We start from the raw sequence: 72,089 nt of genomic DNA on the forward strand, positions 1-72,089 counted from the left end.
GCCAAAGCATTCTAGTTTAACTGTACTAATTAATTTATAACAGGGTTTTCTGTGAATAATTGTTTATACATCTGAGACAAGCCTTGTATAGCTCAGATGAGATGTCTTTTACCATGCGTCAGTCAAATAGTCCATGTTTATTCAAAGTTTTCAATGTGCTTTTGAAGGATGGAATTACAGAGCATTGCCAAGGAAAGCAAAGAGCAGTGTGTGGTTAGTAATTATTTGCTTAACCATAAAATTAGTATTAAATTGCAAGAGAACTTAAAAGTATGTCAGCAAAAGTGTCTTGATGTAATCTGAGCTAACATGCATTTTTTTTCCTGTAGGTCATCAGAGAGTGTGTATATGTTGTGTGTTGTGTGTGTGTGTGTGTGTGTGTGTGTGTGTGTGTGTGTGTGTGTGTGTGTGTGTGTGTGTGTGTGTGCACGAGTGTGTGCATGTGTGTGTCTCTATTTGCGTGTTTGATAGACAGTAAGAGAGTGTCTATATGCCTATGGGTCTGTTTTGATCTACTTCACTTGACCTAAAACTCATTTGACAGACTTTCATTTGACCGACACCCAAATGACCTAAATTTCAAATTACTGACAACTCATTTGACTGACTCTCATTTCAATGACTTTTAAGACATAGGGCCGGATTCACAAAACCTCCCTGTAAGACTTAATATGTCTTACTCGGAGGCTGCAGTTGAACGGTATGACATCAGCGTGCCATGAATATTCATGAGGGCATGCTGACTCATCCGTAACTCTTACACGGACTGAGTAGGCAAGCAGGGGGCGTGTCCAACTGCCGAGCAGTTTAAAAGTCCACGCCCCTGCAAGGTTTTAAAAAGCATAATGTCAACAGACAAGAGCGAGTCCACTCGAATATACTTGCACCCAACACCACACTCCCTGACACTGTAAACCCCCATCAGAGTTATAAAACGGAAACAAATTTAATTTTTTTTTTAAATCCACAATATAGCTGCCCGTATTTGCGCTTGTTTGCATGGGTGTGCCCATTGCTTAACCACAGTTAGCAATTGTGACATTGAAGAGCATATAAAAACTACTTTGCAAATTAATCCAAATAGCAATAGCGTAATGGTAAAGCGTATGCACAAAGAGAAAGCATTCACAGTTCGAGTCCCACCACTCCCCTTCTTATTTATGTTTTAAATCAGTATTTGAAATAATACCAGACAAATATGATTAAAATTCCATTAAAAGCAGTGACGTGGCCAATGTATCAGCGAACAAAATATATATTTTTAAAAGACCCAGATATATAATAGCCTGCCGTTAAGCAACGTTTTACACAGCTAAACACAGGTGCCCATAGTTTAATAGTGCTTCACCCAGCTAAACAGAGTTGCCCATAATTTAATAGCGCTTCACCCAGCTAAACAGAGTTGCCCATAGTGTAATAACGCTTTATCCAGCGCAATAGAGTTGTCCAACATTTAAAAATGCTTTACCCAGCGCAATGTGTTTGCGCGGACGTGAGCACTGCACCAAACAGGGCACCATAGGGCACAGGGGAGCAGCGTAGAGCTAAGTTGCTTAAACGCAGCCACACCCCCTAGCCTGTCTAGACAGTATTAAAATAAAAGAATGACAAGGTTTGAACCCAGGACCCTTTGTATCATAATCAAAGTACAGAACCACTAAGCCATGACAACACAGGGGAAGCAGCCACTATTAACATACATAAACCTAGGAATGGTAGTCTAGCCATTACTAAGCAGGTCTGCAATCAGCTAAGAATTTTACAAAATGGCCAATCACAAAAAAGTGTGGGAAATGCGGCATATTTAAGCCCCACAGGTGGGAATACACGCCATAACTGATTGTAGTCACATCTGCGGTCAGAATGTCTGGTGTTGGAGAGGGAGTGCACTTCCGAGTACAGAGATGGGACACCGAGGAGTCCAAATACATGGTATGGCTCCTAGTCCACCGTCACGAGGCAAGACTCCTGCAGGGCCAGTTCCAATGGACGGAGTACAAGGCAGAGGCTTGGAACCGGTTAGCTCGTGACCTCACCAGTGCCACAGGTGTTCCCTGGACTGGTGAGCAGGTCCGTCATCACCATGCGGACCTGAAGAGACGAAAGGAGGACCACCTGAACCAGTGGATACAGGAGGCCCGTGGGATGCGGGATGCCCCACAACTGAGTATGTAGCCATGGAATGTAGTATGTAAGGATTTAAAATAGAGTATGTATAATGGATAGGAATGTCTCAATATCCCTTCATTTACTTTACAGCTGCAGGTGACCGTGTTACGAATCAGCAAGCCTATGAAGATAGGCTGCTAAGGCTGCGTCGCCAGGCAGGTTAGTGATTATTCTGCATGTATTGTTATATAAAATATGGGAGGGAGCATGAAAGAAAGTGTTGTAGTCCAATAATACAGCCATAAAATGGACTGAATAAGTCCTCTGCATGTACTGTCAGATAAAAACGTTAGAGAGGCAGAAAAAGAGTGTAGTAACCCATTAAGAAAGGTAACAAATGTCTGGAATAATATCTCTGCAGGCACTGTCATATAAAAGAATATGTGAGTGAGCCTGAAAAAAGAGTGTGCTAACCTATTAATAAATGTATAATATGTCATGAACATGTCTGCCATATATACCATTAAAACAAATAAAGGAGTGAGCCAGCCTGTGGAAAAGTGTGTAATGTCATTAATAAAGGTCTAAAACCCAGAGTGTGTCTGTTTCACTTAGTATGAAATGTTGTACCCTTGCATTATACAAATAGTAATGTGTTAGAAAGTGCTGGCAACCCAGAGTTCTGCAGTCCCATCTAAAGTGGGTGATGGAAGTGCTAGTAGCTGTGAAGTAAATATACAGTCCTCAACAGTCAGTTACTGGCTGGCATGCATAAGTAAATCTAGCACACGAGTAGCATGCTAATATGTTCCCCAGAAATGTAAGTGTGCTTCAATAAATGCAGGGTTCTGTACAATTTAAAGTGAAAATGTCACGTGAAAACATCCAGATATGTAGATAAAGAAATATAAATGCAACCATGAAATATGTAGCAGTAACATCTGCATCCTGGTTAGTATGCGAGATATAGGTCAAGTATAGATTGAACTAGCCAAACCCACTACACAACCTAATGCATGGTGGCAAGTGTAATAATACATGTAGGGAATATACACCTGCAGTCACTAGGAATGCAGTGTAGAGTAAAACTGTTTATAAGATGTTAGTGGAGGTTTTTTCTACACCCACTGTTTGTGCATAAACCATGCAATTCCACACTTCAATGGGTATGTGTAATCTTAAATATTTGTTGGGATATATGTGCAATTGTTTTATAAATATTTGCACTCATGTTGATGCATGTGCCCTGTTCAAACACTATGTTCATGGTGGCCTGTTGCTACCAATCATCCCTGCATGCGTTTGGAATAACCACTGTTGTTCAATATATGCATGTGTTATGTTTGCTGTTCAACTGTTGGAACTGTGGTGTATTGGGTTAATGGGAATATTACTGCATGCTGTTACAACAAATCTGGAATGCTGTTGTTTATGTTGTAATGAAACACACCTAATCACAGAACATATGGGAAGGCCGGTCCCAGCGGACCCACCTGTCCCTCCACAGGTGGCAAGTGCACCTGGCACCAGTGGCTCCGGTGCCCAGCCTGGACTTTCCTCCTCCATTGGTCCTGTGCCACCTTTGGGTGGAAGCACTGCAGGGGATGGGGCTCACCCCCCCCATGCAAGCATGGGTGGAGAAGGGCCACCTGTCACTCTTCGAAGGGTCCGGGTTGTGGTGCGTAGGGAGATCCAGCGTTCAGTCACTGATCCCCTACGCCAGCTTGAGGTGAGAGTAGTGCTTCTCACAGGTGAGCCTGCCCGTCCTACTCAGCCACCAGCACAGCCACCCCCGGGGCTGTGAAGGTGCAGTGGTGACTGCCCATGGGTGGGGATCTCAGTTCCACTGTTTACATCTGTGGGCTTATGGGCTAGCAATTTCCAAACAACCTTCCCCGTCAATTGTGTTCACCCACCCCATGTGTCAGATTACACTCCTGTATGCATCTTGTTTGTCTTGTCTGTTTACCTCCCCAACCTACCTCCCCAAATATACCTACTAACCATACCTGACATACCACTCTCACCTGACAAAAAAAAAATGGGCAATCTGTACCCGAAAAAAAATTATGCCCCATACGTAGCTTCCCATTTTGCACACATGTCCATAGGACATATACACCAATAATTCTAATTGGCAGTGCAACAAACTATGTTGTCCTCACCCCTCTCTCAGGGGTGGAAGGTCTCAAAACTCACTCCAAATTTTCAACATATGCACAGCTGTTGCGGTTAAAGAAATGGGTAGCTATGGGCCTTCCCTACACCCTTCCTGCACATCCCAAGCTTGTTTTCCTACTGTCTTTCCCTCTCTGTGCCCCCTTTTTCACCACTTTCCTATCTCCCCATTTTCTTTTCTTTAAAAGAAATTAGCGTGGGGGTTAGTGAGGGTAAGCACTGTTAAGCAGTAGTAAGCGAGGGTGCGCTTAGCTAAGCACCGCTAAGCGTCACACAAACCCGCGCAAACCCACTTACAACTGCTTTAAAGTGCCTTAGTCACTCTGTATGACAGGGCCCTTGTATTGCTCAGCAGCAAAATAAAAATACCCTTGTCAGTCTCGAACCTGGGACCTTGGACTCATCAGTCTGCATGAAGTACCACTAAACCACAGCAGATATACAATAACTTAGTGCTGAAAGCAATTTAACATGCATTACCATGAGTGAATGTAAAGGGAAAATAGGAATGGCATAACACAAATCTTGTTCTGTGGGCCTTAACCAGCAGGTGTTGTTGAATTGCATGACATGCCATGCTAGTAGGGAATAAGATTACAGTAGCAGGTTTCAAACCCCACACAGTGTCAGAGCAGGATACACACTGGCATATTAGCATAGGTCACAGGCTAGACCTCCCAACAGTGACTGCTCTACAGTGATGACCCTGATTAGTAAACAAACGTTAGCTGTGCCCCTCTGACTCCCTGTGAAATGTACTAACAGTAGGCAGAAAGGTGTATAATCTCACTTCATAACAAATGTCAATAAGTGAGAGTAGACACCACTTGCACGTCAGAAAAGGTGTAGTAATAGAAATGCTCTGAATCACCCAAAGTCTGAACTGAAAAATGTCAGAACTATATCACAGGTGTATCCCAGTTATATGTACCTTTCCCTGAGGCTGTTCAAATATATACGTGAGAGTATCTGAGGGCTGGAAGAGTCAGAAACACACAGGCATATCAGCTTGTCTGCTGTTACACACTCTGCAAATAGCTGTAGAATTAATTCCACAAGCATGCCCTTATGTAGAAGTACAACACAGAAATAGCAAAATATGTAGCCATGTACTGCTAGCAACCACCTGTGAGAATGCCATTGTTCAGGTGCTGAAAAGACTGCTGTGGTGCACAGTCAAAGAATACTAGGCTGACCTCTGTCTACCATCTGGATATGTCCACAGGTGGGAGCTACTCAGACAGACTACAAGCCTTCATAGACTTGCAGGTACACAGCAACTCTGCATGTTCAGCAAGATAAACATCACACGATAATAAATAATGCACACTGCAGTTCTGCACCCCTATCCAAAGGTACTATATACCCGTGTAGTCAGGCACAACCAAGGGTGTAGGTAGGCATACACAGTACAGAAATATGTCCAGTCGTCCTGAGCAGACTGTGCTAATGCCAACACAAACCACGAACTGTTCAGATGTGAGTAATGTACTAATGACAGTATAGCTGTTCACAAACAGTGCATGTGCCTGATATTCATAATTGGTAGTACAACATACTTAGATGTCCTCACCACTCTCTCAGGGGTGGAAGGTTTCAAATATCCCACCTAATGTATTGCATATGCACAGCTGTTGCTGGTAAAGAAATGGGCAGCTATGGACCTTCTCCACACCCATCGTGTACATCCCAAGCTAGTTTCCCTACTGTCGTCCCCTCTTTGAGCACCCTTTATCACCACATTCCTATCTCCCCATTTACTTTTCTGTCAAAGACATGAGCGCAGGGGTTAGCGGGAGTGAGCACTTGTAAACAGTAGTAAGTGGGTTTGCACCAGTGTGCGCATGTGTGCGTCTAGCTTAGCATTGCTAAGATATGATAAGCTTTGCAAAGCTTAGCTTACTATTGCTAACATAAAATGAGCTAAGCTAAGCTTAGATTAGTATTGCTAAATAAGCTAAGTGTTGCTTAGCATCGCTAAGCGTCGCGCAAACCCGCACCAACTCGCTTATAACTGCTTAAAAGTGCCTTTGTCACTCTGTATGACAAGGCCCTTGTATTGCTCAGCAGGAAAATAAAATACCCTTATCAGTCTCAAACCCCACACCTTGGACTCACCAGTCTGCATGATGTACCACTAAGCCACAGCATATATACAATAATTTGGTGCTGAAAGAAATATAACATGCATTACAAGGCGTGCATGTAAAGGGAAAATAGGAAAGCCATAGGAATACATTGCAATAAAGAAATATGACATGCATTACAAGGACTGAATGTAAAGGGAAAATAGGAAAGCCATAGGAATACATTGCAATAAAGAAATATAACATGCATGTGTAATCTTAAATATTTGTTGGGATATATGTGCAATTGTTTTATAAATATTTGCACTCATGTTGATGCATGTGCCCTGTTCAAACACCATGTTCATGGTGGCCTGTTGCTACCAATCATCCCTGCATGCGTTTGGAATAACCACTGTTGTTCAATATATGCATGTGTTATGTTTGCTGTTCAACTGTTGGAACTGTGGTGTATTGGGTTAATGGGAATATTACTGCATGCTGTTACAACTAATCTGGAATGCTGTTGTTTATGTTGTAATGAAACACACCTAATCACAGAACATATGGGAAGGCCGGTCCCAGCGGACCCACCTGTCCCTCCTCAGTTGGCGAGTGCACCTGGCACCAGTGGCTCTGGTACCCAGCCTGGACTTTCCTCCTCCATTGGTCCTGTGCCACCTTTGGGTGGAAGCACTGCAGGGGATGGGGCTCACCCCCCCCGTGCAAGCATGGGTGGAGAAGGGCCACCTGTCACCCTTCGAAGGGTCCGGGTTGTGGTGCATAGGGAGATCCAGCGTTCAGTCGCTGATCCCCTATGCCAGCTTGAGGTGAGAGTGGTGCTTCTCACGGGTGAGCCTGCCCGTCCTACTCAGCCACCAGCACAGCCACCCCCGGGGCTGTGAAGGTGCAGTGGTGACTGCCCATGGGTGGGGATCTCAGTTCCACTGTTTACATCTGTGGGCTCATGGGCTAGCAATTTCCAAACAACCTTCCCCGTCAATTGTGTTCACCCACCCCATGTGTCAGATTACACCCCTGTATGCATCTTGTTTGTCTTGTCTGTTTACCTCCCCAACCTACCTCCCCAAATATACCTACTTCCCATACCTCACTTACCACTCTTACCTGACAAAAAAAAATGGGCAATCTGTACCCGAAAAAAATTATGCCCCATACGTAGCTTCCCATTTTGCACACATGTCCATAGGACATATACACCGATAATTCTAATTGGCAGTGCAACAAACTATGTTGTCCTCACCCCTCTCTCAGGGGTGGAAGGTCTCAAAACTCACTCCAAATTTTCAACATATGCACAGCTGTTGCTGTTAAAGAAATGGGTAGCTATGGGCCTTCCCTACACCCTTCCTGCACATCCCAAGCTTGTTTTCCTACTGTCTTTCCCTCTCTGTGCCCCCTTTTTCACCACTTTCCTATCTCCCCATTTTCTTTTCTTTAAATAATGCACACTGCAGTTCTGCACCCCTATCCAAAGGTACTATATAGCCGTGTAGTCAGGCACAACCAAGGGTGTAGGTAGACATACACAGTACAGAAATATGTCCAGTCGTCCTGAGCAGACTGTGCTAATGCCAACACAAACCACGAACTGTTCAGATGTGAGTAACGTACTAATGACAGTATAGCTGTTCACAAACAGTGCATGTGCCTGATATTCATAATTGGTAGTACAACATACTTAGATGTCCTCACCACTCTCTCAGGGGTGGAAGGTTTCAAATATCCCACCTAATGTATTGCATATGCACAGCTGTTGCTGGTAAAGAAATGGGCAGCTATGGACCTTCTCCACACCCATCGTGTACATCCCAAGCTAGTTTCCCTACTGTCGTCCCCTCTTTGAGCACCCTTTATCACCACATTCCTATCTCCCCATTTACTTTTCTGTCGAAGACATGAGCGCAGGGGTTAGCGAGAGTGAGCACTTGTAAACAGTAGTAAGTGGGTTTGCACCAGTGTGCGCATGTGTGCGTCTAGCTTAGCATTGCTAAGATATGATAAGCTTCGCAAAGCTTAGCTTACTATTGCTAACATAATATGAGCTAAGCTAAGCTTAGCTTAGTATTGCTAAATAAGCTAAGTGTTGCTTAGCATCGCTAAGCGTCGCGCAAACCTGCACCAACTCTCTTATAACTGCTTAAAAGTGCCTTTGTCACTCTGTATGACAAGGCCCTTGTATTGCTCAGCAGGAAAATAAAATACCCTTATCAGTCTCAAACCCCACACCTTAGACTCACCAGTGTGCATTATGTACCACTAAGCCACAGCATATATACAATAATTTGGTGCTGAAAGAAATATAACATGCATTACAAGGCGTGCATGTAAAGGGAAAATAGGAAAGCCATAGGAATACATTGAAATAAAGAAATATGACATGCATTACAAGGACTGAATGTAAAGGGAAAATAGGAAAGCCATAGGAATACATTGCAATAAAGAAATATAACATGCATGTGTAATCTTTACATTACAAGGACTGAATGTAAAGGGAAAATAGGAAATCCATAGGAATACATTGCAATAACTACTGTTGTATGCCAGTTAATTCCCTAATTCCAAAAGAAAGTACATACTCCCATGTATCCAGTGTTAGCATTAGGAGGTGTGAGCAAACTTACACACTGAGAAGAGTGTACTTGAAGAAGCAACAGTCAGGTTTTAGTACAACATGCATTTCACTGGCTACAACCCAACTTCAGATATGAGACATATACCAACCTTCTGACTGACACAACAGTGTCCACAGCAAACAAGCATGGTCCCCACCTTGCAAAACTGAAAGGCCTATGCCTACCTAACCTATCATTTTATAGCAGTGTCCTGAAATCACAGTGAGAACTGCAATTACCACACAGCAGGCTGCATGCAATTACTAAATGGTGGGCACCAATTGGTGTAGAGGCCATCACATGCATATGTGCAGATACCTAAAAAAGCAGCCTGTACTTGCTGTCCACACATGCAATAATATCATTGCAGCAACTGGAGAGAGAGAGAGTGAGCGAGAGAGACAGACAGACAGACAAACAGTTGGAGAGACCAAACCAAAAAAAACAAAAAAAAACAAACAGAGGTGGTTGGAGACACTGACCAACTAAAACAAAAAATAAAACAAACAGAGGCAGTGGAGGACACCAACCTAAACAAATAAAAATAAAAAAAACATCAACAGGTACAACAGACTGAGGTGAGAAATACAAAGGCAAGGTATGTAACACAGATGTATTTGCTGGCATCTGAATTATGTGTCTGAAGGGTAATCTACATTCTGTGAACACTCCTTATGTGGTAGCAGTCCATATCTATATGTATATGCACATGTGCATAGTGCAAGGGACATACTGCAACTGTTAGTGAAGGCTGGACATATATATGTATTTGAAGGTTGCTATGTGCACATATCTATGTAGGTTGTAGTGTGTGGCATTGAAAACAGCAAGCAGTGCAGGTATATGTCATGTGGTGGTTAAATGCTGTGGGACTGAGTTACAGCCAGTGAGGTCTGCTACGGCTATACGGCCTGAGGACAGCGAAATGCATTCTGCACATCACTGTGCAATATTATTACATAATTGTATGTCTCACAACTGTTCTATAATTGATATTCCCACCATGAAAGGTGGCCAGTATATCTGTATATATGTGCATGTATATGTACAGCAGTGACTGTTTACAAGTATGTGTATATATATATATATATATATATATATATATATATATATATATATATATATATATATATATATATATATATAGATATATGTATATATATAGATATATGCATATATAGATATATAGATATGTAGATATGTACATATATACATATATATATATATATAGATATATATAGATATATACGTATATAGATATATATAGGGATATATAGATATATACAGATATATATATGGATATCTATGGATATATATAGTGTGTGTGTGTGTATATATATATATATATATATATATATATATATATATATATATATATATTCACATATATATATATATATATATATATAGATATATATATATATATATATATATAAAAATATATATATATTTATATATATAAATATTTATATAGATATATATATATATATATATATATATATATATATATATATATATATATATATATATATATATATATAGTGAGAGAGGGAGACACAGGGTCAGACGTATTGCAACAGGTGCCTGGTGACCAAGGCATGGACTGAACACCAATGTTGATACTGCAGTGCCATACCCCATTCCAAAACACTTTACCCACTAACTACCAGATAGGTGGTTGCCTGACTAACACTGAAGGTGTCAGAAGGGAACATGGGACATAGGTGGACAGTAGCCTCCCCTTGATATTCACAGTGCCACACTAGTCTTGTAATCTGTCTACATGGTACGTGTAATCACAAACGATGTGTCATGTATGGAAATATAGGTCAGTGCTCCCCTGTACTCATCACAATGCCCCATGTGGTATGTACCTCACATGACAACTACAGCAAGTGGAAAGTCCACAGACATACCTCACAAAGGGTAATACTGCCCTGAAACACATACCCTATGCAGACTGACTCACATAACCACAGCTACAGTGCGTTGTATACCGGCCACCCAGAGGTTACCTCTGCCAAACATACAGAGGCATGCCACACCCATAGCAGTCAGACAACCACCATGTCAACACCTCACAATCCCACTGGGCTACATGGCCTAGGTCCCTAGTTCCCGCAACATCACTAAACAGCACATGCTGGAGGGATAGGCTCCTATTGGCAAATATGCCATACTCTGGAGTAAACCACCCAGCATGAACAAACAAGGCTCCTCAGTAGCAGATGTCAGACATACCCCTGATGATTGTCTGGGGGATAGGTAACACGCCCTGGGAATCACCTCTGTGCATCTGGTTGACAGGAGGAAGTGAAATCTAATTACATGTGTGTCACAGGCCATTGTAGCATATGGCTAGACTGCTGTAGGCCCCAGGGACAATAGCGTATTACCTACTTATGACACAATGCACACAGACATGTACACAGTGCAATACCAGCTATGTGAGGTGGAATGAGTGTGACAGTGAATGTGTGCAAGGTCTGTGACAGTGTGATAGCTAGGAGTGAGGTTGTTTCCGTCATGGTCGTTTGTGTCCTATGTGTGAGGCCAGAGAAAGATGTGTCAGTTATTGGGATGCAGACATAGTAGGATGGTATATGTTGTGACGCAGGTCCTTGTGTACGACTGCGGTGTCCCATCATATGCTGACACAATACATGTATGCTCAGTAAGTGGTACTGCTGGTGAATCCATCCAACATTAGAACTGTTGTACCACCTGAATCTGTAGGCATAAACAGCACAGTATGGTCTATATTCACATTCCCTGGTAACACTGTCTTGTGTGTTTCCTGCAGTCTGCACAGATTACATTCCTCAGGCATAGGTATCTGTAAGTAGGGGCACACAGTACTGTAAGGTACATAGCAAATGCTCATCTGTGTTAGCATACATTTGTGTATGGTATGAATGTCTGATGTGTGTGTAATGATGCCTGTACCATGTCTGCAATCACATGTGTGATGCAGGGTTTGCGTGTGTACCTAGCAACATGTATACTCTGTTACAGCAGTATTCTAGCTATATTAACAACTGTGCACATATGTTAGGTAGGGGTATGGCATCAACGACTAGGGTGGGTTACTGGTTATACTGTAACTGTACTTCACATTCATTGCAAGGAATGACATATATCTGCATGCATTAGCTTGATATGTACCCCCTGGCAAGGCTGTGCATTGGATCCCAAACAGTGAGCCGAGTACTGGTGTATACCGGTGTGTCATATGGAGTATGGCAGGCACCGTCAGCCAGTTGTGGGCTGAGCACTGATATGTGGTATTGAATGTGTGTATCCTCTGACAGACGAACAGATGCTATATATGGCAGTTAACTGATATCTGTACTGTATAATGTTAAGTGTGACACATAACTTGCTCACACATATCATTTACTTGTCTTCCAGACTTATGGCTCTTCACAGGAACCCCTGCTACACAGCTGCAGAGGAACAGGAAATCCACCACAGCCTGGTACAGCACTATACCCTGCTGTTTTCAAGGGCCAGCCAGAACCAGCAGGAGCGTACTGCACTGTGGCAAGAACTTGTTCGTTGGGTAAATGACATAGGCATGCATAACCGGACATATGAGCAGGTACACCATCACTGCAGTGATTTAGTTAGACATGTCCAGCGGCGTGTGTCTGGTATCCACAGACAACAGCTTGCCACAGGTGGTGGGGTGGCCATACATCCCCCCCTCACCAGAGTGGAGGAACTGCTGCTAAGTGTGGTGGCTCCTGGCCTACAGCAACAACAACATCACACATGTGTCATCATGGAGGCCGGAGCCACCCAGCATAGTGACATGGAACGTGCAGGTAACATGCCCTAGCTGTAGACTACTGTTACCTGTATTGTTAGATTATGCATGTGTGAGATGTGTACTGTGTTTAGCGGTTGTGCTGCCTATTGTGTGCAATACTGATAATTTGAATAGTATCTGTACACCTATGCCTGTTGTTCTACTGTAGTTTAGCACACTCACAGTAGCAATGCCACAGGTGTGGCCACTGACAAACTGTGTCATATTCTTGCAGGTCCCTCTGGTGTGACAGCAGGGCAGACGTTACATGCTGGTGAGTGTGTTAACACTTTAAACTTAGTATTGAACTGTGCATGTCATAGGTGAGGTGTAGGCCATGTACACATAACACACCTACGCATAATGCATGCTGTGCATGTCTGCTGTGAGATGTGAAATATCTCATTAATGTCAGTAGCTGCCTCATTCACATGCAATGCACAGAGCATCAGACACAAATGTGGCAACACTGCACTGCACATTGGATAGGCATAGTTGACACACATGTACACAACATAACACGTTTGTCATACGCAGTACACCTCAACATGCTACACATAGTTTAAACGGACACCCGCTGCCAGGTCACACTTCAGTATCCCACATGTCATCCACACACCACACATACCATACCTGAGGGGTAGGGGCCTAGCATGAGGCTGTGCAACACTCCTCAACACATAACACAGTCATGTTAGGCAATGCTCCCTATTGGACACCTCACACACCCTTGTGCAACTTGGCTGTGTAATTGTGAGCTTAGCCACGGCACTGCGGTTCAGGTACAGCTTGCTAGGTGGTGGTCTAGCACACTTTAGTGGCCTTGAGTGACCACATGATGCATGATGATGATGGCTAATGGTACTACACCCCATACTGCTACAATGGCCATGTCCAGGATTGGTATCCCATCACGTATACATGCACCACCCATCCCGTGTGTGTACATAGCATGCATGTGCTACACCTGTGTACACAATTATCTGCTAAAGACACAGACACTGCAATCAGACATGGAAATCCGTCTGACACACAGATAACACATGCAGCCATGGTATGTATACCTGTGCGTGATGGTGCACAGGATATTGCAGAGCTTATAATACTTGCACAGAAATGTCGTGTCCTTGTACACATTGTGTTCCAGGGTGTAGGCAATCACTGAACATGTACACACATGCACCACAGCCATGTACACTGTCATCAACTATGGCTGTCTACACTCACACTGCATGGACTTGAGCAACACTTATTCTGCATGCTGACACGTGTGCGTGACTGAGTGCCTTGTGATACTGTCACCCACCTTCAACCAGTATTGAGTATGATTTGGAAGTCTGTTGTGTGTGTGTGTATCTGCTGTAGTGAGGAGTGTGCATGTGTTCCTGTGTTCCTGTGTGCATGTGTTCCTGTGTGCCTGTGTGCATGTGTGCATGTGTGCATGTGCAGACCATAACGTGTGTTTCCTCTCTTCCTCTCACAGGTGCTGAGGAAGGGCTTGGCGAAAGCAGCAGGTGACCTGAAGCCACTGCCACAGATAGTGGTGATGATGAAACATGTATTTTGGCACAGAGAGATTTCAAAGGGTCTGTCATTGGTCCACCAATCGACAGTACACAGCGTTCAACCCCATCTATGCACACACTCATACTGCCATTACATCCCTCGCCACCAATGGCCATAGGGGAGGGACAACATACAGTTGGCATTGACCAGGAGAGTGTGGTACCCATGGCACGTGCATCCCCTCACAGCAGCCATAGCCATAGACCTGCAACGGTACCACATAGGCGGAGGTCCAGGGGTTCTTGGGGGAGCACCACTAGACGTATTGCCCCTGGCAGGAGTGCCCTCACAAGTCTTTCAATGACCACTATGTTCCGGGCTGTAATGCAGGCTCAGGCACGTATGGAACGGTACACCAGGCAGGGACTTAGGGTGCAGAGGGCACATACCACCGCTATCAATGACAGCATCTGTGACCTTGCCAGTGTCATCTGGACATACACCGAGGTCATTGATAGACGTTGGGGGGAGACAATAGATGCCCTCCACAATATCTTCCTCAAGCCAGGACCATGCGGGATGGTTACGACGTCGATGCAGATGCATACCAGCAACAGCAACAGCTGGCAGTGGTCGCGGATAGCCCATAGCTCACAGCAGCTCCCGTAGTGGCAGTACCAGCCCCAGCAAAGCTGGGGCTGGCCTATTCATTGTCCGTCCCAGTAGACCACGTGCACATGGCTCTGGCCAGTCCCAGCAGGGACATGGGTCCAGTCATCATACCTCTGCCTCTGATGACAGTACCCAGTCAGGGTTGGTACCTGATACCATCCATAGCACCCCTGCCAGGCACAGGTACTGTGTCCGTGGCCAGAGACAGTGATCTGTACAGCCAAGCAGGTACAGTCTGTGGCTGTCCCACAAACCACCGTATATGGCAGCCACATGGTGGAGCTGTGTGCATGCAGACACACACACATTAAGCAAACAACTAGGGCTCACACATACACACACACATTACATCAACATTGGCCCATGCTGTACTGTTGTCTCACACACACACACACACACACACACACACACACACACACACACACACACACACACACACACACACATGTCGATTGGATGGGTCAATGTCAGTCTCTGGCAAACAACAAAATGCCCTGTGCATATGATGACACCTGTGCCGCCTCCTGTCATCTGCATTATCAACGGAGGAACAGGCTAACATGGTTATCACAGGGTGACACTATAGCAGTGTAGCAATAATAGCGAGTTGTCAAAAAGGAAGTTTAACTACATCCTTGTAGATATATCTGAGCAGACATTATGCATCAAAGCTCTGTTTGTCAATGTAGCATTGTTTACACCACTGTTAGGTCTGAGTATGTATTATCCACCCATGTGCCACTTGGCTGATGTGTGATGTGTTGCCAGCATGTGTTAACGAGTGGACAGTACGTGTGTGATGTGTGCAGTACAGATTAGCAAGTGTACATCTGTGAACATGGTGGGTGCACACTGTCTGGATGTACGTGCATAGTGAACACATGGGACGTGTGGCATACCCTGTTGTACACATTATTAACATCCCATTGCATCTTTCAATGGCCAGTATGCATTCTACTACAGTTATGTACTAACATGGGTAGACATGTGTATGACATGGGTTGACACTATGCTGCGGGTGATACCATTAATATCAGTCAATGATTTGCAGTCTGGTAGTATACACAACCTCAACAGCATGACTATAAGCAATCATTGGATGATGTCCTGACAAATGACACACAGTAGTAGGGAACCCAGTATCGATTGGATCCTTCCGGTGCTACACTATAACACTAACCAGTGGTAATGATCACCACCCATTACTGTGACCACACCTGTGTGTCATATAGCCCCCTTAGATACATTCAGACACACTAGGGATGTATCCATCCAAATCTGGGAATGCATGGAATGGCCTACAATGCATTCCCTGGATGGGACGCATATCCTACACAAGGGTATCATGCAGACAGATACCTGTTGTGTGATACATGCTGTATAGCAGTAAGCCGACTATGGCATAGTCATCCTCATGTACTATACATACTATCCCATCAGTACCACACCGGTGGTAGCCCTCAACATGTATGTCGGGTACCATTGTGTACATACAGACCCATGTTATATCATATGTCCCTTCGTATCCACATATCCATAGGTATTGTGGAGTCCCAAGGTGTATCACAGACATTAGAGGCCTGAATGCATATCCACAAGGCAGTCGTACACCTATAAAGACTGTCCATTCTTGGCAGACTTTGTTGTGTATGACCATGTCTGACATATACCCCAGCCATATACCCTCACTCACACTACTCTTAATTAACTGTCATGGGTGTGTGTGCCACAGACGACCTTGTTCACAGAACACAACAGTGGATGGCCATGTCACATACATACATATGTGACCTACGATCTGAGTAGCAGCGGCACAACCTGTCAATGGAAACAAATGTATTCATGTAGTATGCAGGCTTCACACCTATGTACTGATTAAGGGGACATGTACACATATATATTTGCCACGCAGATACCTGATGTCTGCAATGCACTTACTGTTGTCATCATACTATGTCATACCATAGTAAAAGCAAAACCCACACCATGTTGACCAACAGTGACACACACACAGTCAGTATTTGCAGGATTGTGACCCCTACCTAACAATGTTATGATACTAGAGAGTGATGCATTAACACGGCACGCTCTTTGCTTTACTGGCTGGTTTCCCTTCTCCTGAAGTATTTGTAGGATGGTGACATCATCAGACTTTCCAAAGAGGAATGTACCTCTTTTACTGAGTTTTCCCAGTCTCCAAAGAGGAACACCTCTCAAAGGAAACTGCACACATACACACTCCCCCCACACCTACACTTTGCAGGATTCAAACCCCTACCTATGTTATGATACTGGAAAGAGACCCATTAACACAGCACGCTATTTGCTTTACTGACTGGTTTCCCTTCTCCTGCAGTATTTGTAGGATGGTGACATCATCAGACTTTGCAAAGAGGAATGTACCTCTTTTACTGAGTTTTCCCAGTCTCCAAAAAGGAACACCTCTCAAAGGAAACTGCACACATACAAACACACACACACACACACACACACACACTTTGCAGGGTTCAAACCCCTACCTAACTATGTTACGATACTGGAAAGGGACGCATTAACACGGTGTGCTATTTGCTTTATTGGCTGGTTTCCCTTCTCCTGCAGTATTTGTAGGATGGTGACATCATCAGACTTTCCAAAGAGGAATGTACCTCTTTTAGTGTGTTTTCACAGTCTCCAAAAAGAACACTCCTTTCAAAGACAATTGCACACATACACACCCCCACACACTCACCGTTTGCAGGATTCAAACCCCTACCTAACTATGTTATGAGACTAGAGAGTGACGCTTTAACACAGCACGCTATTTGCTTCACTGGCTGGTTTTCTTTCCCCTGCTGTATTTGTAGGATGGTGACATCATCAGACTGGACATGGTGATGTGTGTACACTTTGTTTTATGCCATTCCAGGAATGGTCCATGTGGGTCAGCAGGTGTCAACAGCTTGAACATGACCTCAGTATCCTTACCTTGTGTGATCTATCTGTGGACACATTGACATTCTGCCATATGTCAACACATATTTATGCACAGCTTCTTGGTTTTGTGGATACTACATGTGTCTGGGATGTTGATAAAGGGCTATTCAAAGTCTATGTGACACATGTGTAGATGTGTTCATTGATGTATGTCCTGGGTGGCTGCCTTGCAAACAGTCTAGCATGTTTGGGAACCATGATCCGCACATGAACATACCACAGTTGGTAGGGTTGTGTGTGTGTCAGCTTCCAATAGCTCTGTTTATGACTGCAACCATGATGGACTCCATGACCTTGCAGATCAGACCTCATAGGCGTACTGGACTTGACTTCCCATGGTGTGTTGTGCACCAACACTTGTGAGGAGTGCCATATGTAGCTGTGACAGATTCAATGGTTCCACATCCTGTGTAGGGGGTGCGGCTCAGCTAACTGTTCAGGTGCATGATCTGTTTGTTCTGTAGTTTGTGCATGACACATCAGACTGGACATGGTGATGTGTGTACACTTTGTTTTATGCCATTCCAGGAATGGTCCATGTGGGTCAGCAGGTGTCAACAGCTTGAACATGACCTCAGTATCCTTACCTTGTGTGATCTATCTGTGGACACATTGACATTCTGTCATATGTCAACACATATTTATACACAGCTTCTTGGTTTTGTGGATACTACATGTGTCTGGGATGTTGATAAAAGGCTATTCAAAGTCTATGTGACACATGTGTAGATGTGTTCATTGATGTATGTCCTGGGTGGCTGCCTTGCAAACAGTCTAGCATGTTTGGGAACCATGATCCGCACATGAACATGCCACAGTTGGTAGGGTTGTGTGTGTGTCAGCTTCCAATAGCTCTGTTTATGACTGCAACCATGATGGACTCCAAGACCATGCAGATCAGACCTCATAGGCGTACTGGACTTGACTTCCCATGGTGTATTGTGCACCAACACTTGTGAGGAGTGCCATATGTAGCTGTGACAGATTCAATGGTTCCACATCCTGTGTAGGGGTTGCAGCTCAGCTAACTGTTCAGGTGCATGATCTGTTTGTTCTGTAGTTTGTGCTTGACACATATTGGGAATCAATGTATTCCACCTGCTGCCATGCTTTTGGCAGTGGGGGTAGCTGCTCATCCATTCTACATGTGATATCTCCTGGTATGATGATGTGGACTATTGTCAGTGGGCGATGGGTATGTACATATGGGCCTGTCTGTCATGATGTCAGCATTGACACTCAGGTACAGTTGGCCCTGACTCAGGACATATATGTGTGTATATTGATATTTATGACATAGCTGAAGGAGGTGCCATGATTCAGTCTGGACTCCTTCTCAGCTCCTCTTTACAACACACTAATGAACATGAGCACTAATCCCTGTTATACTCTTTTACATGCTTAACACCCTACTGATCCTTTGTGATCAGGCTACAGAGTATGTCATGATAATATCCTGGCATGTCCAGGGGTCAGTTTTGTGTGTACTCTTCAGTCCAGCTGGTGGATATTGTGATATTGACACAATGTCACATCTGCCTCATGTACACAGACAACCCTCTCCTCCTCCCGACAAACTCAGATGTATGTGTGAGATGCACCTATATAGACATACAGGGAGCGGAAGTCTCTCGACCCATGACTGGCACAGTGTATCAGGTGGTGAAGGTAACCACACACACCACATATCAGTCTCACATATCCTCTAGCAACAGCACTCAAACCACATTAGCACACATTGACATAATCGGATGCTGTAAATGTACTCTACCTAAGCAGCAGATGCCTCTAAAGCAGACACACACACACACACACACCTGCTACCCCACTACAATACCCACATATCACTATGTTCATAATGTCAGTGTGCCACACAGTCTCTGCCCTTTGGGCTAAACAACACAACTAATACACTTGTAATAGGCGACACTTATGTTCAGACACACTGATGTACCACTCACCAGCCCTGACAAGGGAATAGTCACTTTGGGCTGTCTGTTGGGTGCCAGGATCTGCCGCATAACACAGGCAGTCAGGTCATTCCAAAGCAAGTACAAGACTGGCACCATCATTGTCCATGCTGGTGTGTGTCACCTCAGACGTTACTCCATGGACCACATGACATGATACATGGAGGTACACTCTGATCATGTAGCCCAGGCCAGTATGACCCTGACCTTGTCTAGCATCTTACACCCACCAATTATGATGTCACAGTATACGGACACACATATCACATTTAACAGTTGGCTAACAAATTTGTTTCATTCATAGGGGATACAGTGTCTGCCAGCGTATGGTGACATGCTCAACGTGCCACGTAGCTTCACAATGGACAGCTTGCACCTGTCACCCTTGGACTTTGATATGCTGGCTAAGGCTCTTGCTACCACCAGAGTGCCTTTTTGTACGCAGGGCTCAGAAGACAAACCCACCTCCATAGACATTACAGGTTAAATGAAACTAAGGGTAATGCTGCTCAACAACAGTTGTGTTAACCTCATATTGTGGCCACTCAGGACTCTCCTCAGTATGGAGGAGAGCAATATATGTGCACTAACAGACACCTGGTTCAGGCTTGCTTATGCACACCAGCACTACCAGGTTATGTTTCGGATGATGCTGTCTGACAAGACTTGGAACAGACAACACAACTAAGGGGAGTATCCATATACATCACAGATACACACACCTCCAGGTTAGTAGCACTGCACAAAGCATCACAGACCATACATAGACAACTACCATTGTGCAATACTGCCTTTCAGTTTGGTGCCTGCTACAGAACACACTCCCAAACTCAGGAACCACACTCGGCTTTTGTGGGAACTATGGAGAATATGCAGGTCTCCACAGACACCATTATATTGTGTGACTTCATATACACACATATTGACTGGGGATACTACTCAAGCCCCGACAACCTTACCCAACAGTCACTACAATTTGTGGACTCATATGCTTTGGCACAACCAGTCAGCACAGCCACAAGGGGGAATACATATTGGACCTGCTCATCACCAACATGGGGACTCTATGTTCCACACCAGCAATATACCCCTCATTGGTAAGGTCAGAACATACATGTATCTCACAGGACATACATATACCCTCCACACACCCATCCTGGGTAATCTTGGTGAACTTCTCATGAGCCAACATCTCACTTCACCGAAGCAATGTGGTATCTTTCAGAGATCCTGAGACAGTGGCATATATGGCTCACACTGCTGCATCCTTTACATACACATTCTATGGACACCTAGTGGACTGCATGGCTTGTGCTATCCCAAATAACAACAAGACCCACTACTACAATGGCAGGGGACCTGTCTGGTAGACCCCAGCCATTAATAAGCTGTATGACGTCAAGAGGATGCTACTACATGATAGAGCACAATCCCAGACAGGGAAGGCATCTGTGATCTGTACTAGCAGACAGTTACAATCATTCATGGACTTTTCTAAGGGCCGCTTCTACCAGACAATTGCACCTGACACGTAGGACCATCACACGGCCATCTTCAGTTATGTCAGGAACCTGAATGGACACTCACTGATATGCTGTGAGTTACTGCATACTGACTAAACCTACCCTGAACCCACTGGCATTGCCTACATCCTTGCAAACCGGTTCAGTGCAGATGTCTCCCACACATTCCCCCTTAAGGAGCAACTATCCATCCCAACAGAGTATAACCTCCCTGACATCACACAGTAACAGGTGAGTGCTGCCCTCCCAACAGCGTACATCACAGTATCAATGTGACCAGATGGTGTCCCAGCCTGCATCATACACGAGCATCATGACAAACGCAACCCTCACATTACATCACTGTTCAATATCGGAGTTACCACAGGATATGTACCCAAGGAATGGTGTACTGCGACAGTGGTCCTGCTCCACAGAGTTGGTGCCACAACGGACCACAGACAATATTGCCCTATAAGCCTATGTGGCCTATTCTGCAAAGCTATGGAGCATATTGTCATAGGACTCCTACACATAGACATCGGGAACCTACAGACACTGTGTCCTACTCATTTCAGCATTGTTGTGGGCAGATCTTGCCTCTTGAACCTGTAGGTATTCTTTAAATGGCTAACAGGTCCATCGACATAGGGACGGCTATCCACACAGCCTACCTGAACCTTGCAAAACCATTCAACACAATAACCCACTGGGCCATTATGCATAGGCTCACCAGTGTCAATTTGGACACATATCTCACACAATGGATTGATACCTAGATCAGGGATAGCACCCACATGATCAGGATTGCAGGTGCCATGTATGACTATACACCAGTTACACATGGCATCACACACAGCTTGGTCCTGGGATCTCTCTTGTTCAGTATATATTTGTCTTACGTACAGGCTATCACAGGGGGAATATGGCTGAACATATTTGCACTTGACTGTAAACTGGGTGCCATTATCAACTCTCCAGCTGCCACATGTATACTCAATCAGGGTCTCACAGACATGGATGACTGGTGCCTGAGCCATGGCCTACAGCTAAATGCCATTAGTTGCATAGTCATCCCCTTTGGGAGTAACAACATGCCCACACATTACCACATAGGTAGTACTCCATTACATACGGTAGGAGTTGTTAGGGGTTTGGGGACATCACTTGTTCGTTCTGTCGCCTTTAACATTCACATTGCCAAAGTGGTTGGACACACCTGCTATGTGTGCTACCTTATCCCATATGGTTTCACATCTAGATCAAGTGAGGTCATTGTGCCCCTATACTCATCACATCCATGCTTGGTTACAATGCCACATTTGGGGTGTACCTTACCTGACACCTGCAGCAACTGTACTGGCCATGGACGGTCCTCACCAAGCAGATCTAGGGACTCACACAGATGCCCTGCATAGTTCAGATGCAGTAACTCCAGCTCTACTCAGTCATTAACCACCTACTCAGATATGATGTGTGCCTGTTGTTTACAGCTATACCCAAACCAGTATTACTGGACATGCTCCACCTCAGGATATCCAACTCCCTTGGAGCTACACACTGCAGGGACGTATACCTCTGCACAGATGTTAATAGGACATTGTGGAGGGACAGATTCTTATCCCAGAGGCTCTACTCACTACAAAATGTAATCCCAGTTTCACATAGGCAAAGCCACCCACTGACCACCTACTGGAGACATCTTGACGACTGTATGGGTGATTGTATATTTACCCCCTGGGATATCCTCTGTGTCCCTGCTAGACAGAGGCACACTAGCATAAACATACATGGGCTATCTTGTGTGACCTACTATTCACACACACAGTGTAGTAATGTGACAGGGTTGCGAATGCCATACACACTCTGGCTAGGTTTGTACATGCCCTAGGGCAGATAGCCTAGTATTGACCTCTGAACCTATGCTTATGTTCATGATGTACAATTTTTATTGCTGATACTGTTTGCAGGTCTTTATCTTCTTTGCTTTACCAGTTTCCATGAAGAACTTCAGTATCTGCAGAACATATTTGATTATGTCAGGGTTCCACTATATTATAGAGGTGTCTGTTGTCATATAACTGTGTGCACAGGGCAGATTGCTGTATAGTGACAGGTTCCTGGGTTAACACATGCAACTGCCAGATATGCGTGGCCCACTGCTGTACTCAGACATAGCCTAAGTGTGTGAGCATGCCCAGTTCTGACATTACATGTTTTGTTGCCTGACATTTTTCTCATTTATTCAAGTGTCATATCACCAATTGGTCTCTGGAAGGTACCTGTTGCTAATATTCTTAGGCCAACACATACCTTGGTTTCCACTGGGATGGGTTCCCCTCTGTTGGTTCTGTGTGTGAGGCATGGCCTGCACAGCTCAACAATTTGCTGCAGGAGGTCTCTGTCCACTCTGTAGCGCTCCACTATCTCCAGCTCATGTAGCCCCTGGTAGGTTACCCTGGGCCTGTACACTCTTCTCTGTCTCCTCACTGTGGGTTGTCCAGCAGCATTTCCATTGTCACCACCCTCAGCATGTTGCATATGTCACCTTATAACAGCAATGGCAGCCCCTAACATTTCTTTGTCTCATGAAAGCTTTTTCAGTTTTCACTTCTATTAGCTTACTGCAGTGTCTGTTGTGAGAAACATAATGGACTGTTGTTGGCAGAGTTTTAAGTGCTAGGCTGGGCTGGGTTAGTGTACTGCCTGTGTAATTGCCTGATTCTGATTGTTTTCACCTGCTAGCTCTGCTAGTACTCCCTGGTAGCTTCCTACTATTTGTTGTGCTTCCTTTTTCCTTTCTGTTTCCTCAGGGGGGAGCGCCACACAAGCGCAAACACGCGCACAGCAGCTAACATGCACGCACACATGCTTACATGGACTAAAACTTGCTTATTTGGGTTAACATGCATGCACACATGCTTACACAGACTAAAACTTGTTTATTCGGGTTAACACACGAGCACACCAGCGCAAACGAGCTTACAACTCTTTAAACAGCCTTATACATGCTTACTCCGGCTTAAACGCGTGCACTCATGCTTACACGCACGCACTCTGTCTTACTCGGGTTTACAGGCATGCGCACGCGCGCATGCACACTCAACAAGAATCTTTGGTGTTATCCACGGTATACACCTTCCATTTCTTGGCTTTCCCTAGCCTACCTGTTGATACACCTCTTTCCATGATGTCTAACTGACAGCAGACACATGCCACTCTGCTCCAATGAGCTTCACTTCTTTCAAACATACCCCCTTCATGATGTCACCTATCTTCTACTCTGTTACTCCCCATATCCTACTCCTACACTCCACTGACTGTGCTCATTTGATATGTAAACTAGCGATTCACTATCCTAACACTCATTTACATAGGATTGCCTACTAATGCTTGGTTACATGTCTTAGACTGAGCTTCTCCCCTTAGCAACCTCTACTCGGTGGCCATGTTGTCTTCAGCCTGCCATTCCCTTGCATTGTACATTAACAATTTCAATAAAATCCACATTTGTGGGTTATAATTTTTAGTATTCTGTGTTTTAGAGCACAGCCCTTTGGCGCGGTGCTGCGCTATGCTTAAACATCGGAAATCGGCGTAAAAAAATTATTTTTATTTTAATTTTGCATCAGGGAACATTTCCAATGGCCATATATTTGGCCATCAGCATGCTTTCTGCACTGGATGCAACCTTTATTTGGAGCTGTCATGGCTCTGTTTTGCTATTTGCAGAATGGTACTCAGTTGTCAACTGAGTACATTTCTGCAAATAACACTGCTCTCGGACAGGTTCGGTTTCTCATTTGCATGCCTTTTGCCTGCAATTGATGTGATTTGCATGTCCCAGCCCTGTCCGTGTAAGAGCCATTTTAGGAGCTCTCTTACACACCCCTACAGGCTGTTCCTGGATCGCTCATCGGACATGATGGCTGCATGGAGTCTTACTCTACTCTTAGACTCTGTGCAAGCCATCGTGAATCCAGCCCATAGACTTGTTGTGGGTTTCCCTTAACTTGTGACTTGCTTGTGATAAAAAGAATTACTGTAACTTACAGTGCTGACTGTCAGAATACTGATAGTCATGTAGAAAGTAGTGTTGTAGTGTTTCTAAATGTGGTTTGTCTCTTTACATTTTTATGGAAAGTATCTAAAGTAATTTGGCAAATGGTTTGTGCATTCCCAACAGTAGTGGCAGCATATAGAGACTGTAAGGCAAGTTAAAGGTATATGCCCTTTTCCCCACTGTAGTGCAATCCAGAAGTTAGTATATATAATGAGGGGTAGTGTGGATGGGGGGTGTAGTGTCCAGTTGCTGTTAAGAAGATAAGTAAGTAGTTTTTTAAGTTCTGGAAAGAGTTAGTTATTGGTGTTCTAAGTGAGCATGTCTATGGTTTAAGATTTAGTATGTTGAAATTCAGCATTGTAAGCTGTCAGTGAAATGAGAGTCAGTCAAATGAGTTATCAGTAATTTGAAATTTACGTCATTTGAGTGTTGGTCAAATGAAAGTTAGTCAAATGAGTTTTAGGTCAAGTGAAGTAGATCCGTATGTTTTTGTGAGAGATGAAAGAATTGTTACTTTAAAATCCCACTAACAAATGCCATTACTTACAGACCATTGCTTAACATACAATAATAACTAGCTTTTTTTTTTTTTTTTTTTTTTAACGTCTGAATGTTTATTAAAAATGGAATATTTTTCAAAAGCTGTACAAAAAAATCCAAAAACTGTACGAAATATAACAATGCCAAGTTATTGTCTGGGGCCACCTCTGCCTCTTCCACGTCCTCTGCCTTTGCCATGTTCTCTGCCTCGCCCTCTCCCTGCAATTGCTTCTCTTTTTTGGATTTAACTTTAGGCTCAATATCAACCAAAAGTGTGTCCAAAGGCAAACTATCTGGCAAGATGAAATAGCGAATGTTATTTCCACGAATACTAAGCGTCTCCAGTTGCACAGGCTCCCGGTTCTTCAGGGTCATTTTTACAGCCTTAAGATGAGTATTCATACTAACATCCACACCTGTAATAGTTACATGTACTTGTTTTCCATTTTTCAGCTCAATAGTTCTCATTAAAAATCTGACAAGTTTCATTTTGGTTGCGGAACGGGTTTTTTAATCCTCCACCGCCGTAAAACAAAGGGAAAAAAAAATAATAACTAGCTTCTACCTGTTGCCCGCATGCATGCTTTATTTGGCAGCCACTGAAATGTGCCAGATATATCACATTGCTAAAACTAGTCATCTTGGTTTAGAATCACAAATTTGTTGTCATGTTTTTATTTGACCCTTAAGTCTACATTGTTGCTTCAAATTAAACATAAAGCTCCCAGGATGTGCACGAGCACTCCTACAATATTCCTGCACAGACACAGCTCCTGTATGCTAATTACTCCATTTGTAGGTGAAAATCATGCAAATTAGGTGAATTAATGATCCAGGAAGCAGGCAGGCATATGCGCAGGAATAGTGTAACCTGCAAAAATGTATTCGGCTACTAACCGAATACATGTCTGCAAATTACAAAACTGAGGCATGACATCTCCAAAGAAAGCATGTATTCAATGTAATAAGGATGCCAATGGCCAAATATATGGCCATTGGCATGATAAATAGTTGTAAAATTATAAAAAATAACTTTTATTTATTTTTTGGCCAATTTCAGCCGTTTAAGCATAGGGCACAGGTGCACAAGTGGGATCGGCCCAAAAATAAGAAAAAAGTTGGAAATACGCTTTTAAACCAAAATCAGCACTCTGCCATAATAATCAATGGCATGCAAAAGACAACAATACCATGGAATAGTGGTTGCTAAGGGGGAAGGCTGAGTGTCAGTCTTGTAACCATGCATTAGCAGTCAGTTTTATGCAAATGAGGGGATTGATACTGAATCACAGATTTCCCCACAGTGTTAGCTTGCACCCAACCGTGTAGGTGCAGCAACACCATGGTATAAGCATAAGAGGTAGATGACCTCATAAGGGGGATTGTCATGCATGCTGTAAGATTATTGGAGCTCTGTGGCCCGTGTTTGCCCTTAGCTAAGCACAGCTAAGGAAGGGTGTGTGTCTGAGGCTGCCTAGCAGTGTTTACATTGCCTAAATGGGTGTGTGTGCCATGCACCAGGTTTTAAACAAACAAACAAAAAAATAAACAGGAAATACCAGCTCTGTTCACATCTGAGTGCTGGGTATGTGCTGGGCTTAAACGGGAAGGCAATGGGATGGGAATACAGCAGTAGGAAGGCAGTCATGGAGAACTAGCATAGCTGGCAGGTGAAATGTATCAAAATCAGCCAATTACACAAGCAGCAGCCCAGCCCAGCACAGCACACCACTATAAACTATGCAAACACATTTCACTCTGGTTTTCCCCACAAACTCTACACCACCGGTGTACACAGATGGGGAAATTTTACCTGACAAAACTAACAAAATGATAGGGGCTGCTGTCTCTGTCATACATCAATATGTGCAAGAGGCTGAGGGTGGTGAGGATATGAATGCTAATGACCAACCCACAGTGAGAAGAAGGAGAAGAGTGTACAGACACAAGGTAACCTACCAGGAGTTACATGAGCTGGAGATAGTGAGGCACTATAGGGTGGACAGGGACATCCTACAGCAAATTGTTGAGCTGTGCTGGCCATACCTCACACACAGAACCAACAGATGCTATCCCATCCCAATGGATACCAAGGTATGTGTAGGCTTAAGAATACTAGCCACAGGTACCTTCCAAAGGCCAACTGGGGATATCATGGGGCCCCTCACAGGCATCAGCATCCAGGGTACACCACCAGTTCCTAGATGCCATGTTAGCACATGCCAGTGAGCACATATATTTCCTCAACACCCATGAGGCATTGACCAGCAATATGCGTCTCTTCCACCAAATAGCAGAATACCCTGAGGTGGTGGGTTCTATAGACTGCACACACATCAACATCAAAGCACCATGCAGTGAGCAGGGTAGGGTCTACATAAACCGCAAGGGCTTCTCCTCCACCAACTGGCAGATCGTTTGCAATGCCCAGGGCATTATCATGAATGTGTGTGCCGGCAGCCCTGGAATCTATCACGACTCTCAACATCTGGCATGTGACACAGCTGTACCAGGGATTTGCCAGTGGGGACATCCCATATGGCCACCTATTGGGGATGCTGATTACGCACTGGAGCCGTGGCTGATGACACCCATCATAAATGTACACACACCCGAACAAGAATTCCATAATGAGAAACATGCACAAACCAGAATCATAATTGAGCATGTGTTTGGGATGCTCAAGTCACGGTTACTGTGCCTGAACATATCCAGTGAAGCCTTGCAGTACTCTCCAGCTACATGTACACAAATTTTCATTGTATATGCCATGCTGCACAATATGATCCTGCGGAAACAGCTGCAGCAAGAACAGCACGGGGCAGGGCCACACAGCCCCAAACCTTTGCCAAAGCCAGCACAGGCACAGAGTGACTTGGAAGAGGAACAACCTGAGCCTGTCCATGTAGGCAGAAAGAGGCATGCCCCATATGTCCAGGCTTTTGCAAAGAGGCAGCGCATAGCACATACACTGACATGGTAGGAACCCAGGGAATGACACCTCTTTCTTACTCGCACATACAGTAAAAGGGATCCTAAACATGACACTGCCTGTGCTTTACCATGTATAGGGAGTGCACCATGTGCATCCGACATAGTCAGCCGTCCAGCACCATCCTCAAGGCTGGCACAGCCACAAGGTAAGATACTCTTCCTATCAATTGCTGAATGGAGTAGTATGTTCTGCTAGTTGTAGCTATGGTATGGATGTGAGCATGCAAGGGAATTGGGTGGCTGAATGGGATGGCAGCAGATAGTGGACAGCTATATGGGCAGCATAAAATCCATAACAAATTCTGCTGTCAACAAAGTAGACAGTACTAGAAAAGGTGACAAATCCAACTGGAGTACATGTGGTGGCTCAAATGTGTGTCCATAGGAAACACACATGCATGTCAGTGAGGTTCACATACACAATAACAGTCTCGACCAGCAAGACAGGTATAGTTGACCATAAAGAAAGGCTGTGCTAAGGCCTCCAATTAAAGGCAATGAAGAACAGCCCCCCCCCCTCCAGACCTACACAAACAGACTACAACAGGTCAAGCAGTTGTATGTTAGTTCTGCAGGGTAAGAAGTCTGAAACTGAAATGTAGGTCAATAAAACTTAAGATCTGTACTCTACTGATATGCCTCTAGTCTGCATGAGATGTCAGAATACAAAATGAAATGGAAGCCAATAGAGTACCTGAAATTCCAGTACAGTCATAGCAAATGTTTTTAGTTGTCAGGTGTGTACCCCCCCCCCCACAATCCTATGTAGAAATGCAGTCACATGTATGAGTGGGGTTAATAACAGTGGAGCACAGATTACCTGAGCTGGCCCAATTTACAGTATAGATTGTTGCATGTGTACATTATGCATGGCTCTGTGTGTTAGGTTGTTGTGTGTTGTATATTGTGTGGAAGTGGTCACCATGTAGGCATGGAGGGTTGTGTCCCAGTGGCCTATGGCCAGTACTGTTGATGAGAGGGCCATGTTCTGACAACTGCAGTGCCAACCACATTGCATCCCAGCAAGACCTAATTCAGCAGTCATCAATACTCATTGTTCAGATGTCAATATCTGTCACCATCTGAAAGATGCTCATGCCATGAATGTGGGCCCAAAAATACACACAGTACACAGGTGGAAGTACCCTAGACAGAGTATATAAAATGTAACTGTCAACTGCACACACCTTTTGAATTTTACATGCAGGTTAGGAGCGCATTAGTTGTCCATGTAGTATGGAATACTGATGTAGTCTGGCCAATCACTGGCAGACCACAAAAGGCACAGTTATGAAGTAATGAGAGACTGCCTATGTCCCCCCACAAGGCAGCATAAGGGGAATGTCCCAGGTATATCTGTGAGTCAGCTGCAAGAAGCTTCCATATCACACATGCACTCAGCTCACCCCACCATCATCCACAGGTTTATCACAGGTCATATCCTTGCTGTTGGGAAAGAATACAGTATGACCCCCACTTCTGTATGGAAATACCCACAGAATGCAGCATGCTGAAGAGGTGTCCCATGCAGGTGTGTCACTAGCTGTAAGAAGCACCCTGCCAGCATCCAGACCAATGGATTAAAATGGACAGTAACTATTGCCATTAACACCTCACACACTTACCGTCAACCTAGGGGAATCCAGTGGCTCACAGCATGAGTGTGCAAGAATATGTAGGCTGCAGACCACAGTGCTAGACACAGCTTCATTCATCTTGTATTTCCCAGGAAATAACTGTGAGCAAATAAGTATATATTTCAATAGTTGACATAATACATCACAGTGTAAAACACTGCATGTCTGAATATCTCTGATAACACTAACCATGCGACACAAGCAGCACAGACACAATAGTTGCAGTATCCCACTATCTTTCGCCCATTGTGACTCCATATTGTCAACCTATCTACAGATATCTTGCAGAAACAAGTTGCTAGCTGTAGGTGTAGAACACAAAATTCTGCACTGGAGTACAGCCTACCTGGAATGGATTCACACATTCAATATAGAAGGTCATATTGGGCATGCTCCTACACTTAGAGAAATGAAGCCCATGTCTGACACAAACAGTGGACTATACATATCTGTCAGTCGCAGATGTCTGTACACACACACCACATTGCATATCATTCATGCTTTGCACACATTGGATAGGAATACTCACACATATCCAAGGCCAATACATTATAATATGTCAAATATACACACACAGAGCTGTGGGGAAGAGAGAGGAAAAGAGATTGCCATCATGATGCCTGTCCTACCCACTACACATCCAATTGGCCAATATCACATGATGTTCCGATGTCAATCACTGTAGACATTTGCTTTTGGTAGCCCTCAGCCCTATAGTGTCTGTGGTGCTTGTGATAACTGTGTAACATGATAGTACAAATTAGGCTTCATCTAGAATTTGTATACCCAGACCTTTCAAATTGTGTGTGACTGAGTGCTGTGTGTGTGTTCCCAGAGGAATGGTTTATGGCCCATTCACACACACTGCACTTCCCATAGTTCATGTTAGCACTCATGCTGATGTCAGTCACCTTGAAATAAACCTCTGGCCAATTCTCAGCCTCATAATCTCTGTGGAGCGTGTGATAACTGCATAATGCTATAGTGTGACATAACACTTAGGTAGGAGTTCTAATCCGGGGACATGGCAACTGTGAAACAGTTAATGTGGAAATATTAATGCTTTTGAGGCCATTCACAGTCACACCTCCCATTGCCCTACTTTAGCAACCCTGCTGATGTCAATCACCTTGAAATACTCCATTGGACAAAAGCCAGTCTTATCAGCTCCATAGCACGTGTGATAACTGTGTCATGCTATTGTGGACCATACGAGGCAGGTAGGAGTTCTCATCCCAGACATGACAGCTGTGAAACTCTGTGTGTGTGTTTGTGTGTGTAGAGATTAATGATTTTGAGGCTATTCACAGTCACTACACCTCCCAGTGCCCTACTTTAGCAAGACTGCTGATGTCAGTCACATTGAAATACCCCCTTGGACAAGGTATAGCCCTATAAGCTCTGTGGCACGTGCAATAACTGTGAATTCTATAGTGTAATGTATCTAGTTAGGTAGGTGTTCTAGTTCCAGACATCGCAACTGTGAAACTCTGTGTGTGTGTGTGTGTGTGTGTGTGTGTGTGTGTGTGTGTGTGTGTGTGTAAAGATTAATGATTTTGAGGCCATTCACAGTCACTACACTTCCCAGTGCCCTACTTTAGCAAGCCTGTGATGTCAGTCACCTTAAAGTACCCCTTTGGGCAAGGGGCAGCCTTATGAACTCCATGGCATGTGCAATAACTGTGTAATGCTTTAGTGTAACGTATTCATTAGGTAGGAGTTCTAATCCCAGATATGGCAATTGTGAAACTCTGTGTATGTGCAGAGATTATTGATTTCAAGGCCATTCACAGTCACTACACCTCTGATTGCCCTACTTTAGCAAGCCTGCTGATGTCAGTTACCTTGAAATAGCCCTGTGGAGAAGGCCCACCCTATAAGCTCCATGGCACTTGCCATAAATATGGAACAGTGTAGTAGTAGTCACTACACAGGTATGGGTTTGAATTTCATCTATGACAAGTGTTTGTGTGTGTACATATGTATGTGTACCTCAAAGATTTTGGCCCCATTTATAGCCAGTACACATCTCAGATTCTTACTTTAGCAATCTTGCAGATATCATCCACCTTACAAGTACCTGTTACCAACCCTAAACCATGTCAGGTCAGGGGTTCACATGATAAAATGCGTAACATAATGGTCCATAAAGATTGATAGATAAAGGTGTGAACCTCATCCATGGCAAATGTAATGTGTGATTAGCGTAAAATTATTTTTGGGATCTCTCACCCACTACATCACCCAGTGCCAGTATTTACAAGGGCTGGTGATGTTCCTCACCTTAGAAGTACCTTGGGATAACATACATCCAATAAGCTCTGTGGCACGTGCGATAAATGTGGTACACTGTAGTAGCAATATATAGCTAGGTAGGGGGTTGAATCTCAGTACTGGCAAGTGTGTGTGTCCGTCATCAGTATCCCGTGTAGAGGTTGTTGTGATTGTGAAATAACAGAATGCACTGTGGGGTGGGTTTTGCTAAATTATTATATTGAGGACCTTCTATATGTCACAATGTCCACCTTGCAAGGACAACAGATGTCAAACACCAGAGAGGCTGGTGTAGACAATCCATATCCCTACATGTGACATTATGGATCAGTGAACAATATAGGCAACCCTTGTATTACTCAGAGAATAGTTTCCACCCATGTCTCATACACAAACACACTTGGCAAGGCAACAACCACTATATTGGTAGTTCCCTGCATATTGCCTCACAGATAGTAACCACGGTGTGATTGCAGTGGACTACATGCCTGTTGATCACAACAGTGCTACTGACATTAGAAAGTACTGTGATGTGTAACATCTCCTGACTGAGTGTGTGTTATCCAGCAAGTAAAAGGACATGGCACCCTGTTCCATCCCAAATAGGCAAATAAATGCTTGCAGTGGTCCTTTTGCTATGTTCCCCACTGGATGCCTGCAACAGCTGCAGAGTCTGCAAATGTAACCCACAAAGGGAATACCATGCCTTATACACATGCCCTGTATGGACAGATACCACTAATTCCACTGAATATCTGTATCATGCAGTCAATGTAGATGCAAGCATGACCTCAGTTCCATAGCCAGGTCTCCCCAAATGAGGTCAGGAATGCTACATCAGAAGATAACAATCTGTACATACAACATGCCCCAGAGACCTCAAGTACACTTCCACACATCAAAGGACATGTGTGTGGGACATGTGCACAACCCAGACACTGTCCATGTTATGGAATATAGATCACATACATGGGAAGCAATGCACATCACTGGCCACCCACAATAGTAACCCAGATGAGTGGATGGTGAATACAATACCCAGCTGTGGGGACCACTCCAGGGCCTATATCCCTGAGCTACACTGGAGACCATTGTCATGTAGCCTGATGCCAAGGTATTCTCTTTGCCTAGCCTTGTACAGCCATCAGGCCCATGCACCTACTACACACATGTGAAGCAATGAACCTGTGCATCTCAATACTGGCAAGTGTGTGTGTGTGTGTGTGTGTGTGTGTGTGTGTGTGTGTGTGTGTGTGTGTGTGTGTGTGTGTGTGGAGATTAATGATTTTAAAGCCATTCACAATCACTACACCTCTCATTGCCCTACTTTAGCACACCTGCTGATGTCATTCACCTTGAAATAACCCTTTGGCCATGTATCAGCCATATAAGCTATGTGGTGGTTCTGGTAAATGTGTAATACTGTAGTGTAGCAAACTAGTTAGATAGGGTTGTAATCCTGATCCTACTAAGTGTGATAATGTGTGTGTCTCCCTGACAGAGTGTGTGTGTGTCCGTTGACACCTGCTTTTGTGGACATTCACATGTACTACACTTCCCTTATCCCTCCTTTAGCACTGTTGCTGATGTCACTCACCTTCAAAGATACCTTTGGACAGCTTTCCAACATGTAAGCTCTGTGATGTGTGCAATAACTGCATAACACTGTAATAGCAAAACATAATCAGGTAGGGGTTTGAAACTCAGTATTGGTAAGTGTGTGTTTGTGCATGTGTCATCAGTATCCTGTGTGGGTGGCAGGATGGTTGTGTACTGACAGGATCCATTGCAGTGTGGGTTTTGCTACATCATTATACTGAGAACCTAAATGTCCACATTGCAAGGTCAACCATTTTCAACACTGTAGAGGTTGTTGTAGAAAATCCTCAGCCATAAATGTGTACAGCCATGTGCAATTACTATGTGACAGTATGGATTAGTGAACAATATAGGCAATTGCATTTTTGTTGTTTTAGCACATGCATTTAGTATATTTCATTATACATATATATAATTTTTCTTATTTTTATTCATGCATTTTTGTTGTTTTAGCACATGCATTTTGTATATTTCATTATACATATATATAATTTTTCTTATTTTTATTCGTATATATTTTTATAATGGTTACAACAAATCTATTCAATCAATTAATTTTAGTTTATTTATTATTTAGGTAAATATATGACTTACATTATTATTATGAAATCTTTGTATTTATAGATTATTTATAAACACACTTCTCTCAACATAGTCAGATCAAGAATTATGGAGTTGGTAGTTTGCCTTTTTGCATATTATGGCAGCTGTTTAAGCGCTTACTAAAGGATTTTTATTAAATTTTATTAATAAGATAGCATTGCTGTGCACTATTTCAAAAGGCGTATATTAGCCTTTAAAAGAATTCGCATTTTGTTACTTGGGTTCTGATATTACCAGTCAGGTTGGAAACAATGTGTTTTCAGATTGCTATTGCTTTGCTGTACATTAATAAGATACACCATATGAAGTTTTATTTTAGTGTTTTGGCATAACGGTGATATTTTGAAATATATTTTGTATAGTATAATTGTATTGTTGTTGATGGTTTTAATATTTTTAGTTTTCCGTTTAATAACATTCACGGAAACTAAAAATTCTGATTGTTTAATGTGTGTTCTTAAGGATATTCATAGGCACCTATTATTATTATAGTTATATTTAACGTGTTTTATATAATTTTAATGTATTTATTGACACAATTATGCTCATTTTTTTCTCCCTTGTGGCATGAGTGGCAATTTTGTTGATGGCTTGGCTTGTTTTATTTAGATATATTTCCATGTATTTTTGTTTATTCACATTTTTTAGAACATGGTCCTTTAAGCTTAGATTAAGGGACGAATCTGATTGCTTAATTGAAATACAACTCATATAAAAAATGTTTTAATTAGTTGAATTATTGTCTGAAGAAGGTGAAGCACTGTCTCCACTGAAAGCGCTAACTTTATTTGTTTTAAATAAACTTTCGGCTTCTATTGGTTTCCCGCTCGCTTTGTTTGTTTCGCCAATATAGGCAACTGTTATAATTTCCAGATACCACTCTCCACCCACGGATCATACACAGACATGCTTGGCTCTTACTCTCTTACACCCTTCCTTTCTTACTTTGTCTCTGTCTCTGTCTCTGTCTCTCTCTCTCTCTCTCTCTCTCTCTCTCTCTCCCCTCTCTGATGGATGTGGAAAAGTACATCTGTTTTGCATAGGCAGCAGCTTGAGATTTGTAAAGAATGCTCATGATCAGCTGATGGCCTGTGCATGAGTTGAAGTTCCCCAGTTGCCAATTGCATGTGGAACAGCTGTGGTATCATTCCTATAGCCAATTGCATTGAGACACCCTCCTATAACTAAGCACTTCATGTGAGTGTTGGCCCTTTTCCTTCACTGTGACCAGGACTTTATGTGGGTGTCTGACAAACAGCATCACAGAGGGTAGATGGAAATACCTCTTACAACATACACTGTGGAGACAGGCCAACAAACAGGAAGGAGATGTTACAGACATGGGGAGAGAATGTAACTATTGCTGTTCTACATTTGAAGTAATGGTTTAACAGGGTTTGTGTGGATATGGCTGTTCTACATTATTTAAAGTCTAGCATGACAGTGTTATGTGGTTGAGGAAACTCTCACCTGTAGGGCTATCTGCAGACTGTACAGATTTTGGAGTCTTACATGTGTTGTGTTACTCACACATTCCCTATCTTTAGCTATGCAGTAACATACTCTGATGTTTGCAGTCAGTACATGGTGACATCCATGTGAGTTACTGACTTCATATCCCTCAGAAGAGATATGTCACAACAAACCCTGTTTCACCAGGAAATGTCTTAGTTTATCACAGCAATATGTCAATATTGTCCCTGTGTTTGTGCCTCCGTCCCCCAAGTCTGTCTCCCTTTGTCCAAATGTCATGCAGTAAGAGGTCCATATGTACAATACATCATTATTTACTGACATCATACCTGATAACAAGCCATTGAGATATCAGACTGCTAGACATGTTATGTATAGTTGGCCTTATATTTGAGGACAAAACCTGGACATTCTGTTGTAGTGTGTACAGTAGTGAGGTCTGTGTACTTATGATGATTGTTGACAGAGTGTGTATTGTGAATATGTTACTTGACCTGTGTACAGACTGTGATAGATGTCATTGTTCTTGGACCTGTTCTATCTGATGTTGCATGCTGCTCCAGTTTATGGTACCCTATCAGCGTACATGTTTGTAGGGCCAGACTGACACATGTGCCATACCACAGTCAGGCATCAGACTACACTGTGTATTGGCCCAGTATATATAGGGTTACTGTGTGAGTGGCTCATATGAGGGTGGTTTTGTTCGCACAGTCCATATAGTGTAATACTACTTAGGCTTACCATAATGTGACTGTGACTGTGTTCACATTGGTTGTGGGTAAGCACTTTCACACTGGTGTCTGTTACTCCATGCTGTTACATGCTTGTAGTGCCTGCTATATTTGCAAGTACATGTGTATTCCCCCATAGGAAACTTGGATCAGTGTTGTGGCAGCCTGCCTGTAGTTTGCACATTGCTTTGTGACATGCCTAGCAGCTCAGTGTATTTACCTAGTGTGATGTTATGTCCAGATATTTGTCAGATGTATTGTTGCCTGGCCACCATAAGTGTTGTGTATTTCTGATAAAGCAGTGGGATGCTGTAAAAATGTATGTGACTAACTAGTGTGAAGTATGTGGGCTTGGGACTTCTACTCCTCCTGTTAATATGTGATAGGACAGACAGGAGTGTGTGAATGCATCAACTGTGTGAGCTTATCTCTTCCAGTATTTTTGTAATATCCCCATTTATATGGCTGTAAACATGCATTTTGTCAGGCTTGGTCCACACGTCTTGCACTAAGGAGTTCTGTGTATACCTCTGCACTGTCCAGATTGTGTCAGACTGTCCACATTTATTGGTCATATCTCTACTGTATTCCACAGGATTATTACTGTGATTTGTGTGGTACTTCACTATGATGATCTTATGATGTCTGTCAGTAACTGTATATATATATATATATATATATATATATATATATATATATATATATATATATATACACACACATACATATGTACATACACACACATATATATATATATATATATACACATACATATGTATACATATATCTACATCTATCTAATTATGTATATATATATATATATATATATATATATATATATATATATATATATATATATATATATATATATATATATATCCATATCCTTGTTATGTATAAACATGACTGTTGTATATACCTTCCCAGATGTATCACACTATATTTATCTGATATATGTATAGTAATTTCACTAACAAGTACTACACAATTATAGAAGTCAAAGCAGTTGTTCATTACTATTCAGTATGTGTACTGACAGATATATTGGGAAAAAAAACATTTTCACAGCTGTGATGGCTTAGTGGTTAATTGCTATGACTGTAGTGTACAGGTTGCTGTGCTCAAGACTTGCAAGGGCTGTTTATTTCATTGCTAGGCAGAACAAGGACTATTGGATACAGAGGGTTAGGGCAGTTTTGACCAGCTTTAAGTGGTTTGCACAGGTTTGCACAAAATGTAAGCGTTGCTAACGTATGGTTAAAACAAAAAGGTGCCTACACCTTGTAGGCTTCACTTACCAGTGTGCAAATCTGCTTAGCATTTACGTTTAAACAATGCTTACTCCTGCTAAGTATAGCTTTGCCTTGGTAACCAGTGATCACATTCCAGTCTGATAAAATAGCAGGGTAATGATATCTTTAATAAGTGTATTTAATTCCATGTACATAACATGCTTATATGTGCTGTCATTACAGTAGCAAGGGGTGTGAGTATACTGTCTGAGACAGCTGAGTACATATGGCTAGTACAACAATCTTTTCCTTTTGTATGTGTTTCATACATGGGTAGTATCCCAGGTTATATGCAGTCACGCTTGCATGTATTGTATCATTAAGTTACTACTGTTAACAGTGCTTTCCCATGTAAGAGTAGATTGCAGATTGTAGTATTGGAACCATACACCCCTGCATGCAAAGCTGGACTCTGAGTACTGACTATCATATTCGTGGTGTGTGAGCTGCGTGTTATTAAGTACTTGCTACTGGACATTGATTTGACATGTGGATATTAACTGTAGACTACTAAGTGTATAGGACATGTCATTGAAAGTTGCTGTCATGTATTAATGGCATACCTATCAGTGTCAGACATCTATCTGTCAAAACATTAATCCTAATGCATAACCTGTTGGCTAGTTGATTTCTATCTGTCCTCTGTACAGATGTGCAGATGTTAAGTATCCATCTTGGCTGCTTACAGGCAATCTATGCTTGACTGACACTGACATGTTTGCCCAGCTGTGTTATGTATGCCACAGTTAGGAAACCCCACCCTGTATGCACCACATGCCATAGATACCTCAGCTAGACAGCCACAGTCAACAGAACATGCTGGGGTACTGGTCTCCAACCCAGACTCTTGCCATGTTATGTAATATAAGTTGCATACATGTCAATTGGAGCATCTCACTGGCCCTCTGCAAGAGACAACCAGATGACTGGGTGTTTTATTTAACTGTCATCCTGAGGATCACTCATGTGGCATCAGTTGATAGATGGCCTGCTGACAAATGTCAGGTGGGATTTTACCACTGTACCCACATTCCCTACTTTCCTCATGTCTCCATGGACAATATCCTGGCACACACATAGGAACACCTGCACCTATGGACCCCAATACTGACAAATGTGTCAGTGTGCATTGCTGAGAGAAACAGTGTCTGTGTGTTTGTAAACTTGCAGTTGATAATACCCTGAGGACCTTCTCACACACTACACACCCCATTACCATAGTTAGAAATGTCTGCTGCTGTAATGGACATTAAATGTACCTTGATACACTCTTCCCTCTATGGGCTACCTGGAGCTTCCAGTACCAGCACAATACTGTTGTACAAATGGGTAGATAGGTGTGGGTTACCCTCTGAGTCCTAGCAAGTGTGTGTATGTGTGCAAGTGTCTATATTTGTAGGATACAACATTCTGAGGCCATATTCTCCAAATACAATACACCTGGCCATACAGTATAAGGGATAGTGATGTTGTTGATATTAGGAGAGCCATGGCAAACCATCATCCTACTATCCCTGTGGCATGTGCAGTAAATGTATATCCCTGTAGTAGCACTGATGAGATAGACAAAAGGTTGTATTGCTGTCCTGGTCAATGTGAGATTGTGGGTATGTCAGAGTATTATCATGGGTTTCAGTGAGTAAAATATCCAATGTGGGGTGTGGGTGCTGGATATACTGTCTTTACCCCATGATACCCCAGTACATGTCCTAAGGTCAACTGTATGAGGACCACTGTCACCATGAACCATACAGGAAACTGAGTATACTATCCAACCCAATGATGCATGTGCTGTGTGCAAATTATCTGTAACAGAATGGACTCACTGACAAGGTAGTTAGCACTGATAAACCCAGGACACTCAGATGTGTCTATGACTATGTTTTTATCAATATGTATATGACAGTATGTCATACTATGTATTTTTCATTAACACCCAGTACATCCCTCATTACCATAGTGTACAAGGCCTTTTGATGTTCCTCACTTAACAAGAAACTCAGGACACACCTCATCCTAAAGGCTGTGTGCTGTGTGCAATTAAGGCCAAACACATTAGTAGCAATAAGTTCCTAGGTAGTGGTTCTACTATCAGTGTTGCCAAGTAAGTGTGTGTGTTATGAAGGATCTACTTCAGTTTGCAGAAAATTCATGTCCCAGGGGGTCATCTGTTCGAGAACTGACTGGCAAATGCTAACATTTCAAAGGAATCATGTTGTGGAAATTCATTCCATCAAAACTAGTAGTAGATGTGTAAATCCCATTTCCCACTGTATAGCTGTACATCGATACTGGAGTTATTATATATAGTTGGTTGTCGATGTTGTGGACACAGCCACCCTCATTGGGGTTATTGCTGTGTGTATCCCCCTGCTTAGTATGCTGTAATACTGTACAGTTTATGTTAACAGGTTAAGTAGTTATCACTCACACTGTGTGCGGCTCTACACCACCCCACACCCACCAAAGTGGAGGGCTGTGCAACCCACACCAGCACACCTATGTTAACCAACTCTTGGATTGCACTACACTGGGGAAGGGGACATATACCCTGCCAGTATCATGATTATTTGTGATGTTTTGCCTATTTTGTCTTGGTGGAATTACTTAGGCTAAAATGGGTTCTCTGAAAAATTAACTACATCCATGTGTACAGTATTCCTTGTGTATTGCATCAACACCAAAGCCTGTGTGTGTGTGTGTGTGTGTGTGTGTGTGTGTGTGTGTGTGTGTGTGTGTGTGTGTGTGTGTGTGTGTGTGTGTGTGTGTGGGTGTGGGTGTTATACACAAACATGTGGAGTGTGCCACCCAGTACACTTACCATTGTCCATTGTAGAAAGGCTACTGACATCAGCCACCATGCACTCACCTGTATACACCCCTCAGACCTATCAGCCATGGGCACATGCAGTAACTTTTATAAAGACCTGTTACTTGTGTTCAGCTTTACCCAGGATTTGACACAATCAATGTGTCACCACAGTGCCATACCCCTTGTAGGAAACAACAGCAGGCCAACATCCTGCTGACACATAGACGCCTACAACACAAACTGAATACATTATAGAGACCACTATCAGTGAGTGTTAATAACAGCTATAATGCTGTGTTGGTGATGTGTGTGTGTGTGTGTGTGTGTGTGTGTGTGTGTGTGTGTGTGTGTGTGTGTGTGTGTGTGTGTGTGTGCACAATTCTGCCATGTGGCTGCCCTATACAGGGGTTTGTTGGACAGCTGGTGGGCACCTGCAAGATCACGGATGTTGTCAATAACAGCAGAATGAGTATCCCTCTGGAGCCACAGACTCTGTTATAATGTTCCATACATGCCTGTGCCTCCATGATGGCCTGAAACATGCGTCTGGTGACATCTGCTGTGGCACCTCTCCCAGGGGCATGATGGCCAGCAGCCCTCCTACGAGCACCCCTGTACATCTGACTGTGTGGTACCTTGTCGGTCATCCAGCTATTGCTGCTGTGTACAGACAAACTTGCCATAGTCACCACACTGTCCTGTCCCATGTCACCACCTGCCAACTGTCCCTTATCTATGGCCACTGGTGATGGGGTATGTCTAGGCAATGTGACTGTGTGCTAGGATGGGGTGGATAGCAGTGGGATGCCAAACGATGGCACAGGTTCAGCCCCTGAAAAGCCCACCTGTGCCTCACCATACCTATCATCATTGTCAGAGTTTGTATGGACACTAAACATCAGTTTGCCTGCAGGAAGGACCCTGACCCTCCTCATCATCTGGGAGGAGAAAACAGAAACCTTACTTTAAGACCTGTACGCCATTGCTTACCTCATACACACACACACACACACACACACACACACACACACACACACACACACACACACACACACACATATACACAAGCACACTTACAGGTGAAGTGACACAGAGATATTACACAGACCTCTCAGTACCCAACTGTCAACATGCATGACATATGGCACTCAACAGCATACACTGCAGCTATACTCATTCCCTGTTACCAGCATTATACATGTCTGTGATGCATGAGTTGTGTTAGTAGGTGGTGCCCCTTCCCCTGGAACACACTGCACCCATGTACATAGTATTGCTGTGCACCTATTCAGCACCTTGGCTTGTACTGTGCACCATACCTCACAAGTGTACACACCATTGCTGAATGTGTATATGTGTTGCAGTTATGTTTGCTCTGTTGCTCACAGCTCCTATATGTTTGTCTGATACATTCCTGGGTTGATATGAGGACAGATGTCAATAGTGAATGCCTGATGTCTGATTTGCAGATCTCATCATCAGCAGTGCATGTATGAGCAATAAAATCCAATTACAATGACAACTTTCAAAGCTTACTGTGGGTATGAGGAGTGTACACACCCTCATTGACATGCCACCTTCTTCCCTGATATGCCATGGGGCCACAATACTGCATATGTTAACATTACACTCACCTGATATGTCACGTATGACCTGTGAAATTAAATGCAGTATCTAGCAAATGTATTAGTTGTGCAGATGTTGACTGAGATGCATTCAATATGTGGGTTGCATAAGTGTGCACACCCTTAACATGATGGTTTGTTGCAGCACCTGTTAAGTGAACTACAGCCGTCACTATTCCTGAAAAGGATATACTAGCATGGCCCATTTTCACTTGCCATCATTTGGTCACTCCACCCTACAAATATCTCCCAACACTGCCAGATTGCAAGGTGAACTCATGTGATAGCCCTTGGGGTCACACACTGACGTCACTATTGCTGTGGAGTCAGGGTTATGTCTGGCGCAATGCATGACCTTGACTGTGTTTAAATACAGACATTCTTAGTGATTAGTGGATGTATGCTTCAGTTCACTGCTGTGTTTCAGGATTTCACCCCTCACAATCCTAACCCTTTTTGCAGATGCTTGACAGCTATGGGCCACACATGAGTGTCATTTTACAATGTCACAAATTCAGAACACCATGTCTACTAGCCTAGTTCCTGCTAATGAACAGCAAACCTAAAGGTGTATACTGGCACCAGCAAGGTACAGATGGGGATGGTGGGCCTGAGGTGGATAGAGGTGTTGATTGTGCAGCACATGTATCTTTATTGATACTGTCTGTATGTTTCAGCCTTGGTCTCAGTACACCATTACACATTGCAACATATGCCTTTGGAAGACTTGATGTTATGCATATGCTACCTGTAGAGAGCTCTGGGTGATGTTTCCTGTGGAGCAACTCTTCCATCTTATTACCCGAACCCATAGGCCACACTTATGCAGAGTCCAAGTGATTGTCGACACAGGTACTGCCCAGGCAGTACTTGCTAGACATTCCTGCAAGTCCCTCAGTGTTGCTACATGTTTCTAGGCAGCCTCCATGACCAGTTTGCAACATGTGATGTAATCTGTCTTGGATGGGCATCTGCTAATTTTCTACATTAATGTTGTCCCATACTTCATTGTCACATACATGCTTGTCTGCAATGTTTGCCATAGTATATGCAATGGCGAGGTAAGGCTACGTCTCCCACTCCTGAGTGCTACCTTTTGGATAGGGGATACATTCAACAATGTTATTTGGAGTGTGTGCACACATATGCTTCCAGTGTTTGTTAAGGTATGTATTCCCCATATTTGTTATCATGACATAGGATTCCATATTACACATTCATTGCTCATGTTAGGATCACATTACAGGTTGTAAAAGTTGTGGAATGTGGTATTTTGATATGCCATTGTGTAGATCTATAACAGTTGCCATTGTAATAGTGGAATATACTCTGTTGTAGCCACTGTATAAGGGTAATGGTTCAGACATGTCCCTCCTGTAAGCCATTTGTCCCACCATTATGTTCATCTCTGTCCACACATCTTGCATTGACAGGTTGTTAGTTATACTGCAGGACTCTAACATACCTGTCAGGTATGTCACCATGGTGACCACTGTGATGCAGTGCAGTTAACAGCAATCATAAGTGAACATGTACAGCATGCATTATGGGTAGGTGTCTTAAATGTGTGCACGGCAAATACCATGGCCATAACATTGCCGGTGTATTGGCAAACCTGAACAAAAGACCTCCATACTCACCAGCTACAGGCTGCTGCCCCACAGGTATATCACAGGGACCTACATAGCTGTGTGAGAGATGTGATGTCAGTAGCCACACCTATGGCATTGGTACAGGGTGGGAGCCATGCATTATGGGTAGGTGTCTTAAATGTGTGCACGGCAAATACCATGGCCATAACATTGCCGGTGTATTGGCAAACCTGAACAAAAGACCTCCATACTCACCAGCTACAGGCTGCTGCCCCACAGGTATATCACAGGGACCTACATAGTTGTGTGAGAGATGTGATGTCAGTAGCCACACCTATGGCATTGGTACAGGGTGGGAGCAGCATTTCAGTACATCAACAGTACAAACCCACAATACTACAGATTATGCACATCTTTTCATTACTACACTGCAGTGACAGACTATGTTATCTGACATATGCATGAAGATGCTTTACAGATGAAGATGGATAAGCAACAGTGGTCTACTAATGTGCCCTGGGGCCTTACCTGCACACTCCTCATCCATTGTGTGGGAAGCACCCACCTCCACAATGCTATCTTCAGGTTCTTGACTTGCCTGGTGGGCAGGTGCCCCAAGGCTGGTGGGGAGCTCCTCAACGTGTGTCAGTGGGGGCTAAATGGCATGTCCCCCACCTGTAGCTAGCTGGTCACTCATAACTGCAGCAGCACACTGATGGGCATGACAGATGAGGTCAGTGCAACAATTTTGCACCTTCTCATCACTGCGCTTATGCAGGATGAGTTCATTCCACAGGGCAGCCCTCTCCTGCAGATCATGGTCTATATGCCCAAAGATAGTTCTGTGGTGATGCACGATAAATTTGATGAGTATGTCATTCTCCTGTGGAGTGAAAGCAGGGAGATGCTCTCATGACATGGTACCTGGTATACATAAACAGGAAAAAAGATCTGAGGACCTCATACTGCAAGGATATAGTAGTTGTTAATTGACATCTCTCTCACCCCCCCTACCATATCTGCAAAAATAATCTGAACACACACATCAATGGGTATGTTTACACCAAACCTACTATTGGGACATATATGCTATTGTGCACCAAATACTGAAATGTGTTTCTGTTCATGTTCCCTGTTGAAACACTATCACTGGTGGCCTGTTACTAACAATGTAACCTGCATGCCATTGTAATGGCCACTGTGGTTCCATATATGCATGTGTTCTGTTTCCTATGCAACTGTTCCAAATCTAGTGTTTTGGGTTAATGGGAATATCTATGCATGCTGTTATAACTAATCCTGGATTGTGTTGACTATTACTACCCACATATGTTCTAAACTTGCAACACAATAGCATATTTGGGAAGGCTGTTCCCAGCAAAACCACATCTCGCACCACATCTGGCCATGGCACCAGGCCACAGCATGTCTGGGACCCAATCCAGGACCTCTTCATCCGCTGGTCCTGCACTACATTCGGGTTGAACCACCTCAGTGGATGGTGCTTGTCCCCCCCCTCCGGGAGTGAGCAGAGACAGGATCCTGTAACCTAAAGTCAGGTCTAGAGTTTGGTGCATAGGGAGCGCTGCAGAGAATTGTGGGATGTGATACACCACCTTGAGGACCTCGTGACACAATTAGAGGTTCAGCCTGCCCTTCCTGCTCAGCCCCCAGCACAGCCACCTTCAGGGATGTGAAGATTCAGTAGTGACTGCCCATGGGTGGGGACGTGAGTCCCACTGTTTCCATTTTGGGGCTCATGGGCATCCAATTTCCAAACACCCCTCCCTGTCCAAGGTGTTTACCCACCACATGTGTCATATACCACCCCTGTATGCTGTCTTGTCTCCTTCCGAACCAACCTACCTCCCCAAATAAACCTACAATCCTTTACTAACATCCCACTCTCACCTTAACAAAAAAAGCACAATCTGTTCTCAACACAAATTCTACACCATACATAACTGTCCATTTCGCACATGCTTACAACTGCTTACAGGTGCCTTAATCACTCTGTATCCAACAGCCCTTGTTCTGGCCATCAAATAAATTATCAGACCTTGTAAGTGTGTAAACCAGGACACTGCACACCATAGCCACATCAATTTACCAGTAAGCCATCTGAGCTGCAGCTATGTGTGATGTGTTCTCAAATATATCATGCAGCACAGTCATTCAACAGTAGGGAAAATGTGTGTCTATGTATCTCTCTCTCTCTCTCTATATATATATATATATATATATATATATATATATATATATATATATATATATGGGTCTACTGTATAAGTTCAAAAATTAACCTCTTCGAACTCACACAGTAGACCCTGGGTTACGCAAAAGTGCACTTAATCGAAAGTGCACTTTCGCGAAACCCGCTTCAGCGAACGGGCTACTACTGATTTTAGTGCAGTAGTTACGGACCTTAGGGTTAGGGCGCAGGTCATACTAAGGGGATAGCTAGTAGGGCTATCCCCTTACCATGACCCGTGCCCTAATCCTATAGTCCATAACAACCGCATCATAGTGGAGGACATAGCATGTTTTCCTGCTGTCCTCCACTGTGGTGCGATATGTTCATAGAAACTGAGTTCAAGAAAGTGCACTTTTGGATAAGTGCACTTTCGCGTAACTGAGCGGTCTTCTGCTCTTTTTTGAATACGTGGTATTTGATGAAAAGCAGTAGACCCATATATATATATATATATATATATATGTATATATATATATATATATATATATATGTATATATATATATACGTTCATAGTTAGGTACTAGGCTATCGGCCCAAGGGCCCACGTAAGCCAATCCAACAAGGTTCCCTGGCTTACGCCACCTAAGAAAGTTATTTTCCTGTGCCACTGTTGCGCAGAGACACAAAAGGGATCCCCGGGGAGTATTTCCTATTTCCCATCCACTCATCAAGATTTTTTTTTGAAGAGTGCTAATGAAGAACTTTGCTTGACATAGATGGGTAGCCTGTTCCAGAGTATGGGAAGTCTCTGGGACAGGAATCTCTCCCTCCAGCATGTCCTGTTTATTGTGGTGACAAGGTTTAGGTCCCTAGACCATGTAGCTTGGAGGGATTGGGATTTCTTTAGGTGTAGCATGTCCAACAGCTCTGGGTTTGACATAGCTTTATATGTTAGGCAGAAATCATCTTGGAGTAGGCGATATGCTACGGAGTAAAGCTGGAGTTTTTTGAGGTGGTAAGTGTACGGCATTTGTTTGAGGCCAGAAATCCTCTTTGTGAGATACTTCTGTGGCCTTTCCAGCTGCTGCAGATGTCTTGTGAGGTACGTTCCAAAAGGGGCGTTGTACTCTATAATGGATCTAATGAGTGTCGAGTAGAGGAAAACAATGACCTATTTTTTCCTGGATGAGAACCCTTTTATGATGAGGTGTGCCGCATAGAAGGACTTCCTGACTACTGTGGCAATGTGACTATCAAAGGAAAGACTACTGCCCACCTGGGTCCCAAGGACTCTTATCACACATTCAGTGTTAAGTAGATTGCTGCCTATGTGGTAATTCATGGGTACAGAGTTTTTAACAAAGGGGATGACACTGCACTTTTCGGTATTGAGCTTGAGGCCATGGCTCTAACACCAGGCATCTGTCACAGTGAGGCCCTTCTGTAGGATGTTCACATCATTTGGGGACTTGACTATGGCTCCTAGTTTGCAGTCATCTGCGAACTTCATTAGCCAGAGGCCTTCTGTGTTAGCCTGTACTTCAGACAAGTAGATACCAAACAGGAGAGTTCCCAGGACGGAACCCTGTGGTACTCCAGTTGTCACTGCTTTGAGATCAGATTTGGAGTCTGCAACTTTTACAGTGTGGGTTCTGTCAGTGAGCCAGTTGGCAACTCATCTTGTGATGTAGGGATTTATACCTAGTTTAGTGAGTTTAGCTATAATTCCAGAATGGGGGATGGTGTTGAAAGCCTTGGCGAGGTCAAGATAGGCTGTGTGAACCACTTTACCATCATCTACGGCTTTGGTGACTGCCTCAAAGAAGTCTATCAGGTTCAGGTGGCATGATCTGCCTTTCACAAACCCGAACTGGGTGGAATCCAGAGTTTGGAGGTTATCAATGTCTTTGTTTATGAGTTCCATGATGATACATTCCATGGCCTTACAGACAAGTCTCGTCAGGCTAATAGGTTGATAGTTCCCGGGATCAGTGGTGGCTCCCCCTTTGTGGAGTCAGATAGCTGTTGCTATGCGCCATTCAGTGGGCACAAAGGCTGATGCGAGGACATTATTGAACATGGTGCTTAAGTGGGGAGCCAGTTCATTATGAAGTTCATGTAAAATGCAGCCTGGGATGTTGTCCGGTCCCATGGATGCTGTGTTTTTGGCTTTAGAGTGTGCAGCTTACCTGTACAGTTGTGATTACAGGGACTCTACATTCTTCCTGTATAGATATGGGCCCTTTAGGGGGTGACGGGGAGTAAAGTTAGCACTGAACCTATCTGCCAGGATGTTGGCAATAGCAGTTGGTTCTGTAATTTTCATGCCTTTGTACTGTAACTCAGAGCAGATCTGGGTGTTGCCATCGAGACTTGTGTCATAGCTATAGAATGGTTTGTGGTTGTCCTTTGAATTAGTGGTGATTTTGTTTTCATAGCTAGCTTTGAAGGATCTTATAAGGGATCTCAGCTTCTTACTGAGCTGACCAGGGAGCTTCTCCACTCATGGGATTTTACTCTCTTTTGCAACAGTTTCTTCCTTCTGTTGTACAGTTTGTTTATGGCAGGGGATCACCAGATTGGCTTCCTTTTTTTGGAGGATAGAGTCTTGTTCTGTTTGGGATAGCACAATCCATGCACTTGTGTAAGTGCTTATAGAGTGCATTTGTGTAGGATTCAGCAGTTGTAACTGTATTGCCCATCTGCATGGGTGTCATGAAGTTCACCACTTCTGTCTTAAAAAGCATGAAGTTGGCTTTGGAGAAATTTTTTACAGTGGTTTCCTTAATGGGGGTGGGGGCGGGATGTGGATATCAAGGGTGATTAGCTTATGGTCAGATCGGACCAACGAGGAGTTGACTTCAGGTGTGGAACACCAGTCACTCATGTTGGTAATGACTAGGTCTAGGATATTGTCGCCCCTGGTGGGGGTGTGGATAAGTTGATCCAGGGCATTGGAGTTTATGAATTCCAGAAAGCATTGAGCTAAGGAGTTGGCACACAAGTAGTTTTCCCAGTTAATGGTAGGGTAGTTGAAGTTACCCATTATTAGTGTGTTTGGTTGAACCCTAATATTTTCCAGTACATCAAGAAAAGAGACGTGGGAATCCTGGGGCATGGTGGGGGATCTATAGCAAGCTACAATTTGGACTGCAGTTTTGCCCAGAGTTAGTTGCACTTGGATAACCTCGGATGCATTATGTTTAGCAACTAGCCTGGAGGTATGGATATCCTTAATGAATATGGACACACCTCTGCCTTAGGTGTTTCGATTCAGTTTACATGGCAGAAAAGTGTGGTATGAGTTATAGCCTGGTAGTGCAGAGGTGCTCTCTGGAGCCTTGAACCAGGTCTCAGTCACTGCACAGATATCGATGTTCTCCATTTTAAGGAGTGCCTCGAGTGAGTGCATTTTGAGATTTAGACTTCTAGCATTGAGTAGCATTACCCTCAGTTTTTGCTTGCATGTTCCTGTTATGGTGGTGAATTTGTTATTTGAACCTTGCCTAAAAAAGGCACTATAGGGGCAGCAAGAGCCTTAGCCAGTATCCAGAATCCCAGGGGTGACAGGTGCAGGCCATCTGTGGTAAAGCATCGTGGACTGTCGACCATGTCATCCCAAGCAGACAGATACTGTATCTCCAGTATATATATATATATATATATATATATATATATATATATATATATAGATATATATATATATATATATACATATGTGTGTGTGTGTGTGTGTGTGTGTCTGTGTGTATATATATATATATATATATATATATATATATATATATATATATATATATATATATATATATATATATATATATATATATATATATATATCTGTGTCTGTATATATGTAGACATACATGTCTATATAACTATTTATATATATATATATATATATATATATATATATATATATATATATATATATATATATATAGAGTGCATTCAGACATCAGCTCCACACTCTGAACCTCCTTCCTTCACTGCTGCACTGTTCGGCCTTGCTACAAAACAGATCGTCACATATGGACCCAGCCTAACATTAGCGGGGTATATATAGGGACAGATCGCAGATAAGCCTATTACAAACCTATGAAGTTTGTGCATGGTACATTTCACATTAGCATGACTGTTCTGAAGGTGGTGGGGTCTGAAACTCATGTGTCAATCATGACTTCATTACTTCTACCTTCAGCTATTTGGCAGACTAATATACATGTTTGGAGGAACAGAACAAACACTATGATGACATACATCTTGTCATTCTGTGCAGGTCTGCGCAGTTGACAGGTATGGCCCACTGCCCACAGGGCAGATGCTATTTCCATAGCAGTTGTTCAGGAGGACATCATTACAGCAACAAGTCTTAATGGCACATATAAATCTTTCAACATCATCTATCTCATTATTACAGACCAAGTACTACATTCAGTTACATACATACATGTTTCACATACCTTATTGTGTTCTCTTCAGTGTACCGCTAGGATATCTTCCTTGGTGGTTTTTTTTGTTTTTTTTTTTGTAATATATTTTTTTTAGTGTTATTGTTTTCTCTCTTTCTCTCTCTCTCTCGCTCTCTCACTCTCTCTCTCCACTACAGGGATCGAGCTGGTTTGAATAGATTGCAGCATGGCTTTTGTAGGTGATGCTCATTATCAGGTGATGGCCTCTGCCCCAATTGGTGTCCCCACCTGCTAATTGCATGCAGCCATCTGTGTAGTACTTCCAATAGCCAATGTCATAGCAACCCACTCCTATAACTGACTACATCATGTGGGCATTGTCCCTTTACCTTTACTGTATGGAAGGCATCCTTCCTGTGTGTGTAGGCAGCAGTCTTACAGATGACAAGTAGCAATACCTCTTACAACAGGACTTGTGGACACAGGCCAACTACATGTTGTATAAGGTTCCAGACCTACGGACAGTGTGAGTATTGTTGCTATATACATTGAATACTGCTGGTTTTACAGGGTTTGTGTGTACATGCTAGTTTTGCATGGAATGCAGTCTATCTGCATAGCTCTAAGCTGTGGGCCTATCCACATGATGGCCAGAGGATTGGCTGTTATGTTTTGTCTGCTCACCACACAGGTTTTGTCTCTGACATATCAGTGGCATTCTCTCCCTTGATTGCTATCAGTGCATAGCATTATCCATTTGTGTTTCTGTCTTTATATTTCTGAGTAAGGGTATGTTGCAACCAATCCTGTAACACCAGAAAATTTCATAGTGTATAACAGCAATATTGCAAATATGGCCCTGTGTTCCAGTCTCTGTCCTTTACATATATACCAGGCTTTGTCCAGATATCATGCAGTAAGAGGTTGTTAGGTAAGGGCCTATCATTATTTAGTGATGGCCTTCCTGCTATCATTCCAGTGATGTTGTGGACTCCCACACAAATTGTGGGGTAGGGTCCATATATATGAGGGCAACAGCTGGACAAAACTTATGTGACCTTGTACAGTCCAGAGGTCAGTGTATGGAAAACACTGTTATATGCTCTTGTAAGACATTTTATGGGGGGGGGGGGGTATTACATCTTTTTAACCTAGGCAGTTACAACATGTGAGGGATATCAGTAGTAAGAAACATTAAGGTACATAGCTGTACATTTTCATACATTTCACCATGGGAACAGTGCTGGGCTACAGCTTACTGTCTTACACACAGTTCTGTTTGTCAGTGTGATAGTGTCATTTTATGTTAAGCACTGTTATGTAACAGATGCATTTACATTGTAACAACTAATTCTTTCCCCCCTAGTGGCTGAGTACAGAGTGTAATTGGAGGCTGCTGAACACCATCTGTAATTAAGTGTTGATTGGTTCTTATCTTCAAGGCAGGTGTTTTGTTTACTGTTATACTACTTGAAGGCATTAACCTGGACAGCAAAGTATGTTATGTTTTTCAGATTACTGTATCAAATGTTTTGTTTAAGAGTTGCATTAATCAGCTATTATGTATTCCAAACACCTAACTGCTATAAGAAATGGCATAAACAAAGAAATAAAAGAGAATAGTGCTTTAAACACAACCAATAAACATCCAAAATAAAGCACCTAGGAACCAGCAGAACGAAGCCACCAACACAGTGTAGAAAGGAGCAAAAAAATCTGTTTTATTTAACATTGCAAATACACCACATTTTCATCTTAGTGCATCCAGGACTTCATCAGAAATAAGAAGTACATTGCAAATGGCATAAACAGCTGAAATAGTACACAAATAAACATTTCTATGTATGCAGACATGTGTGTGGTGTCATGTCCTTTGCATTGTGTGTAGGTATATGTTTCATGCAATAATTCTCATTTGTAGGAAAGAATCAAACACTGGCCATATTAAAAGGTGTCAAATGTAGGAATAATGGCTGTTTGATATGCTGTGCTCCCTTTATATATAATCTTCCTATACATATCTATAAGTAGTAATATATTTATATATGTGTATATACACATATACACATATATTTATATGTGTATATGTGTATATATACATTTTTCCCACTGTTGAATGACTGTGCTGCATGATATGTTTGAGAAAACATCACATTTACGTACAGCCCAAATGGCTTAGTGGCAAATTACTGTGGCTGTGGTGTGCTGGGTCCTGGGTTTGAGACGTGCAACAGCTGATTATTTTGTTGCTCTGCAGAACATGGGCTGTTGGATACACAGTGATTAAGGCACTTTTAAGTGGTTTTAAGCAGGTTTGCATGGGTTTGCATGATGGTAAGCAATGGTAACTTCCAGTTAAATATGCTTACAGTTAGCCTGACAGTGCTTAATCTGTCTAGCCATTGATTGTCACCACACAAACAGGCTTAAACCCACTTACTACTGCTTAAAAGTGCTTACTCCCACTTATCTCTATGCTAGTTTCTTTAAAAGAAAAGAAAAAAGGTGTGTTAGGAAAGTGGTGAAAAAGGGGGCATGCGGAGGGAAAGACAATAGGGAAAGTAGCTAGGAATGTGCAGAACGCGGGTAGGGAAGGTCCATAGCTGTCCATTTCTTCTACAGCAACAGCTCTGCATATATACTGAATTTGTATGTAGATTTGGACACTCAAACCCCTGAGAGAGGGGTGAGGACAACAATAATATGTTGTGAAGCCAATTAGACCAGATTACATGTGTCCAGTGGACACGTGTGCGAAATGGACAGCTATGTATGGGATGAATTTTTTTTTTTTTGGAACAGATTGCCCTTTTTTTAAGGTGAGAGACAGACAAGACAGCATACAGGGGTGGTATATGACAATTGTGGGGGGTAAACACCTTGGATGGGGAGGGGTGTTTGGAAATCGGAAGCCCATGAGCCCCCAAATGGAAACAGTGGGATTGAAGTACCCACCCATGGGCAGTCATCAGTGCATCTTCACGGCCCCGAAGGTGGCTGTGTTGGGGGCTGGGTGGGAGGGGCAGGCTGACCCTCTAAATGCATCATGGGGCCCTCAAGCTGGTGTAGCAGATCTCCAAACTCCCTTCGGACCTCGCTATGCACCAATCCCCGTACCTAACTACGGATGACCGTTTCCTCTCCACATCTGCTCTCGGTGGGAGGGGGTGAGCCCCATCCCTTTAGGTGGTTCCACCCGAAGGTGGTGCAGGACCAGCAGATAAGGAGGTCCGTGGGTGGGTCCCAGATGTGCTGGAGCCTGGTGCCATGGCCAGATGAGGTGGGAGAGGTGGGTCCACTGGGACCGGTCTTCCCAAACGTGCTATGGTGTTGCAGTTTTAAAACATATGTGGGTTAGTAATAGTCAACACAATCCATAATTAGTTATAACAGCATGCATAGATATTCCCATTAAACCAAAACACCAGATTTGGAACAGTTGCATAGCAAACAGAACACATGCATATATGGAACCACAGTGGCCATTACAACAGGATGCAGGTTACATTGATAGCAACAGGCCACCAATGGTAGTATTTCATCATGGAACATTAATAGAAACACATTTCAATATTTATTGAACAATAGGACATATGTCCCAACAGCAGGTTTGGTGTAAACATACTCACTGATTTGTTTATTTAGATTATTGTTGCAGATATGGTGGGGGGAGAGAGATATATCAATTAACAACTTATATATCCTTGTAGTTCTCACAACTTTAATGATCATTGCTCCAATCATTAAGGTACAGGTATTATTACAATACCCTATGGCCTTGGTTTGGCCAGTAGTATGTTTGTAAACAGTGTACACTTCAACTGTCTTATACCTAAATTCTACATCCCTTACCTGGTATACCTGTGGAGGGAATGTTTGTTAACACTACCTGACTGTTTCTACACATATTCCCATATTCCAAGTCAGTATTATGCAGATACCTCTCAATCACTTATTGCACACACTCTGGTCAAAGCTTGACAACATGGGGTACAATTAGGGACATATTTTGAATATTGTCCTCATAAACTTGGAGGGGTGATAGAGTGACAGGATTTGTCTTAATATACATTTTCTGAAGGTTTTGAGGTCTGAAAATCAAATGTTTGTCATTTGCTTACTACAAATCTGAGATCATCCCACTAAATTGCAACAGGGACAGAAGAACAGGAAGAAAATATGAGCCAATTATCTGGACATTCTGAAAGGATGTTTACAGTTGAGAGGTATGATTATGCATACAGCTTACTACCACTCCCAGGATTCAAACCATGGCTGTGTCTGACAAAAATATGGCAATTTAAGTGTCACCATAGCGTGCTGTTTAAATATTGCTGTCTAGCTCTTCGGTGTTTTCTGTCTAAGTCTCTCGTGGTTGTACAATCTGAACTTGTAATTACAACAGTCTCATACAGACATTCCTAGACTTATTTTTATGTAACAGTGTGAAAAACAGTGGTTGCACAACAGTACTATTCTGATATCAGATGTTACTGAATGCTACATGCCAGCCATACAATACCAGAGTAAACACCTACCAGTCCAGGATTTCAATCTTTATTGGAAGGCACAGTTTTCTTACCTGACAGACCTGTGCAGGGAATGTTTGTTAACACTACCTGACTATTTCCACACATATTCCCAGATTTACAGTTAATATTATGCACATACCCCTCAATCTGTTAATGCACACACTCTGGTCATAGCTTGACAACATGGGGGTAGAAATAGGGACATATTTTGAATATTGGTCTCATAAACTTGGAGCGTTGATAGAGTGACAGGTTTGTTTTCATTTACATTTTCTGAAGGTTTTGAGGTCTGAAAATCAGATGTATGTCATTATTTGCTCACTAAAATTCTGAGATCTTCCCACTGATTTGCCAGGAGGACAGGATAACAGGCAGTACATATGAGCTAATTATTTGGACATTCTGAACAAATGTATACATTTGAGAGGTATGATTATGCATACAGCTTACTACCACTCCCAGGATACAAACCATGGCTATGTCTGATAAAGATACAACAATTTAAGTTTCAGCAGATTGTGCTCTTTGGATATTGCTGTCTTATCTCTTTAGTGTTTTCTGTCTAAGTCTCTCTCGGTTGTACAATCTGACCTTGTAATTGCAACAGTCTTATACAGATATTCCTAGACATTTTTATTATGTAGCACAGTGTGGGTAGCAGTGGTTAATATAACATTACTATTCAGAGAATGCAAGACTAAAAATGCCATACAATACCAGAGTAAGCACAACCAGTCAAGGATTTAGAGCTTTATTGCCAGGCAGTTACAGTTTTATTTAAATACAACTTATATGGGACTATCACTGTCATATTGTCTGATTTATTCAGTACAACCCATACACAAAACAGTTTTTATACCGGCAGCTGACTTTCTACTACTTTTACATTTATTTGGTATGACTACTACAAGCAGGATTGTTACTCACCAGCCTCGTGATGCAGCCTTGGTAGCATACTCGTATGGGATTCCTGAGTCACAGCCCACTCGGCTGCATCTGTAAGGGAAATAGAGAAATACTTAGTCATACCTATCCATCATATACACAGGCTGGACATTATTAAACAGTTACTGGTATGAGTACTTATACACTGCTGGGACATCACCCCTCTGCCTTGATTCTTGGACTCGCTGGTCCAAGAGCTCCCTCTTTCTCTGTTTCAAGTTGGCATAGTAGTGCCTGACCTGCTCACCAGTGGCACTGGTGAAGTCATGGGTGAGATGGTCCCATGCTTCTGCTTTACATTGGGAGTCTTGGTACTGGCCCTGCAGCAGTGTCTCTTAATGTTTTTTTACCAGGAGTCCTACCATGTCCTTGGACTCCTATATGCCCCAGATCTGTGCATGGAAGCACATTCTCTCTGTGACTCCAGGTATCCTGCCTACAGTGGGAAGCTGTAACCAGTTATGAGCTGTATTCCTGCCTGTGGGGCTTAAATATGGCTGATTTCCCACCCTTTGCCATGATTGGATGGTTTTGAATAGGCTGAGCTAAGCTAAGCTATGGGCAAACCAGCTTAGCTAAGGTTGGCATTGCTTAAATGGGCAGATTCAGCACTGCTTAATAATGGACAAATCCATTTAGCTGGGCTACTCGTTGCTTAGCAATCATATTTGCACAATGCTTACACCTGCTAAGCAGAGCTGTGCAATGCTTAGCATTGCTTATTTTTCATTTTATAGACTATCTGCTGTTGTTGTATCTTTTGGCTTTTCCCTGTTAGGGTTCGCCACAGTGGAACTCTGGTCCGCTAATGATTGGCAGCAGATTTTTATGTACCAAGTTGCCAGCCCTGACGTACAACCTTCAACAAAGGTACGCCCATTTACGCATGTCTCCACACAGAAGACGTTTTAGCTGAGAATCGAACGGGAAAACGTCTTACTGTAAGGCGACAAAGCTACCGCAGTATGACATTGATTCATCATTCATTACATATTATAAATTTGTTTACTTCCCTGACATCACCCAATGTGCTTTCATTACATTTATTCATGTGTGACTATACTGTATGGGGCACTTGTGTTTATATGGGGATTTCACAACTTTATTAAACTGGCATGTGACATCTGGACCTGATGCAGTTCTCCTATTAACAAATATATGTTATTTAGTAGGTAATACTAAAAAAATTGTTTATGTACTGCTTTCACATGAAAAATGTGAATTGGTTACAGTGAAGATCGAACCAGGAATGGTTGTTCGCAAAGCATACTCTCTAAACACTACACTATTTCAATACTGCATGTGTTGTATGTCTCTTGCTATTTAACTTCTTGTGCTGTTTAAGCTGGACTAAGCGTAGCTAAGCAATGGACACACCTGCACAGCTATGCTTAAACTTTATTGCATTTATAAAAAAAAAAGTTTTGCTGTGTTATTTTAGCTATACCCTTCAGAATATCCCTGATAATGCTAAACCTGTACTTTTATCGGCTTTCTGCTTTGTGGGTGGGACATTTGTACCTTTTGCCTTTGACAACTTTTGTTTTCCTGACGGATGGGGGCGGGGGGTGTTATGAGGATTCTCACTCATTTTTAATTGCGGAAAGACAATTCTGGAGTGCAGGGGCATATGTATTGTGAGAGCTCTGCTCTCAAACACACCCCCTGCACTTGTGCCCAGTTCCGTGTCCATTTAACAGCACAGGCAGCTCGCCCTCATGAATATGCAAGGTGCGCTGCCTTGCTGTACAGGAACAGTCCCTGCCATGCAGGAATAACTTATTCCTGCATGGCTGCTTGCTGAGAGACTGAGAGTGGAAGAAAGTGAAAGCTTGAGAGGCATACCTCTCAGTTGTCCATATTTTTGCCTCATATATTTGATCTGTTCCTCAAAAAATTGTAGTTCTTTGGCAAATCATTGAGTAATGAATTTAGTAAATAATGAAAGACATTTCTGTTTAAGACTTCACATTTTTCAAAAAAATGCATGCTAAAGTAAAACTTATTATTTTATCAACTTTCTGAGTTTACAAGAGCAATATTTAAAATCTGTCCATAATTTTGGGCCTTTGTCTCCCAGATATTTTTGGCTTTGTCAAAATTTCTTTTGCTAAGTAGTTGGATGTATATAGAGAGTTAAATCTTGTCACTCACATTTGGAACCCATATAAAGTGAGTTTTAATCTGAGTGATTTCATCATAATTCTTGGCAGCACATGGAGTTTTAGCAGCTCATATAGTAGTAGTAGTTGCAGGAAAAAAAAACATTCAGGAGAGAAAACTGCTAACTGGTTTTAAAGCCATAACACACACAGCACTACCTCAAAGACAGTGACCAGAAGTGAACTATAAAATCCTGCATTATATTTACCACTGTTACATATGCACGTGTATACACAGCTGTATCTTAGGGTTGTTATAGGAGTCAGATGCAATTCATGAGCATGGATGGATAGATATATGATAAAATACATCAGTAAATACCACAGCCTTCAGTGAATTGCCTGACAATTTATTAGAAGAGTAACACTCAGAGCAGGTAACAACTTGCTTCCTGTGCCCAAGGTAAAGAGTTTGATTCCTTCCATCTTCATTTGCCTGTTGCATGATTCTGAGCAAGTCACTTAATCCACTATTGGTGCAGGTCACCCCTGAAAAGTTATAGTTGTATCCAATGGCTTACCAAGTCAGCAAATAGATTATAAGTATACATTTCTAAAGCTAGAAGCATTGCAAAAGTAAGGAATATATTTGTGTACTGTGACACAGCTTTCCATTACTATTTCAAGGTCAAAGAGTTATAAATGCTCATTTTTAAAATTAATGGGGGGGGATTAATAAAGCCTACACATTTTTTTTTCATGTAGGTATCACGCTGCACTGCTAATATGGCTGTGAACATTTTTAGATTCATTAAGCGAGGCTAAGCAGCGAGCATGAGTGTGCCAACATAGAAACTTCCATGGCATGCAAATCACCTCATAAGCAGGTGATTCTCATGCAAATGAGGCAGGTAGAGCAATCCAGCAAGCAGATAGGAAGCTCTGCAGAGCCCATGTCAGTGTCCATAAGGCAGGTAGAGCAATCCAGCAAGCAGATAGGCAGCTCTGCAGAGCCCATGTCAGTGTCCATAAGGCAGGTAGAGCAATCCAGCAAGCAGATAGGCAGCTCTGCAGAGCCCATGTCAGTGTCCATAAGGCAGGTAGAGCAATCCAGCAAGCAGATAGGCAGCTCTGCAGAACCCATGTCAGTGTCCATAATATACACAGAAAAATGCCATGTACAGGACTGTAGACAGACAAAAGGGACTGTAAAAAAGTAGGTAGATAGACAGAAATAGCAATAGCACACGCAGATATGAGGAAAACTATTCTGTGTGTTCAAAAATCACAGTAAATATGTTAAAATATATTTTTAATAATCTTGGCATGTTTGCATGGTGTACCACAGTGTACAAACATGCCTTATTAAAAAAAAAAAGTGGAAAAATCAAACAGTAATATCATGAGACAGAAATGTATTACAATACCCTGCATGCAGTATCTACAATGGTGCATTGGTGCTGATGCTAACGTGGACGGGCTTTGAAGCATGTAGCATCCAGATTGTGAACATGGATCCCTATGCAAATGAAGTGGAGTTACTGAATAGTATAATGGGGTAATCATGTCCACAGATTCACTCCATGTAGGCAGAGAAACATGTTGGTGTCCAAAGAGGAGGTAGCTGACATCAGGAGAGGTTGTGTCCACTAACTTCTGAGCTGATTGGAGCATAGTTGCTCCTATTTGCGAGGCATGCTGTTATGTTGAGCGTACAAGTCTGAAAGGGATGTGCACTGACTGCTAAGCATCGTTTACCCACGGGGAATGCATTTGTGCATGCACCACACTGATCAGAGTATCTAAAAGGCCAATGATGTATTAATTAGTATTGATCCTTGCTTAACTTCAACTAAGGCCATTAAATGATGTCAATGATATATTAGGCAGGTGCACTGCATCTTAGGTAGCCAATCACACAGGCAGCACCTACAGTAGAGCACTATAAAGTATGCATACACCCTACAATCTGATTTTTCCCCCATACTCTGCACCATTGGAGTACAGATTTGGGATTTTTGATTGAAGGAATGCTAGGGGCTGCTGCAGGTCTGTTACATCTGTGTGTGTTAGATGCTGAAGTCAATGCTGCTGCTGACAATAGGGCTAGACAGAGAAGGGGAAGAGTGTTCAGGCCCAGCGTAACATTCCAGGAGTTACATGAGCTGGAAATTGTAGAAGGCTATAGGGTGGACAGGGACATACTACAAGAACTTATTGAGCTCTGCCAACCTCAACTCAGACCCAGAGCCAACAGAGGGGAATCCATTCCAGTGGAAACAAAGGTATATGTAGCCCTTAGAATACTAGATACAGGTACTTTCCAAAGACCAACTGGGGACATGATGGGGATCTCACAGGCATCAGCAGCCAGGGTAGTCCATATTTTCCTGGATGCTATGCTACCACATGCCAGTGAGTACATTTATTTTCCCCTCACCCCTGAGGTGAGGGCCAGCAATATGCAACACTTCTACCATGTGGCACATACCCTGAAAAACTGGGTGCCATAGATTGCACTCATGTACACATCAAGGAACCACCTGGTGAGGAGGGTCGAATCTATGTCAACCACACGGGGTACCTCTCCATCAACTGCCAGGTCATGTGCAATGCACAGGACATTATCATGAATGTATTTGCTGGCAGCCCTGGCAGCTATAATGACTCCCATATCTGGCACACATCACAGATGTACCAGATATTTGCTAGGAGGGACATCCCACTTAGCCATTTAATGAGGGATGCTGGCTATGCACTGGAACCGTGGATGATGGCAACCATCAGAAATGCACACACACACACACACACACACACACACACACACACACACACACACACACACACACACACACACACACACACACACACACACACACACACACACACACAAGAACACTATGATGAGGCCCATTCACAAACTGGGAACATCATAGAGTGTGTGTTTGGGTTGCTGAAGTCAAGGTTCTGGTGCCTCGATATATCTGGTGGAGCCCTGTAGTACTCTCCAGTCACATGTGCACATATGTTCACAGTATGTGCCATGCTAGACAATATGATCCTCTAGAAGCAGCTGCAGCAGGATAAGCATAGGGAAGGGCTAGAAAGCCCCCCTACCAGTGCCTAGGTTACCACAGCCACACTCACAGGAGGACTCAGAGGAGGAGCCTCCTAATGATGTCATTGTAGGCAGACATAGTCGTGCTCAGTACACCCTGGCATTGGCTAAGAGATAGCACATTCACTGACAATCTAGGGCCCTAGCAACTGACACCTTACCACTCTACTCACATACATATAGTAAAATAGCTGATGCCAGGCAACCCACACAACCTGCACCTATCTATGTATTGGCTGAGTACCACTTGCATCACACAGAGTCAGCCCTGAATTACATTTCTGTCAACTGCTGCATTCTTAAGGTAAGTCACTAATCTACACACTGATTGTAAGTATTGCTATAATAAGCTATCATATGAATGGATCTGCTGCTGTTATGCAAGTAAATATAGTGGGCTATTTGGTCAGAGTTAACATCCACATGGTACAACTGATGCCCAGTCCAATAGTATGTGTTCCTTAATTTTCACTAAGCCTCATGGTTGAAATATTTATGACATCAGGCAAGGAAGATGTTAAACAGTAGGCACACATGATATTTGGACTACTGTCTACCCAAGCTGATGATGTGCTGTTGTTCCCCCACCCCCAACACAGCAGTGTACCCATATAACCGCTTTAATAGAAAATCAGCTATGGTATAGCAGTGGACCAGGCAATGTCTGGGCTGTAACATAGATAGCACTCACACATTGTATGTCTCCCTTCATGTAGGAGAACAATGTGCATACATATGCTCTTGAATGTGTGATGGATGACCCCTTCTGTCTAGCGACCTGTGTGGCTTAGTGGACTAGGGAAGTTAGCATTGGTGATGGTATTGATGGTTCTAATCTGGAATTACTCACATCTTTTGCATTTGAAGTAGTAGTACATTGGTGTTTTCACAGAATGTCATACCTCCCAACCTCTTGGTTCAAGAAATCTGGACAAAGCCTGAAAGATTGGGGGGACATAGGTGCAAACATAGGGACAGAGATTAAATATTGGTCACATAAACCTAGTCAGTTGTTGGAATTAAAGGTGTTACAGTAGTACATATTTTCTGATAGATATAAAGTCTTACACACAATTGTTTGTCTGCAGTTAGTAGAATGTGTTGATGTCAACATTCAGTAAAGAACCAGAAGATATGTGAGGAAAAAACAAACATATGAGACAAAACTTTCAACATTCTGTGAAAATCAGGGCAGTTGAGAGGTATGCACACCTCTCAACGACATGAGTGATGTGAGTGCCTGTTGTACTAGGACTGGAACACTGAAGCAGGAATACAGATGGCTGCATTGATCAGAGGAGGGAGGGGGGCTGATCTTTGAAACCAGGAAACAGAGCAGTGGAAAAAGATTTTGAGTTTGCTTAGTGCTTGCAGTTACACATATTCACCCTGAACTGGCAAACTCTCATTCCCCAGTCTCACATTTCAAAGTAAGAGACGAAAGCAAAAAATATCCTGTCAGTTTGTTGTTTTCAATGGTTAATGTTGGCATCTGCTACTGGATACTAATTTCTGTAGGTGGCACTGCCGCTATGCAGACCCCTGCTGCCCAAATGGCCATGGATGTTCAAGGAAGAGGATAGCGTAGACAACAAGACTAAAAATGGCACTGTCATCACTAACTTGGGAGTTGATAAAAGTATGAAACCATTAGAAAGCCCCTGCCTCTACTGCCCAAACTTGACTCTAGTGACTAGTCGCATTTACAAAGTGCAGAAAGCTCTGTATGAAGGAGTATGCCGAGCTAGGGTTTAAGGCAGGAGAACTGTTTCCTGTTGCAATACTCTTTGGTATTTCGGAAACATTTCATTCTATACTACCCTTGTCTCATTAGCAGATCTATTTAATGCTAATCTTTTCTCTTCCTTGTGTGGTTTAACAAACGTGTACTGCATTTACATGAACAAGTCTAAGAATGCTACACAAACTAGTGCTGAAGCATGAATACACTGTAGATTTTTTTTTTTTTGGCTAGGTAGACTGTCACACATGCTGAGTGTAGTTGAATGGGAGAGAGTGCTTCCTATAACTTTCACCTTTCTTTTATTAATAATGTGATGTGGAAGGTCATAGCTGCTGTTGAGGGCAATGACAGTTCCCTTACCAGTGGTACTTATAGTTCTAATATCAGTAAATTAGCTAATTAGTTAATTATCATATTACTATAACTCTGCACTATTGTATTGTCTAGGAATGACAACAATGACTTAGAGGTGTTGGATAAACCTAGGGAGAATGAGTGGTGGTATGATAATGCCAGCCAGAGCCCTGAAGAAAAACTTCCTACTACCATATAGGGAGAAGACTGAGTGAGGGTTACATTTCTGGCAGCTAACTATGTGGCATGCTATTCAAAAGCGTTGAAGGGGACGGGATCATAAGTAACTGCTGCACAGTGACAATACATATTGAATATATGTGTTATTTTTATTAATTAGTTGCCCCTTTGATTGTGCTGGTTTACCGTGGGAGATGGGACCTGTATAGACTTCTTTTCGCTGGCGGTAACCTGATAATCAGCGGTGTTACAGTCAGACTGCAGACTGGGAGATGAATTCTGCGGGCCTGCACACTGCGTTTGGTATCGTCACTATAAAGTGACAATCTGTATAGCGTTGTTAGTATAAAATACACCTGTAATAAAATATGTAGACTGACTCTTGATGATAAACACATACATTCCAGGCTAGCCACCTGTTTTTACTTTTGTTTTGTTTTCCAACCTCTTGCTTTGTTTGTTGGTTATATGTAGATTCGGAGACTGACATTACTAAATGTTGAGCTATCTTAGTGCTGTGCTATCTTGTACTTTGAAGTTTGAACTGAGTAGACAAGAAGTACAACAGTACTGTGGAACAGCCTTTAGAATTACATTTTGAGTTTTTGACTGGAAATTATTCTGATGTACAGTTTGTTTTCTCTGGCGCATAATCTTTATAATAGAAGATTTTAACATCTGGGAGATATCTGTTTAGTAAAATGATATTCCCAAGCATGCCTCTCAATCTCTCAGAACAGAAAATCTGGACAAAGCCAAAAATAATGGTGGGACAAAGGTCCAAAATAAGGCAGGACAGATTTTAAATATTGTTCCTGCAGTAAACTCAGATAGTTGTTACAATAACAGTTTTTTGCATTATTATATATTTTCTGCATTAACCTGGAAATATAAAAAATCTGGACAAAGGCCCATGAAAAATAGGTACAAATTTGCTTACATAATTATGTAACCCCACCCACTCTAATGGAATTGTGGGATGCCAACTTTTAAATGCAAACTGAAGAACAGACAACCAAAATGTGGTCCCAGACCCTGTAGTAAATAGTAACTATTTTTTTAAATGTGTAGCAATGATGTTCACTGGGAAGGAAGCAGATGATGAAACTTAGGATTTTGTTTTTGGTGACTTGCAGTATGTGGGTTTTGTGGTAAAAGTAGGGCATTTAATTGTAGGCAATATTATAATCTTAGCAAAAGATTATTCTAGTTTGCTAAGACCTCCAAAAGTCATTCTCCATGGCCTAATAATCAGTGGCGTAGCTAGAGTTTGTCCCGCCTGAGGCTGTCTTTGAGTTTGCTGCTTTTCCCCCTTCACAAAATCATGGTCGAATGAGGCCTCCCCATACACAACCCTCCTGCCCCACAACCATTCCAATGTCCCATTACTTTGCTATTTTTCCCCATTTACCATAAACATTGTAATGTCCATACTGCTTTACTTCTACAATGATTTCTTTGGATTTCACATAAAACTTTTCTTTTATATTTTGCAGTACATTGAACAATTCATCATTAACTTGAAATAAAATCATAAATTTAAAATAGTGTGTTAATGCATTATATAGGCATATTTATAAAACAGGCAACACACACTATTTTAAATTTATTATTTTATTTCAAGTTAATGAATCCCTACATGGTGGTGATATTGTTCAACATATGAACCCATATGTCAAGCAAAGTTACTCATTAGCACTCTTCAAGAAAAATCTTGATGAGTGGATGGGAAATAGGAAATACACCCCGGGGATCACTTCTGTGGCTCTGCTCAACAGGGGCACAGGAAATTAAAATTCGTGGGTGGCATAAGCCAGGGAACCTTGTTGGCTAGGCTTACTTAGGCCCTTGGGCCGATAGCCTAGTACCTATCTACGAACTCTATGAACATACTGAATTAGAGGAATATAGATGGATTTTGTGATTTGGAGTTCATATATTGCCAGGTTTAAATGAATTTGTATCTTTAGGGCCCTATCTTAGAGAAGTATATCAGAGGGTATAATTGTATCATGTGACTGGTATCATATGACTTTTATTATGTGACTTTTACCATGTGCCTTTTATCTATTTAAATGGCTTTAGTAACTGTTTTAAATGTTTATGTGCTGAGGAAGCTTTTATGTGAAACTACAAAGTTGTATATTAAAGTATTTGACTCCAGTTTGGTGCTACATGGTCTACAGTGGATTTTTTCTCTTTTTGGCTGTTTGTACTTGTTTTCACTGTGATTTACCAGTGGATTATTTTCTTTCTATTACTTCCTTGTATAATACAGCACACTTGTTAGACTGTGTTTTAAATTTATTGTTTTGAACATTTTTCCAGTAAGCAATGAAACAAAATGCATGAACCAATAATGATGAAACTGCCCAGTTCAGAACATTTCCATCATAAAAGTGTACTCAAACTTCTACAATCCAGTAGTATCAGTAAATATGCACAATCTCTACAGAAGTAAAAGTCATCTAAATAATTCCACATTAAAGAGATCTGTAACTAATGAACAGGTTGCTGCTGGCAAACAACTTTATATTTCATTGTTTCATCTACAAATATAGTGTCTGCTGCCCTTGAGGAATAAATTGCCTATGTTAAATTAAAAAAATTGATAAGCTAGGAATATTGCAATAGGGAATGGATGTCAAACTGATAACAGGTGCATAGTCACTAGGTATCCCGCCAAAGAGGATATTCTCAGGACTGTAGCATCCACCACCTTTAAAACCACAACACACTACAATATCAGCAATCCATTTGTATACTGTGGGAGTAGAACTCACAGCCTTCTGCATCAAAAGCAAGCATTTTACCTGTTGTACTACTAACAACACAAGACAAAGTAGCAAAAGTGGCACTAACCCCCCCCCCCCCAAAAGAACTATGCAGCAGAAGAAATCTGGAAAAAGCCAAAATTTATTTGGGGGAGGGCAAAGGCCCAAAACCAATGACACATTCTAAACATTGTTTGTATAATCTTAGAAAAGTTGCTAGAATAATTTCCTGAAAGATAGGAAGAGTGAAACTTAAATGGCTATCATTATTTAGTGAATACAGTTCTCACTAATTTGCCAGAAAACTATAAATTTTAAGAGGAACAGACCAAAAGTATGAGCCAAACATCCAGACAGTCTGTAAAACTTTGAACAGTTGAGAACTATGGGCTTAACTCCTTGAATCACAAGTGGTGGTATGGATAGAGAGTTTAGGATCTTGCTCTTTGTACCTAAGGTACAGGGTTTGAGTCCGAGTAACCCTACCCAACTGCCATATCTAGCTGGGGCATTATACACACACACACACACACACACACATACACACACACAGACTTAGCCATAGAGCACACACATCCACTAAATAATATAACACATAGCCATAGAGCACACACACACACACACCAAATAATATAACTTGATGGTGACAGCAATATCAAATTAATATAACTTAACCAGAGGGTAGAAATTTGGAATTAATATCTGCTTAGTACACATACCACATGCAAGCTGCGTATACTGCCTACAGATTAGATTAATATGCATTCAAATATAACTTAATCATAGAGTGGAGGAAATTAACATCTGCATAGTGCCATACCTGTCAACCTTTTAGCTCAAGAACTCTGGAAAAAAATAATGAGGGGATGTACAAAAGTAGGAACATATTTTAAATATTGCTAGTATAAACTTAAAAAAACCTATAGAATAACATGTTTTGTGTTGGCATGCATTTTCTGAAAGCTATAAAGTCTGAAACTCAAATTTATGTCATTACTTAGTGACTTCAATCCTACAAATGTTATGAGGAACAGACCAAAAATATGAGGCAAAAAACTGGACAATCTATGAAAATCTGGACAGCTGAGATGTATGGCTAGTGATACCATGTTTCAGTCACAGACTGTGAAGCAACAGAAAAGTAAGACATACAGCAAGTGAATCTACTTCACAAGAAAATGTTAAAGCCATCGAAGTTTAAATATTATTATCAGACACATTAATGGCAACTATGTGAACTGGACTCATAATATTTAAAATTGTAAAATGATATAGTCCAAAAGATGCTAACTAAAGCAAAGTAATTGTATTCAAGCAAGTGACAACAAAGACTACAATTTTAGAAATGTTTTTAGTGGCTAGAAGATTGGGGCTCTTCCTTATATTGGAGTCAGTGGAATTTAAACAAAGGTAAATTAAAGTGTGGCATGTACCTCAGCAATGCAAGGAAAGCAGCAGGTTCCACATCAGGCAACTCTATCTCCACAGATGCAGTTGCCATACCCCTGTTGAATATGGTGTTGAAGACTGCACTCCCTACAGCCAAAACAAACTTGTCAGCTGGTATTCTTTGAGCTTGTCTCCCCTTGCCTATAATGAACCTGACATCACTTAACAACTCATTATTGAAAAGAAAGGAAAAGTGTTCTTTCACAGAGCATTTAGTGGCTTGCCAGTTGTACATGGGCTTCCTCTGAATACTCAAAGAGAATGAATGAGAATCTGGTACTAACCCCACTGGATTTTTCCCATTGTGGAAATGAGAATTAGAAAGGGCCTCTTCACCCCCAGGACATGCGGATGCTGCCAGTCCACCTCCTCCAGTAACCATTTCTAAGACAGACTACTATAAAATTTGGAGTTTAAACATAAATGTTAACTATATCTCCATGGAGACCACATGACAACCTCATTTTCATTTTGATATAACAGCTGCTGCTTTTATTTTTTAATACAGAACAGTGACATAATATATTTCCAGTGCATGAACAATATGCGTTCCCACTGTACATGTTCCAGGATTTGTGAAATATTTGCTTCCTCCAATAAGAGACTCACTGTGGTTAAGATGTTGCTCCCAATAAATTACATGATAGGTCACCCAGGTGATAAAGTAAACAAAGTAAATACAGTCCGACCTAGGTGAGCCGAGTCGCCAACAGTCATCACTACATGAACGACCCTGGGATGCATGATGACAAGCAACTAAAAAAAAAAAAATCAAAAATTGAAAGGGCCACTCAGGAATTTATGGCACCCCACTATTTTGCCCTCAAAACTGGTAAATACCAATGAATTCAGTATGGTTGAGAGGTAGGATTTTTCTGAGGGATATGAAGTCTGAAACTCAGATGTCTGCCATTATTTATAATTATTTAGTGACTTCAATCTTCATGTTGGTATCCCACAATTTCGAGCGAGTGGGTGGGGTCACATGATTATATATACCCAAATTTTATGTTAGTCAACGTCCCTATTTTTGGCCAGTTGTACCTACGTTTCATGGGCCTTTGGCTAGATTTTTGTTGCTTCCAGTTTGAGAGGTATGGAGGTATGCAGACTATCAGTCTGTTGGTGGTGTAACATTCTAACTTCAGTCACATATTTAGTACAGCAGACAGCTGCGGAATGCTGTGTATATTTTGAGTGAAGTGCAGTAATGCAGAAACAGGAGCGGATGTTAATGTCTGTAACATACAAAATCCTGGACTGGAATACAGGTAGGTGTGGCCTGGAGTCACATTCTAAGTACTGACAGTTCCACTGGGCATGCCTGTATACTTAGTAAAAATGAGCACAATTCTACTGGCCCTTCATTGAAGTGACCTGTTATGTATAACTGTCTCTAAATACAGACATATACGTATACATATCCATCTGTCAGTATCTCTCTCTCACATGCAAACTATATGTATCACTATGTAGTGTCAAATAGATATATACTAATATATATAGCTATATATATTTAAATGATACATAGACTTCTCCCATATATCTATAGAACATATATACATATGATACACACACAGCTACATGTATATATACATCCCTGTTATATACAGAAATATGTGTGGATGTCTACATTGTCTGACATACCCTAATAAACGTGAGTAAACTGCACTATCACACAGCCCTAATGTTGCTAAAAGGATCCAAACTAACAGTGCAACAGTACATAGTCCACTTACCTACAGACCCTATGCCTGCTGGATGTTACTACATAGACAAACACAGGTGATAAGGTAGTGTAATGTATAATGGTGTCAACGTACATATGGAAAGGGCACATTGTCCATACCCACAGTGTTACCTATCTAACTCCAAGCAGCCACATATTGACATACTGCTAACTGTACACACTCACTGTTATCTTACTCCTAGGATACTCGATGCAGATAACAGTATGACTGAATATCACTCTGCAGGCCACAGATGCTGTTCAGCACAAGCATAGTTTGTGTAATGCACAAGTACTGTGCCTGCAATCATATATGCAACAGACTTAACTGGTGGTGCAGGTGATAAGTACTGTGATCTATAGTGTATAAGCCTAGATAGTTAGGGGTTCTAATCTCACTGCCACCCAGTTGGTGTGTGTATATCCCTGCAAAACAATTGACATGTCCTCATGGGCTATCCAGCAGCAATGGTTATGCACTTTTTGGGCCCATAATTTCCTGCTGGCTTCCAAATTGCCCTCTTCTGCAAGGCCTGATGATGTCAGCTACCTTAAGACTACCAGCTGATAACATAGTATAATATATAAACAGTAGCACATGTGATAAGTGTTGTGGTCTATAGTGTATAAGCCTAGATCTGTAGGAGTTCTAATCTCATTAACGCCCCTGTGGTGTGTGTGTGTGTGTGTGTGTGTGTGTGTGTGTGTGTGTGTGTGTGTGTGTGTGTGTATATATATATATATATATATATATATATATATATATATATATATATATATACCCCTCCAAAACAACTGCCATGGGCTATCCACCTACAATAGTTAGGCACTTTTTGGCCCTGTAACTTGCTTCTGGCTTCCACACTGCCCTATTCTACAAGGCCTGATGATGTCGGCCATCTTAAAGCTACCAGCTGAGAGGGTAGTGCCAGATGTAAGCTGTGGCACATGCTATAAGTAGTGTGACTTATAGTATATAAGCCTAGATAGATAGGGGTTCTAATCTTACTCTGCCCAACATGGTGCATGTGTATATCTATATGGCATATGTATGATAACCTTTGTAAAGTAGACATAGTCAGGGTTTTGCATTATTTTATTTGTAGCGGTGATGTGGCCTCCCCAAATGATTGACCACAACAAGGCTTGCTGATATCAACAAGCATTATATGTTCTAAACTGATAGTACTAGCAGACATGAGCTGTGTTGCATGCATCAGGTACTGTGATGTGTAGTATATAAAGTATATAGGTGTTGCTTTTGTGTGGGTACATGAATAAATGAGGCTTCATGAGTTCTGTTTAAGCAGCTTTATTCTATACAAACACATTACTGTAAAGCTTATTTGACTATGACTAAGTAACTTATATACAAACTAATGGTTGTGATCATATATGCTCATACACTGACGGCTTCTTCAAAATGGCACTAAGGATTGTACATGTCTGGAATATATATGTGCACGCACAGCCTACAATGCTTCCTTAAAGACATAGCACACACATGCTGCACTCTGATCTACATCCTCCCTCTTTGAGAAATAGATCATGCAATTTGCCATGAGATAGTTAGCAGGCAGAAATTACAAATACTCTAGAGACATGCATTATACAATACTAAATACACATGTATATACAATCAAGTCCACATTGCTGTGTATTTCACATTCGGCTTAGAAACTCGTCCATATCATGTGACATGTAATTGAGTATCAGTCTTGGCAAATGGAACAGTCTCTGCAAAATGGTTGACCTGTGGAATGCTTGAATTACTCTTTGTAACAGTATCTGATGTTTGAACACGTGCTGGTCTGGAAACAATGTCTGACTCAGTCTTTGATTTAGAATCTGCATCACAGATACAATGTTGTGATTGCAATGGTGATGATTC

General features: G+C 42.3%; 1 pseudogene; it reads right to left on the minus strand.

Moving 5' to 3' along the window:
• Positions 1-26,069: 26,069 nt before the first annotated feature.
• On the minus strand, positions 26,070-26,568 carry LOC122793715 (annotated as a pseudogene).
• Positions 26,569-72,089: the final 45,521 nt, after the last annotated feature.

This window comes from Protopterus annectens, chromosome 2.part0 (assembly GCF_019279795.1).
Source record: "Protopterus annectens isolate FY-2018-M chromosome 2.part0, PAN1.0, whole genome shotgun sequence".
Lineage (NCBI taxonomy): Eukaryota > Metazoa > Chordata > Ceratodontiformes > Protopteridae > Protopterus > Protopterus annectens.